Source organism: Schistocerca americana, chromosome 8, assembly GCF_021461395.2.
Source record: "Schistocerca americana isolate TAMUIC-IGC-003095 chromosome 8, iqSchAmer2.1, whole genome shotgun sequence".
Lineage (NCBI taxonomy): Eukaryota > Metazoa > Arthropoda > Insecta > Orthoptera > Acrididae > Schistocerca > Schistocerca americana.
In genome coordinates, this window is record NC_060126.1 from 82253088 (window position 1) to 82325176 (window position 72089).

The following is a 72089-nucleotide window of genomic DNA, read 5'->3' on the forward strand; positions in this document are numbered from 1 at the left end:
ATACAACAATGCGAGTTTGGAATGGGATGCGCAGACTGTTGCAGACACAGCAACAGCAGAAGCAACGAATGTTTTGTGCTAAGCTCTTATGTCGACGCTTATAAGTGCCTGCGACTGCAGAAGAAACTAAGTGACCTTAACAAAACCAAAACTGACGTATAACGAAAACTCTTGTCGTATCTAAATGGTATTCTAGGAAAAGGATCTATGTCAAGTTGTTCTGCAAGACAATGCAGACGACGCTCAAACTAGTGAAAGCTTCACAACTGCCGCACTAATAAACGTTCCTCTCCCGCTAGCCCCAACATCTGCAGCGGGAAGGAAATACTGTATTACGTTGTATGCGTGTGTGTTTCACGTACAACGCCGGAGATGCGTAGCTGAGCTGAATCCTGTCGACGACGAACGCGGGGGAGGGGGGACGCGGTCCTCATCCCACTCCGTCACACCCGTCCGCAGACAGACGCGCATCGCCAGCTGCACGGTTGATCAGCTGATTCTGACGTTGCACGCCCGAGGGAGACACGCCTATGTCGAGCGGGCGTTGACCTCTCCGTCGCAGCAGCGGCGCCGTCACGAGCTAAACGCTGCGACGTAGAACACCAGCAACACCGCAACAAATAACAACCTGAACCCCCTCACACAGAAAAATTTTCTTATGATGTATCAACTGTCGTTATAATGTCATTTCTTTTGCATACTGTCACAAATAGGTGCTCTTTAACATATGCACAATCAAAATTCTGAACTGATATCGTATAAATAATTGACAACAGCCAAAGCGGGTTAGGCTGTCGCTCCACCTACGTTATCCTCAGGCCGTGCCGAATGGCGAGCGAACAGTTAATATCCCTGGGACCGTATAAATATCAGACTAACTTGTAGTTGTGTGCCAACGAGCACTGCATAAGCTGCAACCGCCGAAATAAGCAGCCACAACAGTACGACCTTGGGCTAAAAACCCAATCTACAAAAAGTTTACAATATCATATGATGAATGTCACCTTTGTTGTATTTTTTTGTACCTGACTACATTTGTAAACAATTGTATACGATGTGCTTTTGTGAAATAACGCCACTTGTGTTGTTTGTTGTATCAATCTAATGTCAAAAAATTTTGTGACTGTGACGATAAAATGTGACCTACGTGAAATGTTACCTGTAAAAACTGTGTGTGCGGACACTGTGGACATAAAGTAGGAAATTTTAATTACAAAAAAGAACTAATACGTACATTTTGTGTCCAACATTTCGGGAGGCATTTTACCGTCCCCAGCAGAAATATTGCAAAAACTTGAAAGTGCTATTTGGAAAAAAAATATACTTTTAATATTGGATTATACGTGAACATTAACCACTCATGCGATATGTAATTTTCTCTCATGTGTATTATTATTATTATCATATAAAATTCTGTGTGTCATTTCGAGTGTAAAGAACAAAAAAGATGCACTCTGACAATAACGGACCACGCAGATGGAAAAGGAACCACCTTTTAGTTATCTTTCATCCGTTAACACTCTCTCTCTCTCTCTCTCTCTCTCTCTCTCTCTCTCTCGTGTGTACGATACGAGTAGTCGGACATCTTGGAGAGTGCTGTTGAATGTTAGCATTATTGTACTTGTATAAAACTTATCAATCCATTGAATTTTTATGGTTTCCTACACCGGCGTAGAATTTCCTGGCACTTCACAAAACGAAATTTAGGAGGAAAAACACACGTTTTGGAAAGATTTGTGATATGCAGCAACATGTACACTCCATATTTTGTATTACGAAAATATAAATTCGAATTCGATGAAACCCCGCATGTTACTTTCCAAAGCGCTGATATCCAGATTGTGATGCACTTTTGTAAGGCGGTCATAGCTCATGTCACGTGATCTCGCCCAGCCGATGACCGTGGATATTCATAGCATAGGACACGTCATGTAGTCAGCCAGTAATATCACTGTTCAGTAGCGTGACTACACGAATAGGGAAAGTTAATAGTTTAAATTTATATACATATTGTTGCTACACGAAAAGCTACGTTTTCACATATAATATTTGTCTCTTAAGATTAATAAGCTGCAAGAGAATATAAACTTTCACATATAATGTTATCTTTTTGCGAGTGTTACACTCTAAGATACATGACGTAAATGTGCCAGTAAAATTTTTAATAACGTCATAAATGTCTGATAATCTGGGTTCGAAATTCTTCTAATGGACGTCCTCAAAGAGTTAATTTTGAAATGAGAATCAAACGCTCTGTGATTTAATAAATTCATCGTACAGTCTCGTACATAGTTCATCTTGCGTAAAAGGAAATTTACTTTGAAAGTAACGCTTTTCAAACCACCATTCGCAATATTTTCCCACAATTTGTAGAAATAGGTTCGTTTCAGCAGCTGCCAGAGAGCGCCAGGTAACAGGCGTCACCGCGCTTGCGCGGCTACGGTGACGCCGGAAGCCCGTATGTTCGTACGTGTAAAACATGAAAAGATCTTGCATTATGGCAGAAAAAAAAAGCACCAGACGATACTCCAAGAGCATCGAAATTACGTGAACCACACTAAAATGCATAATTTGGCTTAAAGTGCACATTCATAAGTCCAGATTCGGATGCAAATTTTCTTGGAGTACCAGTAGTGTGTTATGTTTGGTTCTTTATTATGGCATCATGCCATACGTGCTAGAAGATGAAAACAAGGGCTTGAAATGCAGCAAACAGATGAAACTAGCCAATAGTGTTGAATTAAACATTTCGTTTGAATTAAATTGACTGCATCAGGGGGAGAGATTAATTAAAGCCAAATTTCTTCAGCAAACCGACTGAAATAACGTCACTGTTCTGCAAAGCGATTAATGCTTGACTGTCAGAAAGGTGGAAATAAAAACTGAAACTAATAACTTATTTCTGCCTTCCGTAATTATGTGAATGCATTTTACTTCACTTGATACCTCCCGGCCACAGAAATAAGTTTTGTTTTCATTTGACGTGAGAGCAATAAACGAAGAAGAAACAGGAAAATCACTAAATGTAAACACGGGTCACGTGGAGACACCCAACTCCCCACTACAGCTCAGACATTTCTGTGTATCAGTCCCGGATCTACGATATTTCTGAACCGGGGCAACACTAGATAGGGGTGTTACACACTGTGGATGTCCTGTACTGTAGCTCATGGACACGTTTCCTGTCTGCTGGAATCATTGCCATTATCTTGAGATCACACTTTGTGGCACACGGAGGCCCGTGCTATGACCTGCTGTGTTTGACCAGCCTCCAGTCGCACAGTATTCTACCCCTCATAACATCTTGAATATTTGTTCTGAGAGCCATTTTCAGCACACAGTCACCATTAGCACATATGAAAACGTCTGCACACTTACGCGCGGCACCGTACTCTGATACGCACCAAACACCTCTGCGTATGTGGACTGATGCCAGCGTCACTGTGCGATGACTGCAGGCCAAATGCACCGCACGGTCATACCCCGAGGAGATTTAAACCCGCAAACCGCCCACTAGAGCGTTGTTTCACCATGTATCAGTATTATCTTTAATTTATGAGCACGGGTGTAGAACAATGAACATTCTCTTGAACAGAAATGGCACAGACGACCAACAAGCAATCTTACACAATCAGAACATCCACATTACGGACACTGCAGAAATGGGGATATTATACATGTTTAGTGTAGAACTCTACGATAGAAAGTTAGTACTGAATGCCACACTGAGAGGAGTACAGAGGTGGCAATGTACACACAACACACGTGGGTTGTCCGGGAATTTCCACTTGCGAGGAAATTCTCAGACCCTGAAGCAGTGTTTATAAAAGACACCAACTGATTTTACCGAGAGCTCGCAGTTGTCTGTCTCTACAATCCCGTGGTTGCCAACCTTTCCAATCTCTGTTAGCGCAACACTGAACTTGACTCTCCTGTCAAAGATGACAATTTGTTATCCTCCCACCTCTTACTATGTTGTGTACTTGAGAGCTAGCACAGTCGAAACAGAAATGTACTTCTGGTATCTCGGCTTGGCACCTTTGAAAGCCCACCTGATAGCACGGAACTGGACCCTGGCCACTAGGTGGAGTAGTTGTATCAGCAAGCATTAGAGTTCAGGGGAACAACAAACATGGGTCAAGGTCAGATGTGCAGAAATGTGTGCAAATGTGCCATGTGGAACACAGCCCATCACATATCAGTGACATTCTTGTCTTTATTCAGTAAAGATCACGCTGTGTTCATAAAGCTCACTGTTTATTTGAGCCCCGATGCTGGCCATCATAGCGTTCATTATGACTGACGGTAAGCAATCACACCAGGTGCTGCTCAAGCAAGCAAGCAAGAGGAAGTGTTCCTCATGTATCAGCACTTCAAAAGTCTGCTGCTGAATCCGAGCTGGCAGAAGGCTTCTGCTGCACTGTTGCCACATGTCAGAAGCAGACAGCTGAAGGTTGTGGTATTGGTTTGAGGACTTTTCAGAGGATATCAAATGAAGCCTATATGTCTATTGAACCCTGCAGCTCGTCTTGCATTTGAGTCACCAGACCAGCAACACAACCACAAAAGAGAACTGGGTGACCTAGACAATTTTGTGACACACACTATTAATTTTGTATGCAAAAAGATGAATATCTGACATAAGAAGAAGAAGTTTCATGAATGAAAGAAGCCAACAATTTTAATGGAAGTAAGTCGACCGTGTTGAGCATACTGAAAGCCATGGGATTCAGATATCATAAAACGAACAACGGAAGAAATTTACTAATGGAACACAGTTATGTTGTAATGGTAAGGACTGTGTTTCTGTGAACACAGCAGGAGATTAGATTAAGTTGGCACATCTCAAATTTATTATGTAGATGAAACTTTCATGAAATAAAGCCTTGCAAGGGCCGAGTGTTGAAATATAAGCAATGGGTATGGTGGGTAAGAAGTTTCAGGTGGCAAGAGTAGTAGAATTATAGTGCTTCACATTGGATCATCAGAAAGTGGCTTTATTCCCAAGAGTAAGTTAGTTTTTAAGGATTCAAAGGCTAAAAATTCTGCAAATTACCGCTCTGAAATTACATTTTGTGTCTTCAAACAGTGGTTTAAGGAACAACTGTCAATCACGAACTCCAGAACGGTTGTCCTGTGATGGAATACCTCCTCATGGTTTATCACATACAAGAGCACAGTTGTTGGTTCCTGTTGATGGCCACCAGCCTGCATTAAGAGAGTACGAGAGTCGAAATACAAAGCAGAATGGACACTATACTGTTAGATTACCTCCATACCATTTTCATTAGAACCCAGCTAATCTGTTCTGAGCTCAAGTGAAAGCATATATTGCATAAAAAACTATGCATTTAAATTTGCAAATGTTTTAAGATTTACACACAAAGCAATTGACAGCATCTAAACATCTACGTGGGTAGCATATGTTTGACATGCATAAAAACTGCAGGATGAAGATTATGAAGAGAAATTGGCAGAAGCACAATTATTGAAAATTTCATTACAAATCTTGCTGTGTGCAAGTCATCTAAGTCAGACAGCAAAGACGGTGGTGTGGATTTCTTACTGGGAAATGTGTAAGTATTAATTACTGTTACTTATTAATTTGTTTCTGTGTCTGAATTGTGTGTGTTTGTCAGTGGGGAGGGGAGCGAGGTTGCATGTGCACTTTCATGTCTTAACATCTGCTTTACTCAGAATGCAGTTCACTATATAACTACGTGTATGCCAGTAAGCTGTCAGCATGCAGCAACTGACAGAAGAAAATTGGCAATGCCACAAAATATTTTCCCTCTCTCTGCTCAGAGCATGCATCGCATCCACCTTCATAGGTGCTCTAGACTCTAGCATAGCCTGGCACAGCAACACTAGAATCAGTAGTGTCTTCACTTCGCTATCATCTTGTCTTTACACAGCATTGGTTCTTGGTCTCTGCTTTTGCTATCTCTCAGGGTCTCTCTCAACGGATTACTTGTTAGACTGTGTATCTGTAGTGCCCTTCCACTTCTCAGTTCCTTGTTGTTTGTCTTTCTGTTCACATTCTGGCAAGATGGCGTCTGGTACGCAAATATCAGTAAAGTGCTCTGTAAAACAGCCAGTTATATACAATTTAAAGTGCATAAACTGTTAAAATAGTGTTTAGAGCGGTATTCGTTTGTGCTCTTTCACACATCTATGGATCCATAAATCGTTCATGAAGAATATTCAAGTGATAAATCCGCATTGTGAATGTGGCTTTGTTCAGTGCAATGGACGAGATAATGCAATCACAAAGTATAACGCCGCTACTGAATAATTCGTCTCAGATGCGCTGCAAGAAGAACTCTTAATGGCTAAAAACTACATTAAAGGTACTGAATCACTAATGAATACACTGAGTGTCGATATAAATATAAATTATTCGTGTATGAAAAACGAACAAAGTGCTTTTTACAACATCAGTGCGGAAACGGTTTGTGCTAGACAAGGTGCTTCAATATATACTACGAATACGAGAAACACATCTCAACTCCTTGCGCACGAGAAACATGCAAAAAAGAAGACTGAAATCGCAAACAGGTCAAGTATTTTATGTGATGTAGGAGTGCCACCGAAAGTTTCAAAACAGAAGCAAATAAATACTATTCAGAGCAACTCTAAAGGCGTTAGAAATGTAGTAAATAGCTTAAAACTCGATTTACGGCCAGAGAGAGAAAAAACGTTAGCGAGAGAAAAGGCAACAAAACCAGAAATCTTCATCTTCTCTTATAGCCATGGACGAGATTTGGCCACTATTCTCATGAATAAGCAATCAGAATTTTTAGTTACAGGAACTGTAAAACCCGGGGCTCCCCTCCAGGAAATACTTAAAGACTGCAACCCACACACAAATGATGTCTGTAGTTATTGCTGGAAGTAATGATGAAAAAACGAGTCAAAAGATGCAGTCAGAGCATTGCGCCAAACGTTGGAAAGAATTGGACAACAAAAAACGATCGTTATTAGCATTCCACACAGACATGACTTAATAACAAGTTCATGTGTAAATACCGAAATAAGTTTCACAAACAGGAAGTTTGGGAAAATCTGTAAAGCATTCAAACATGTCAAGTTCTTAGACATTAGCTCTGAAGAAAGAAGCTTCTTTACTCGCCATGGAATGCACAGAAACCGCCGAGGAAAACATGTACTAGCTAACGCATTATTAACAGAAACGTCCAAAATATATGAAAACACCACACCACCTAATGAAAGTGTACTATTGGAAGAAAAAAAAACACAGCTGCATCAAAAAATTCCTTTGCAATTAATGAAGAAACAGATAGGAAAACTTCACCTACAAAATCACAAGAAACTAGTGGCAAATTATTACAAAGTCAAAATTCGGATACCGCTATTCAAACAACAGCTCAACAAGGAAAGTCTACGAGATCACAACATACTCCCAATGCATCATATTCGTCACTGGAGAGTCACGTTTCTTCTGGGAGTACAGCTTCAAGCAGTAAGATCTCAACATCTCTGAGAAGATTGTCAAGAAAAACTAAAAGGTGTCATCTAATAACGAAGATTTTTTATGGTCAAGTCACATCTTTCGCAAGAGGACACAGCAGACATAAATCTTCCTCACACAGAACAACGTGACAACCTTAACATATACTGTCACTATGTACAAGGATTGAGAAATAAAGTAAGTGAACTTGAAATTCTTACAAGTGATACTAATGTTTTGTCAGACATGCACTTACTGTGTATTAGTGAACACTGGCTAAAAGAGTCAAAATTACCTGATCAGTATATTCAAAACTTACAGATTAGTCCACCACTATTCTAGGAAAAATTACAAAGGTGGTGGAACTTTTATATACATAATAAATAGCATTAGCTGTGAACCTTTCCATCCCAGTGAAGTGTATTCCTTAGGCAAAGACATTGAAATAGCTGGGGTAGTACTTGCCGACCTAAATATGTACATAATGTGTGTATATAGATCACCTAGTGGTAACTTTTCAGTCTTCCTCAGAAACTTTGTACTATTGCTAAAAAAGCTTGTCACAACAGCTCAAAAAATATAATAATATGCGGTGATCTCAACATTAATTTCCTTGAAGAATCTGCTAAAAAGTCCCAATTAGTAAATTTAATGACGTCATTCAACTTAAATATGAAAGTTATATGTCCTACGAGATTAAACAGCTGTCTTGATCAGGTTGCTACTAACACTGATTGCACTGTAAAAATTATAGATGTTGGTTTTTCAGATCACAGTGCACTAACAATATATTTTAATGCACCACTCAATGTACTCCCAACAGGAGAAACAGTTATTAAATGTAGAAGTTATAGTGATAGCAACATAAACAACTTTGTACTTAGCTTAGAGAAAGAAGACTGGCAAAGTGTATTTACTTCCTCAACAACAAACGAAAATATGGCTATTTCCTGCAGATACTTGAATATTACTTTAATTGCCATTTCCCAGAGAAAACAAAGACTATCACTAACAAAAACAGAATGCTTGGGTCACAAAAGGTCTTAAAACATCATCAGAAAAGATGAGGCTGCTGCACAGACTTAGCAAACTGGACAGTGGCAAATCCAAAGAGTTCAAGGTATACTATAAAATTACAAAAACACATACACGAGAATTATCTAATGGGCTAAAAAGATCATAATGATAAAACAGTTAGGTGCTCTTCCAACAAATTTAAGACCATCTGGGGTATACTAAATGAACAGACTGGTAGAAAGTTAAGGATAGAGGATAAAATCACACTAAATATAGAAGGACAAAAGACTGAAAATGCACATAAAATTGTCAATAAATGCAACAGCTATTTTTCAGAAATTTGCACAAATCTCCTAACCAACTCTTCAAATACTGTTCACTCTCCTCCCACAAATCTCCTGACTAACTTTCCAAACACTGCACACTCTTGTCTCAAAAATAATGCTCCTCTGAACTCCTTTTTCCTACCTCTTACAACACCGTATGAAATTGAAGATGATATTAAAAAAAAGCTTTATTCTGCAGGGCATGATCTGATACCCTGCTTCTTACTTCATAAGTGTTCAAATTACATCAGTAGACCCCTGTCAAATATCACAAATACCTCATTTCTAGAGGGAACATTTCCAAACCAGCTAAAACTTGCTAAAATTATACCTCTCTACAAGAAGGGAGAGAAAACGGACATGACAAACTATAGGCCAATTGTTATACTATCTGCCTTCTCAAAAATATTTGAATACTGTATGTTAACTGGATTAGAAATATGTTTAAATTCTAACAACATAATCACATTTTCCCAATACGGATTTCGGAAAAATTGGTCCACCACACATGCTCTGTATGCATTTCTAGAAAAGTGCTCAAGTTTCGTTGACCATGAACAACCTGCTGTCGGTGTATTTCTTGATCAGTCCAAGGCCTTTGACATGGTCGACCACAAGCTGCTGCTTATGAAACTCCGTAAGTATGGGATTAGAGGTGTAGCCCACAATTGGTTCCACAGCTACCTTAGTCAAAGGAAGCAATATGTAGAAATAAGAAAATCAGAGACATTCAGGCACTACAGGTCAGATATATTACATACAACAAATGGCGTCCCTCAGGGATCTGTCCTTGGCCCTGTTCTTTTCATATTGTTCATAAATGATCTCCCAGAACACATACCAAATGCCAGCTCTTTTCTGTATGCGGACGGCAGAAATATCCTGATAACCAGTACAGGTTGCAAGATGCAGTTAATGAAACTAATTGCCATTTACAATCGTGGTTTGAAGCAAAGAGGCTACTCATAAATACTCAAAAAACTGTAAGTAAGAACTTCCATACTAGACAAAATCTAACCCACTTCAATGCAGTTATAGTTACCGGCAAAGATGACATTACAAACAGGCAGGACACCACATTTCTTGGACTTACCATCAGTAACACACTAAATTGGAAACCACATAGAGGCATTGCCACAAAAGCTTAGTAAAACCTGCTATCTATTACAATCATTAAAAGACACTGCCAGTGTAGATACCTTGAAGCTGGTGTACCACGCCCTGTTTGAGTCTGTCTTGAGCTATGGCCTAACCATCTAGGGAAATAGCTCTGAATCTCTCACAATTTTTGAGTTACAAAAACAAGTAGTAAGAACAATGAAATGTAAAAAAAGAATTGAACACTGTAAACCACTATTTCAACAGCTAAAAATCCTGCTACTGCCATGCCTCTATATATTGGAACTAGCTTGTTTCACAGTACAGCGCCTGGACACCCTTGACAGAAATGCAGACCGCCACACACATGACACCCGAAACAAAACATTGTTACAAATTATAGCCCACAACACAAAATTATATGCGAATGGGGTTAAATGTATGGGCATTAAAATATACAACCACCTCCCAACAGACATAAAAACAAGCAAGAACCCAAAAATAATGAGAATTAAATTAAAGGAATTGCTACTAAATCACTGTTTCTATTCCGTACATGAATTTCTTTAAACAAAATTTTAATTACTTGCAATAAGCTGTTTATTCAGTTGCAGATGTTTCTACTTAGTAAGATAATTTAAATATTGTATCTTATCTATATTCTCTCTGTATCTCATATATGTATTCTGCTATGTGAACTATGTACCACAATATTTTTATTACTTGTAATAAGCTGTATATTCACTTGTAGATATTTCTACCTAGTAAGATAATTTAATTATTGTTTGTTACTCATATTCTGTCTGTATCTCTTATATGTATACTGCTATGTGTAGTATGCACCACCGTCATCTCTCATCACACACCACCTTTTTTATATTTTGTCTACACATCCTATATGTACTCTGTTATGTGAGTTATGTGCCACTACTGTCATCTCTCGTCATATACCATCTTAACATAATTTTTCAAATTGACTCGTCCTATATCATGATGTGCTTTCCTGTACAAATTGTATGATCTACAGGACCAATAATAAATCAAATCAAATCAAATTTTTGATGACCCCAGGCAGGTTGTTCTAGTCCCGGTGGGTTTCTTTAAAGACATCCCTCATATTCAGTTGAATCCCAGCCACAAACAGCATTCACATCATTTATCATAATGTATCCTGGCACAGCAGTGCATCCAAAATTTCAACAACATTTTGGGAAATTTAGTTCTTTTAATGCAGGGGTGCACTGACCACAGCCCATGAGGCGGCTATTGGTGCGATGGCATCTCGCCTCTCTCTCTTTTTGCCAGCCTCCCATAATCACAGGGAGGGATTTGCAGCTTGCATTACTAACAAATCTGTACATCACTGCCTTAATTGGTATATATTTCACCTCTTCTCTAACAAGAAATCAAATGGACACCCATTAATCAAAACTCTTTCAAAATTAAACTGTTCAGCATAATAACACACAGTAAGCAAGTAGTACCTATGCAAGCCCTGAAGCAACATAACAAAGTCACTAAATCTGCACAACACATATAGCAAATGGGAAGTTGTTGAGCACTTTGTATCAGTTCAGAAACAATTTTAAGGAAAGTCAGTTAGTTACCCAGGGCAGCAGCACCCTTGTACCATAGTCATATGGTAGGCACTTTACAATGAGAAGGCAAACTGTGACAAAATATTTACATGCTTTCTCATTAACTGTAAAAAAAAAAAAACAGGCCTGCCTCATAACCACTAGTCATCCACATAGGTTGTAAGGCCATGATAACCCCACATGCGTATTTATTAGTTCATTATAGAAGAAACAATGCTACTTACCTTTGTCGATTCACTTCGTGTCAGAGTTTAATAATCAGTGTCAGCAGCCACAGGAAATCCAGACAACTGCAGCTCCTTCGGGTTTTCAAATAAATCCTGAGAAGTTTCATTCACTCATTAGATATAAATGCAAAAGAGTTTGTATAATACAACTTTGTAATCAGTATTGTATGGAGTGGGAGAGGGTAGCATGGGGGAGGAAGTGGGAGGGGTGGAGGGCTAACAGAATAAGACAGACAGTAACTGTTATTTTTATTTGCAAAAGTGTGAAAATGTGGTATTTATTATTTGTATCTCAGTATCAATGTAAGCTGATCTCTTGCACAAAAATAAATGCACTGTCAAGAACAGAAGGCTTAAAGCAAAACAATAATGCTACCAGACCCCAAAGAGCCAAAGACAGATCAAGAAATGTATCGCACCTTCACCCTAGGAATAATGTGTAGGAAAAAGATGAGAGAACACCAACAGTCAAGTCTCTGCCCCACTTCCTCCTCCTCTGCCCTCATTAAAGGATTCAGCTGCCACCACTGCAGTGCTAATTATCCCCTCTTCCAGGCCACATGAGGTATCAAGTAGGGCATAAACCTGGGACAGTGCAGTGTAATAATATTATCTGGCAACAAAATGCACCTTCCTTAACCTATTGCATTTTGATTTCCTCCATAGGCTCTTATCAAAATTGTAAAAATCATAACAACACAGACCACACATAGTACATGCAGGATTCAGTAACTACATAAATGATCTGCCTCTCATCACTACCAGAGCATGGTGACAATACAGCCTTATGCACTGCTCAAAAATTGCACAAAAGTTTGCAAGTCACAGTAACTTACCACCGTAGAGAAATGATGTAATACAAATAAAGTCCAGCAAGGTAAAGACAAACATTTCACGGTATATTGATAACTGAGGAAGACAGGACTACAAAAGTTGAAGATGACAAACATTTCAGTTCTCCACAAAAAGATTTATAACAGCTCTGTTGGGAAAAAAAATAAAAATAATAATTGGGGGGGGGGGATTGTGTTGTGACAAATTTTTGCACAGCACTGGAAAGGAGTGTTCTGAACAACATATTAAAACACATGACTGATGGGGTGTGAGATACTGAGGTTGGGCCAAGGATGTGGGAAGGCAGGTGGGGGGGGATGATGGGGAGGATGATGTTTTGTTTTTCTCAAATAATTCTAAAAACTGTGGCTTCAAACAAGCAGGTTTCCCATTACAAAATTGACCTACTTTAAATTTGCTACAAAGAAAGCTCCAATCCATTTTTTTTCCTGCAACAAATGGTTTCCGTGTCGCAGGGATTGGAAAAATTGCAATTATTAAAAATATATAAAATTCACATTTATCTTTAAATGAAATGTGTTGAAAATAATTATTAAATGTTTGTGCCATACCTAAACATAGTAGAGCTATATTAAAAGAAACACTGCATAACAGGGTGAAAGGGGAAGGGGAGGGGGAGGGGAGGAGAGCAGAGGTGGCGGTGGTGGGGGGTGGGGTGGGGTGGGGAGATGTGTACAGTAGAAATGCAAGGAGAGGTACGTTGCCGGATTGTGTTCATGCATTTCCCTCCTTCATAGGTTTGCAAACTGGGCAAACTGAAAATCTAGCAAGTGATTACCCACTCCATTCACCCCAACACGGCACAACAAGCAACTACAGCGTGTCTCAAAGTTATGCCAACCTTCCACAGTGTGTCTTATGAAACACTGGTGATGCAGTGCGCTGAATGTCTGGAGGATGTTTATTTTTCCACATAATGTGTTAACACTGCATGGAATGCAAGTATGACTTAGAAATAACAAAAGCATGAGAAATGCATATGTACAAATTCTATGTAAATCTCTGCTAGAGGGGAAATTGATTGCCATCCTATATGGCAGCTGTAGCATTTTTCCAGGAAAGGCTAATTCCCCTCCATGAGCACTATTCACTTTTCATTTTGTAGACAGACTATACCTCCCCGTATTTCCTGTGCAGGTCTATTACATGAGTAGAGAATATAACTTCACCGAGTTCATGTTTCTGTAGATGAGTTACTTTAAGTTTCATAAATTAGTACATACTTACAGTTGTGAAGTGAGCTATTATGTAAAAATCTGAAAACATTGGAGACCCTGTCCCAAGTGTAACATGCCGTCAATAAGTATTTGACAATGTCTCACACCAAAGAGAATAAAATAAGGTCAATTTTATTATCTCTACTATCACTGTCAGGAATAGTTTTCAGAGCATAAGGAGTAAAAAATGTATCACCCCAACCTCAGCCCTCTCAACATTTGAAGAGACCCAGGGCCTAAAACTGCATTCTCCTTCAACAGAGGTAGGTCAAGGAGGTGTTTTAGAACTTCAGATATTTCAATGTCAGTCAAGCAATGCTTTACAGCACATTACTGCTCTACACCTGAGCACAATTAGTCCCCATTCCCTCAGACATATTCAAACCCCCCTCGGAAGACACACTGTGGATGTGGAGTGAGTGGCTCCACTAAGTGCACTCCACTCAACAAGTGCCAGCAATTCCTGACTGGGAAAGATTTACACAACCTCTCCCTATCACAGTGACTAGAGAAATGCGAAAACTTCCTCGTTATGCATTAACGCGCCACCAAGTAACTGTAACACAATTACATGGCTTTACAATACATAGTCAATGATGGACAGCAGCAAGGTATCTCATTTGCCCATCCAGTCCCTTTCCCATTAGTACTATAGAGGTCACTGACATCACCACACAAATTAAACACTTCTCTGTCACTGTTTACAGGAATGTAGTTGGAACAACAGCTCATATAACATTTGCAGAAAGTACTCATAAAATACATGGAAAATAACTTGACCGAGCTCATATTTATATGGTGGAGTTATTTTGTCTACTTACAGGAGAGCTGCAGGGGCAACAGTCTGGATGATTGACTGATCTGGCCTTGTAACACTAACCAAAACAGCCTTGCTGTGCTGGTACTGCGAACGGCTGAAAGCAAGGGGAAACTACAGCTGTAATTTTTCCCGAGGGCATGCAGCTTTACTGTATGATTAAATGATGATGGCATCCTCTTGGGTAAAATATTCCGGAGGTAAAATAGTCCCCCATTCGGATCTCTGGGCGGGGACTACTCAAGAGGGCGTCGTTATCAGGAGAAAGAAAACTGGCCTTCTACAGATCGGAGCATGGAATGTCAGATCCCTTAATCGGGCAGGTAGGTTAGAAAATTTAGAAAGGGAAATGGATAGGTTAAAATTAGATATAGTGAGAATTAGTGAAGTTCGGTGGCAGGAGGAACAAGACTTCTGGTCAGGTCAACACACGGTTATAAAAACAAAATCAAATAGGGGTAATGCAGGAGTAGGTTTAATAATGAATAAAAAAAATAGGAGTATGGGTAAGCTACTACAAACAGCACAGTGAACACATTATTGTGGCCAAGATAGACACGAAGCCCATGCCTACTACAGTAGTACAAGTTTATATGCCAACTAGTTCTGCAGATGAGAAAGTAATTGAAGAAATGTATGATGAATTAAAAGAAATTATTCAGATAGTGAAGGGAGACGAAAATTTAATAGTCATGGGTGACTGGAATTCGGTAGTAGGAAAAGGGAGAGAAGGAAACGTAGTAGGTGAATATGGATTGGGGCTAAGAAATGAAAGAGGAAGCCGCCTGATAGAATTTTGTGCAGAGCACAACTTAATCATAGCCAACACTTGCTTCAAAAATCATAAAAGAAGGTTATATACATGGAAGAAGCCTGGGTATACCGACAGATTTCAGATAGATTACATAATGGCAAGACAGAGATTTAGGAACCAGGTTTTAAATTGTAAGACATTTCCAGGGGCAGATGTGGACTCTGACCACAATCTATTGGTTATGAACTGTAGATTAAAACTGAAGAAACTGCAAAAAAAATGGGAATTTATTTTTAATAATCTGCCATTATTCCATCCCCTGCAATGCAGACACTACTAGTACTAGAGAAAAAATGAACAGGACCCTTATTTTGTAAGAAATTTAATACAACTTAATTTTTGGTGTGAAACATTTTCACTAGAACCTACAGTTTCCTTATTATTTGAGAAAGACACACCTAAACACCCTATCCCCTGCTAAAAAAAACCTCAACCCTTACATCCCACCTGTCAGGATTTTTTGTATGCTGTTCAGGACTCTCCATCCTAACACTGTGTAAAAATTTTGGTAAACATTTTTGGAATTCAGTTACCAATTAATTGTTATATTTAGATTAAAGTTCAGTCTTGATCACGTTATGTCTGTTTTAATGAGTAACCGGTTTCGGTTTTTTCTATAAAACCATCATCAGACCCATTGGCTCCCTTGGGTTGGTAGGTGGAGCTCTCCTTGCTGCTGTGCAGTTTTTTTTTTTTTTTTTTTTTTTTTTTTTTTTTTTTTTTTTTTTTTTTTTTTTTTTTTTTTTATTCAAATGTGTCTACACACACACACACACACACACACAGATATATATATATATATATATGAATTACAAAAAACTAATAATAAAAAAAAAATGTTGCATGGCGCGAGATTCTATCCGGCGACTTTCCGATTACAAACCCGAGCGCTTACCACTGCGCCACGGCGCTGTAAGAAATTATAAACCGTAGAGAGCATTTCACCGCAACGGTTTCTTTTAACTGTCGATTTTCTCGACAACGGCTGAGAAGTGCATCTTCGTGCTTTGCCACATTACACCTCTGGCCATGAGCTTTTATTATGCGCAGTATGAATCGAATCTGAATTTCACAATTGGCGGTCTCCCCTTGCGAGTGTGATTGTCAAAAGTTTTCTTTTTTCCTCTTAAATAATATGCATACACCGCTTTGTAGGTAGCTATGTAAGTTCAGTGCTTGCACACATGTGGGCATTCACAAACAAATCTCTATACACGTGAAAATTCAAGATGCTTCCTTGCGTTCATCTGTATGTGTAGGCTAATTCGGGAACTGCTGTACTGATTTTGATTCAGTTTCCACCAATAGATACATTGATTCACAAGCTAGGTTCCTGTATATAATAATAAATATTTGGAAAAAAATTGTCTGAATTGTGATGAATGAAAAGTTGTGAAAATGATGACGCTACCACCTAGGAAGCAGCTGCCATATTTTAAGAGAGCAGCAGTACTTTGAGGCAGCAGAAAGTGTGACAAAATTTGCATCTAATGTCAGGATTTCCATGTTGAATGGGGGAGAGAACAATAGCCAAAAGGAATATTAAAAATTTTCAACACTCCTGTCAGCTGTAGTTCCATTATCAGTTATTGGCAATTGGTTTCAATGATATGCTTCATCATCATCATAGTCATCATCATCAGGCCCTGTAAATACATGGTAGCTGAGTTTTCCTGAAAAACATCAGTCACGAAGTCCCATGTGAAAATAACTGGTATATGCATCAACTCTTGTAGTAAGCAACCACACATGGTGAGACAGCAAACTGCTGACCGAAGGATATATCTATGGTGTCACATAACCACATGGATTTAAGTAGGACCTATGACCACAGCAGTGTGAGGTGCAAGTTATACACCACATATTGTCACACGGGTGCCGGCAGCTTGGCTGTACACAGTATTGTGATTATATACAAGGTGAGGCAGGAGTCATTCCCGGCCTACGAAGCATGTACTGAAGTGAGGTGACTGAATATGCAAGGGTCCAGCCCTATGTATACCACAGTTTTGTCTCCTTAAGCCCATAATCAGCAGCAGGTTTTAATTTTTGTATTGTTTTCCTAACTTTGTATCGTTTGGATGCTAACAACATTATACTTGCTGCATAATCTTTTATTGGAAGATCATTTGATTATGGGAATTTTAGTTCTTGTGTCTCTGCTATGAAAAAAAATATCATTCATAAAATTTCTTGTCTTCTGAGGATCATTCATTGACTTCCCTTGTCTTTTATCTTTGTGCTGTTGTGCTTCTGTTTATTCTAGTATTTCTTGTGTTACAACCTTCCAGACTGCTTCGCTTTTACAGTGGAGTCTCGATTAGCCGGTGCTCAGTTGTACGAATGTGCAATTAATCTGGATTTTCAGCCATGAGCAAATATCGCTATAGTCTAGTCAAACACGGACATTTTGCTCTGGCACTACTAGCCAGCACCCCACGCGATCTGTGTAAGGCATTTCATTATTGTTTCAGTTAGACAGCACATGTTTCATTGTCTTCTCATTAATATTAGTGCTGCAAAGTTGCTGAATTGGTCACCAAGTGAAATTCCACTAGTCAAAAAATGAATGACTTCATTTGACGCATTTTCGGAAACACCCTTCATCAATCAAATACAAATTACAGAAAGTAGACAAATGTACAGAGAACAACATGATAAAAGTACAAGCATTACAAAGTTTTGTCATATTGAGAGCTGACATACACACCATGATCATCTAGGTATTTAGATGCATAAAGACATGTTTTAATTGATCCAGTCGTCACGGCAGACTAATTTCAAAACTACATCTTGCTTTCTAGAAAGAAAATTTATGCCATGAAAGGGTGGTGAAGCATACATTGGTGGTGCCACATTGCGGTGAAACAGTGATAAATTTTTATTTACATAAAAATTGTTGAATGTACAGGGTGAGCACAAAGTCTTGCCCTGATTATAGCAATTTCTTACAGAATAACCACTTGACATAATAATTTACGTTTTATGCCATTACATAGGTTAGTTTTACTAGTTTTTTTTTTAAGACCACTGATGTTAGTAAACCTCAACGTGTGCTCCCTTGGTGGGTCTGAGAATGTCGAGGCAGTATTCCAGTTCCCGCCAGGTGTTTCGTAACATGTGTTCTGTCACAGTACCCACAGCAGCTTGTATCCTAGCCTTCAGTTCGTCGTCGTCAGCAGCTGGTGTGATGAAGACTTTCCTTCATATAGCCCCAGATAAAAAGTCAAGGGGCATAATGTCTGGAGAGTGGGGTGGCAAGAGTGTTGGGCCATTCCTTCCAGTCCATTGATCCTGAAATGTTTCATCCAGGAAATCATGTACTATCAAAGCCCAGTGGGGTGGGTGGGGGGGGGGGGGGGGGGGGGTGCTCTGTCTTGCTGGAAAATTATCCGTGGTTGATATTCTTCTAACTGTGGGGCTTTGATAGTGCATAGTTCAAGAACTACTATGTCTTGTTTGTGCTTAGATAAAGGTCAGTTACCTACTTAATGCATCATCTAGAAGTGTATCTATAAAGATATCAAGTGAACTGTCAATCACTGTTGTGGTTGTGAATGTTTCCTGTTTATCATTTCTAAATGATGTTCTTCTGTAGGTTAATTTTGTTGCACAGTTTTCTTATGTCTGATTTGTAGGATGAGCATCAGTAGTGCGTCTTGCATATATCTGATCTTTTTCCAAAGTTGACGTTGGAGGATACACCATGAAACTTTGCTCTGAAGAGTTTGGAACTCGCTTAGTTCCACAGTAAGTGCCAGGCCTAAAAACGTATACTGGAACTCTCTGTGTGTGTGTGTGTGTGTGTGTGTGTGTGTGTGTGTGTGTGTGTGTGTGTTGGGAGGGAGGGGGGTGCAGAAAGTTCAGTTTTCTAGAAAGAATTTCATTTATTCGATATACATCAGAGCTACCCACAGCGCGCCGAACTTCACGCGTACAGGATGTGTGGGCCACGTATGGCTCAAGACCTGGCATGTGTCGGCTTTGTTTTGTCCTCAGAAGTACCAGCTGCAATGTGACACTTAATCGAGTATTGTGGTGTGACTTTTTTTGGTCTGCACAGCTCCCTTCAGGTTGTCAGAATTGTAGTGTCAGTGCTCTTGACCCTTCGCTATTTGTTTGTGGTACAGAGGGCATTCATAGTTACAGTGGCTGTTTGCACAAAAGGAGGCAATCTAGCAATCTATCATCACAAACTTTTAGAAATGAATGGGAATGACAAGAGGGAAATGAGAATTATCAATATACACCATGCAGTTGCATAAGTGACGGGTACCGCAAATTTTCAATAAAATGACGTTACAAGACAGTGCAGAAAGAATTTAAAGGTTTAATTGGCTATGAAAGAGAAACCCTCCTGCGGGTCAGGGGGTTAGAATAGGCCCGAGGTATTCCTGCCTGTCGTAAGAGGCGACTAAAAGAAGTCCCTCCCCCTCAAGGGGGTAGTTGGCGCCTGCGTCCGGAGACGGACGATTCCACGACCTATATTTGCGGTCATTTTGGTTTTTCACTTCTTCTGGTTTCTTCCTTCCTTTGGTTGGTTCCTTCCTTTGTTCTTCTCCATCTCACTGTCTTACTTACTCTTTCCCTTGCCGCCTTCTCCTTGCCTTCTTCTCCTTGCCTTCTCTGGTCTCCGCCTCGGCGTTTGAGACAGCCTGTCCTTTCTCTCCCTCTCTCTTCTTTTTCCTCTTCTTCCTTCCTCCCTGTGCATGCCTGAAGGCCGACCCACGTGTTCGCACGCGTAGCCAGTGACGGGGTAACGCGTAATTCCCCGCCCTGGGTAGATGCATGTACCCCCTGGTAAAGGCCAGGCCCAGGGAGGGGTGATTGCCTGAGCTGACACCTTCCGACCATGCCAATTGGTCCCTCCGTCCGTTTCTCGGGAGGTGTGACCTAAGGTGTAAACATTCACCTAAGGCAGGAGTGCTCTCTGAGAGGGTCCCCACAAGGAAGGAGTGCGCCATCGGAGACGCTGGCAATCATGGGGGATTCCTCCGCAATGGATTTCTCTTCTTCTGTCTCGACTTCTGCCCAAAACGGAAACTTGACCAGCCACCAGTGACAAAAGTACTACCGCCTGCCCCACAGTTCCTCGTAGTTTCTCGATCTGAGGACGGAAAGGATTTTTCCTTTGTCAACCCTTTCGTTATCCAGAAGGGCGTGGATGCCATAGCCGGATCTGTCAAGTCTTGTACCAGGTTGTGTAACGGTACCTTGTTACTAGAAACTGAGAGCGCCTTTCAGGCACAAAAACTGCTTCGGGCCACACTCCTTTACACGTTCTCTGTCCAGGTGGAGGCTCACCACACTTCGAATTCGTCTCGTGGTGTGGTATATACTAGATCACTTGACGGATTGACTGACGAGGAGATTCAGTCTTTCCTCTCTGAGCAGGGCGTGACGGCTGTCCATAGGGTCATGAGAAAGGTCAACAATGACCTTGTAGCAACCCGGACGCTTTTCTTGACCTTTGATAGTGTTCAGCTGCCGTCGCGCATCAAAGCGGGCTACGAGGTTATTTCTGTTCGCCCCTATGTCCCGACACCTACGTGCTGCTACCAGTGTCAGCATTTTAATCACAGTCGTCAGTCTTGTTCCAATGCAGCTAAATGTGTCGCTTGCGGCAGGGATGCCCATGAGGGTGACTGTCCACCTCCGTCTCCTCGTTGTGTGAACTGTCAGGGTAACCATGCAGCGTCCTCCCACGACTGTCCCCTCTACAAGGAAGAATGCTGTATACAGGAAATTCGGGTCAAAGAGAAAGTGTCCACCTCGGCTGCTCGCAAACTATTTGCTAGTAGGAAGCCCACGCTGCTCCCAGTGGGAAATACAGTACTGTCCTCGCCTCTCCTCGGCCTACCAGGGAGGTGGCGATGCAGACATGCAATCTGACCTTCAGCACTACGGTCGCCCGTTCGGCCAGTGCTAAGATCGCCCGGTCGACATCTCCTCTTCCTCCCGTCACCCCTCAGACACAAGCACCTTCATCACCTTCTGCCAAGACGAAACCCAGAAGTCAGATGCATGGGCCTTCAAGAAGGAACCGTCCCGTGCAGACTTCCTACGTACCTCGAACTCCCAGCCATCGACCAGTACTTCCTCTAAACGACCTTCCAAGAAGGCTCATAGGAAGCACAGTTCTCCTTCTCCGCCACGGCGCATTTCTTCTCCTGCGCCACCCAGCGGTTGCCGCCCCAGGCCGTCATCCGTTTCGCCTGGCCACACCGCTGGTAGCCGAACATCTGGCCGTTCACCACCGGAGGATGCTCCCCCTCCCGGCCATCTGAACAAGATGGCCGATGAGCCTATAGAACCAATGGACGATGACTGTCCGCCTACTGATAGCGGCGGCAGTGCTCGCTCGCAGCCAGGCCCTCAGCTGCCTTCGAGGTGACCCCTTCTTGCATTTTCTTTTTCTTCTCACGATGGCACTTTTCCACTGGAATATTCGCAGCATTCGCTCCAACCGAGAGGACTTGAAGTTGCTGCTCCGCTTGCACTGTCCGCTCGTCGTAGCCCTCCAGGAAACGAAGCTACGCCCGTGCGATCAAATTGCCTTGGCACACTACACCTCTGTGCGGTTTGACCTACCCCTTGTGGCAGGTATTCTGGCTCATGGAGGGGTTATGTTGCTGGTCCGGGATGATATTTACTACGATCCCATCACATTGTACACCGGCCTGCAGGCAGTTGCCGTCCAAATTATTCTCCCCGCTTTTACATTTTCTGTTTGTACCGTTTACACTCCATCGTCTTCTGCCGTTACCAGGGCAGACATGATGCAAATTATTGCTCAGCTACCTGCACCATTTTTGTTAAGTGGAGACTTCGATGCCCACCATTCCCTTTGGGGCTCTCCAGCATCCTGCCCGAGGAGCTCCCTGTTAGCAGACCTTTTCAACCAGCTCAATCTTGTCTGCCTCAATACTGGCGCCCCTACTTTTCTTTCGGACACATCTCACACCTATTCCCATTTAGACCTCTCTATATGTACTACTCAACTTGCACGCCGGTTTGAGTGGTATGCACTTTCTGATACATATTCGAGCGACCACTTCCCTTGTGTTATTCATCTCCTGCATCATACCCCCTCTCCGTACTCAACTAGTTGGAACATCTCCAAAGCAGACTGGGGGCTCTTCTCTTCCAGGGCGACCTTTCAGGATCAAACCGTCACAAGCTGCGATAGTCAGGTCGCACACCTCACGGAAGTCATTCTCACTGCTGCTGAATATTCCATCCCTCACACCACTTCTTCTCCACGTTGCGTACCGGTCCCCTGGTGGACCGCAGCATGTAGAGACACTTTACGTGCTCGTCGACGTGCTTTACCCACCTTTAAACGCCACACTACTGTGGCGAATTGTATCAATTATAAACGATTACGTGCGCAGTGTCGTCGTATTATTAAAGAAAGCAAGAAAGCCAGCTGGGCTGCTTTCACAAGCACCTTCAACAGTTTTACTCCTTCTTCTATTGTCTGGGGTAGCCTGCACCGGCTATCTGGCGCTAAGGTCCACTCACCAGTTTCTGGCTTGACGGTCGCGAATGACGTCCTTGTGGCCCCTGAGGATGTCTCCAATGCCTTTGGCCGCTTTTTCGCAGAGGTTTCGAGCTCCGCTCATTACCACCCTGCCTTCCTCACCCGCAAACACGCAGAGGAGGCTAGGCCACCTAACTTCCGCTCCTCGAATCGTGAATGTTATAATGCCCCATTCACCATGCGGGAACTCGAAAATGCATTTGCCTGGTCACGGTCCTCTGCTCCAGGGCCTGATTCTATTCATATTCAGATGCTGAAGAACGTTTCTCCTGCAGGTAAAGGTTTCCTTCTTCGTACTTATAATCGCATCTGGATTGAGGGACATGTTCCCTCATGCTGGCGCAAGTCTATTGTTGTACCGATTCCTAAGCCAGGAAAGGACAAGCACTTGCCTTCCAGTTATCGACCCATCTTGCTTACCAGCTGTGTCTGTAAGGTGATGGAGCGAATGGTTAACTCTCGTTTGGTTTGGCTGCTCGAATCTCGACGCCTGCTTACCAATGTACAATGTGGATTTCGTAGGCGCTGCTCTGCTGTTGACCATCTGGTTACCTTGTCGACCTTCATTATGAATAACTTGTTGCAGAAGCGCCCGACCGCAACTGTGTTCTTTGATTTGGAGAAGGCTTACGGCATCTGTTGGAAGGCGGGCATTCTCCGCACCATGCATACATGGGGCCTTCGCGGTCACCTCCCTCTTTTTATTCGTTCCTTTTTAATGAATCGATAGTTCTGAGTACGTGTGGGTTCTGTCCTGTCAGACACCTTTCGCCAGGGGTGCCACAGGGCTCAGTTTTGAGCGTCGCTCTCTTCGCCATAGCGATGAATCCAATAATGGATTGCCTCCCAGCTGATGTATCAGGCTCCCTTTTCGTGGACGATTTTACCATCTATTGCAGCGCGCAGCGTACATGTTTCCTGGAGCGCTGTCTTCAGCGTTCTCTTGACCGTCTTTACTCCTGGAGTGTCGCCAATGGCTTCCGTTTTTCTGCCGAGAAGACGGTCTGTATTAACTTCTGGCGCTACAAAGAGTTTCTCCCACCGTCCTTACGACTCGGTCCCGTTGCTCTCCCATTCGTGGAGACAACAAAATTTTTAGGTCTTACATTTGACAGGAAACTTAGCTGGTCTCCACATGTGTCATATTTGGCTGCCCGTTGTACCCGTTCTCAGTGGTATGTCGTGGGGAGCGGATCGAACCGTCCTACTTCGCCTATATCGGTCGATCGTCCGATGCTAGCTGGATTATGGGAGCTTTGTGTACTCCTCTGCACAGCCGTCCATCTTTCACTGCCTCAACTCCATACAACATCGGGGTTTATGTCTTGCGATCGGAGCGTTTTATACTAGTCCCGTCGAGAGTCTTCATGCTGAAGCCGGTGAATTGCCACTCACCTACCGGCACGATATACTGCTTTGTCGGTAGCCTGTCGGCTGCTGTCAATGCCTGACCACCCTTCTTTTCGTTCCTTTTTTGACAACTCTCTTGACCGTCAATACGGGTTGTATGTCTCCGCCCTGCTACCCCCTGGAGTTCGCTTTCGTCGCCCCCTTCAACACCTTAATTTTTCACTCCCTGCAACCTTTAGAGTGGGCGAGAGCCACTTGGCTTCAGGCTCAGGTTCGTGTTCACCCTGAACTCAGCTCGCTCCCAAAGGAGGTTACCCCTGGTTCGGTATACCACTCCCATTTTGTCGAACTTCATTCGAAGTTCATTAATATGACCTTCATTTATACAGATGGCTCTAACACCAATGACAGGGTCGGGTGTGTTTTTGTTGTCGGGGCACAAAGTTTCAAATACCAGTTCCATGGCCATTGTCCGGTCTTCACAGCTGAGCTCTTTGCCCTCTACCAGGCTGCGGTCCTCCAGCCTCGGACAGCTTCTTGTTGTGTCCAGATTGTAGCAGGGTCATTTGTCGGCGCATTTTATCGCTGTGGCATGCTGATTGGGCTGCACTTATGGACAACAAGCTTCGGGCCTTAAAACCTCTTCCTGCGGCTTGGACGTCCTCCTCGCGCCCTTCTCGGCGGGAGGAGGTCGTTTTGGCCCGGTTACGAATTGGACACTGCTGGTTCAGCCATCGCCATCTGCTGATGGCTGTGCCAGCGCCGTTCTGCCCATGTGGGCAATTGCTGCCAGTCCGCCCCATTTTAACGTCCTGTCCGGATTTTAATACACTGCATCTTGATCTTGGCATGCCATGTACTCTGGATGCCATTTTAGCAGATGACCCAGGAGCAGCTGCTCGCGTTCTTCGTTTTATCAACTTGACAAACCTGTATAAGGACATTTGATTATGCTGTTTTTTTTTTTTTTTAAAATCCTCTGCCTGTCTGTCTTTTGTAGTATTGTCCCTTTTAGTTGCTGTTTTAACCTTGTGCCTCGCGGTGCGTTCCTAACTTAGTCTGGGCACTAATGACCATTGTAGTTGTGCGCCCTTGAAAAAAAAAGAGGGAGAGAGAGAGAGAGAGAGAGAGAGAGAGAGAGAAAACTAGAGAAAACTACAGTGGTTGACAGACAGGATTCATTGTTCTGTAAATCAAGAAGCATGTTGTGCTAAACTTGCAGGCATGGAGCGTATGAAGTAATTGGTGGTACGAATAGTAAAAATTTCTGAGATTGCACGCATTGTTTGCCTGTCAGTCGCAACAGTTTTAGATGGAAATGAATGAAGAGTATCGAGATTTCATATATTTCTGCAAAGTATGTTGGTTAAGTTTGGAGCTTGCCTGGAATGATTTTTTTTTTAATTTAATACCCCCTATTGTTGAATTTATGAGGAAAAAAGGATTAAAAGAATGGTAATAGATCTGGAATGGATTTAGACTGTGCATTTTAAGTGGACTTGACTGTACCCTGCACACAGTAAAACACTAAAAGGATAGAACCAACTTATTTCTGAAGTGATGGGGACGCATTTAAAAAGAACATTATTGTAGAAGTGAGACCGTCAGACGCAGTCCAATTCCCTAAGCTCACTGGTGTTAAAGAAAAGGCGAGATCTGAAGGATTCATTGTGGCCTTGAAAGAATTATGGTGTTAGTTTCCTAAATATATTGAGGACACTGACAATTTTACATCTACTTCTGAGCTGTTTTTAAGACTGTTTGCCATTTCAGTTGAAAGTACCCTTGCGCATGTGCAGATGTAAATGATTGCTCTGCAAGGCAATTCCCTATTTAAAGAGAATTCCCTTTAACATAGACCACAAAGATAATATTGTGGGGAAGGCGAGCCAAAGGTTGCGTTTCATTGGTAGGACACTTAGAAGATGCAACAAGTTCACTAAAGAGACAGCTTACACTGCACTCGTTCGTCCTCTGTTAGAATGTTGCTGCGCGGTGTGGGATCCTTACCAGGTGGGATTGACGGAGGACATCGAAAGGGTGCAAAAAAGGGCAGCTCGTTTTGTATTATCACATAATAGGGGAGAGAGTGTGGCAGATGTGATACACGAGTTGGGATGGAAGTCATTAAAGCAAAGACGTTTTTCGTCGCGGCGAGATCTATTTGCGAAATTTCAGTCACCAACTTTCTCTTCCGAATGAGAAAATATTTTGTTGAGCCCAACCTACATAGGTAGGAATGATCATCAAAATAAAATAAGAGAAATCAGAGCTCGAACAGAAAGATTTAGGTGTTTGTTTTTCCTGCATGCTGTTTGGGAGTGGAATGGTAGAGAGATAGTATGATTGTGGTTCGATGAACCCTCTGCCAAGCACTTAAATGTGAATTGCAGAGTAATCATGTACATGTAGAACATTAAAACTGTTCATGTCATCTACATTGCTTTCCTCATGTAGTTTTTCCATGTCTCCATATTAGACTGCAAAAGTGCTACAATATTTCAGTCAACATATGTGTGAAAGACATTTTTTCGTTTATGAGACTAAGTCAGTCATGATAACATGGCAACTTGAATGTGAAATTCTTTGAAATGGTCTGCGTCTACTCGCATGCCAGCAGATAGTACTAGACAAAAATTTCATGTCTTCATACTTAAGTAATACTGAAACTGTGTTTTGTTTATGATTTGTGTTCTTGAAAAATGTGAAATACTAAACCAAATCGAACGAAGTCCAGCTGAATTGTCATTTAAATGTGGCGTGTTTGCTGTTTTCCTCTGCTCGCGTTCAGACCACATGGCGTGGTTGTGGGGGAAATGTGCCAGTGAAACTGAGTGCTGTGGAAGTTGTGCCAGGGCACGGTCTGCAGGCTGTATTCTTGCCCACACGTGATCTACATCAGTGTTATTCCTTCAAAAATAGTCCGCATAACACACTATACATTAATGCTATTGCTTTTTCAAGTCTTGAAATGCTTCTATGACTTGATCTTCGTGGCAGCTTTTAGTTAGTTCAGTGAAACTTCTTCAGCCTCATCTGTGCTTGTAAAATGATGGTTCTCATTTCTGAGAATGAAAGAAGTTGCATGGAGTGAATACGGAGGCGGGGGCATCATTTACAGAACTATTTTTGACCAAAATTAGTGAACAAGCAATGAAGTGAATTGTTTAACACAAATTGAGACTTTTCCCTTTTTTTTGGATTGCTTCACAGAAACTGCATTGAACTGCTAAGTAGTTCCCCATGTTGAACTTTCAACCTTGGCAGGAACTCATTGTGTGCTATGCTGTTAGTACTGAAGAACACAGGCAGCATAAGTATCTCATTTGATGACACTTGCTAAACGTTTTTTTGTCTTGGCCGTGCAGAATGCTTCCGTTCCAATGGTTGAGCATTAGATTGAAAAACATGCCCAAACACTTGTTTAACCTGTTACGGCATGTTCGAAAAGCTCTGCATTGGTGTGGACTTCATATAGCAACTCCTGAGCAACATGCATTTGCCAGTGTTATTGTTGAAAATTTAGTAATTTGGGAATGCAGTTTGCTGTCACTTTTGTACCCAAAACAACTGAAAAAATATTATCTAATAAACCAACTGACACGCCAGTGTCTACATCTGTGAATGTTGTTTGGCAATTGTTGATAACAGTTTCTATCAAATTTTCCATGGTTTCATCGGTTGATGGTGTGTTGTGCATATAAAGAGCACTTGGCATCTTCAGTGTCTTGATGGCCTTCTACGAAATGCTCATACCATATTTAAACCCTTGCTTTACAAATAGCAGATTCACCAAAACCAGTATTAGGCATTTATAAAACATGACTGCACCTTATTGTTTTTATAGCAAAATTTAACACAAATTCGTCAATCGATTTTTATAAAGAGTAATTGCCAATACTATCAAAACACACCAAATTTTCTGTTATCTTTTGAACACACCTCACATAATATCAATTTTGTTTCATTTGTATGTTGGTGCTAATGCATAATGAGACTAGTAATTTTGCTAACTGTAAGGACTTTTTATCACTTCTCTGTCAAATGCATGTTAAAAATAACTTCCTATCGAGTGTCAACCCAAGGTGTACATTGACTCTCCATACATAAGTCGCTACACTTAGTCCAGTCAGTGAAGGAAAAATATCTTGTAGTCATAAATTTTTTACACAGTTATATTTAGATTAAAGTTCAGTCTTGATCACGTTATGTCTGTTTTAATGAGTAACCGGTTTCGGTTTTTTCTATAAAACCATCATCAGACCCATTGGCTCCCTTGGGTTGGTAGGTGGAGCTCTCCTTGCTGCTGTGCAGTCAGACAAAACCATTTATTATTGGTTCAAATAAATTTATTATTAAATACAGTCAATTTAGAAGCAAACTGTCAATCACTGATGCAATATGTACTTCTATTCCTGTTGGGAATATTACTGTGGGGGTCAAATACAAGTTGGGCATCAACTCCAAGTGCCCTCGACATAACCATTCGAGATGCAATCTCTACATACCTTAACTTCCCAGTTATTTTTTATAAGTCTTACCTGTTATAACAGTTTAATGAAGTTTAAGATGCTGTCAGTGCCTATAGAGTGACAGAATTGCTAACTTTTAAGCTTCCAATTCTATTATGCAAATACAGCATTAAAGAGCTGTTCAGTACAGAATTCACTGAGTTCTATGACCTGGGACATTACGAGTTGATACAGCATTTTGTGTACATAGGCACTCTCTTCATATTATGCCTACAGTAGTGTGGTATTAACTAATACCCCATCCAGAAGGTCCAGTCACATTAATGTGACTCCTGTATGTTTGACATCAACAAGCAATAACCACTTACAGATGGCAGCACTAGCAGTGGAGGGTATATAAAGTGTATCGGGGTGATGCAGAAAAAATGCAGGTATTGTCATAATGTGGAATGGGAATAAATTATCTTATGTCTCCAAGGGCGCGATCAATGGCTTTCAAGCAAAGGGTGGAAGCACTTGTGAATTGGCTGTCATTGTAAACATTTCATATGCCACCATAGTTTATCTAAACCATACAAAGCAAAATGGTGCTATCCAAAACTGGCACATCACGGGCCACAAATGCAGGGGGTGGGAAATTGCTGTGGAGAAATATATGGAAAAATAGACCTGCAACTGTTGAGCAACTGCCCATCCAAATGAACCTAGGGGCTACCAACAGTGTCTTCTCATCGACCGAATGTTTCTGCGTATGCACATCTGCAGCAAGCACTCGGTTTATGTGCCCTTGCTGACGGCTGTTTCATCAGCGACAAAGGCCGGAATTTGCATGCTAATACTGCAACTGGACATCCACTGACTGGTGACAGGCAGCCATTTCAGATGAATCACATTTTATGGTTCATGAGACATACAGCCGTTGGAACATACAGCACGAAACATCGAAGCAGACACCCTGCAACAGCATTATGGCCTAGGGAATGTTTTTGTGACATTTGGAAAGGCACAGTGGATCCTTCGGGACTATGTCCACCCATCAATGCGGTTTGTTTTTCTTCAGCATGATGGCATCTACCAGCATGACAATGCAATGTGTCACACAGCTTCCAGTGAATGTGCACAGTTCGAAGAGCACCAAGACGAGTTTATCACTCGCCTGGCCACCAAATTTCCCAAATGTAAATCCACTCGAGAATCTGTGGGACAATTTCGACTGGGCTGTTCGTACCACGGATCCTCAACTGGGAAACCTAGCGCAGCTGGCCACAGCACTGCAGTGGGCACGGCTCCACATCCCTGTTGGTGCCTTGCAGAATCTCACAGACACTCCTCCTGCACGTCTCGCAGTGGTCCACGCTGCAAAAGGTGGTTATTCTGGCTTCTGACATGTGGGCATATTAATGTAACTGGCAGTGTACATGGATCTGTCCCATCTCCGACTTCAAGATGATGCTCTATTATGCACAGCAAATCAGTATAATACCTTTACATTTTTCAGTGTCCTATACGGATGCGATTTCATTTTCCTTATTAGCAAGCTAATTATGTTTTCATGGAAAAATCAAGATGTATTATGAGTTATTATTGATATTGTCCGAGCTACAGCTTTAGTTTCTCCCTTGATTATTGCAATGATGTCTAGAGTTGTTATGCAGCTTTGTCTTTTGAAAACGTTTCCGTTGCAGTACGGATAGTATCTCCACTGAATTCTCATACCTAGGTGAGAGAGATTATTTTGAACATCTTACCAGCAGACTGCCACACGAAATCTGCTTTCCTCAGCTTGCCATTCTCTGAGGGGTGGCACCACAGTGGCAGATGACCGAAGGATGCAGAACCCACACGACCTAACTGTCTGAGACTGATTCGCCAGGAAATTCTTGTAAGCAGCCACAAATCAGAGCTCACTAATGTCAACTGTATCTATTAACGTATGAACATTAGTGTGGAAGACAGCAGTGAAGAACACTACATCAACATAGCATGATGTGACTTAACAGACACATATACAGGGCGTTACAAAAAGGTATGGCCAAACTTTCAGGAAACATTCCTCACACACAAAGAAAGAAAATATGTTATGTGGACATGTGTCCGGAAACGCTTACTTTCCATGTTAGAGCTCATTTTATTACTTCTCTTCAAATCACATTAATCATGGAATGTAAACACACAGCAACAGAACGTACCAGCGTGACTTCGAACACTTTGTTACAGGAAATGTTCAAAATGTCCTCCGTTAGCGAGGATACATGCATCTACCCGCCGTCGCATGGAATCCCTGATGCGCTGATGCAGCCCTGGAGAATGGCGTATTGAATCACAGCCGTCCACAATACAAGCACGAAGAGTCGCTACATTTGGTACCGGGTTTGCGTAGACAAGAGCTTTCAAATGCCCCCATAAATGAAAGTCAAGAGCGTTGAGGTCCGAAGAGCGTGGAGGCCATCGAATTGGTCCGCCTCTCAAATCTGTTGAGAAGCGTACGATCACTTCGACTGAAATGTGCAGGAGCTCCATCGTGCATGAACCACATGTTGTGTCGTACTTGTAAAGGCACATGTTCTAGCAGCACAGGTAGAGTACCCCGTATGAAATCGTGATAACGTGCTCCATTGAGCGTAGGTGGAAGTACATGGGGCCCAAACAAGGCATCACCAACAATGCCTGCCTAAACATTCACAGAAAATCTGTGTCAATGACGTGATTGCACAATTGCGTGCGGATTCTCGTCAGCCCACACATGTTGATTGTGAAAATTTACAATTTGATCACATTGGAAGCAAGCCTCATCTGTAAAGAGAACATTTGCACTGAAATGAGGATTGACACATTGTTGGATGAACCATTCGCAGAAGTGTACCCGTGGAGGCCAATCAGCTGCTGATAGTGCCTGCACACGCTGTACATGGTACGGAAACAACTGGTTCTCCCGTAGCACTCTCCATACAGTGACGTGGTCAACGTTACCTTGTACAGCAGGAACTTGGGGAACACTTTCACACATTCGCAGTCTCCTTAATGGCATGAAATTTATTGTGCATACTGTAATGCCACTCTGACTCCCAAGGCCGGAAAACCTTGCAGCGTAAGACAGAACACAGGTCAGTTTCAGAGGCCAATCTCCAGAAGTGGTTTCTGTTTAGCATGTTTGGCCAGCCTGTCAGCAAATTCATTGCCTGGGATGCCGACGTATACTGGGATCCAGACAAACACCACGGAACGACTGGACCGTTCCAGGGTATAGATGGCCTCCTGGATGGTCGCTACCAAAGGATGGCGAGGGTAGCGCTGGTCGACAGCTTGTAAGCTGCTCAGGGAGTTAGTACAGAAGAGAAACGACTTGCCAGAGCATGAATGGATGTACTTAAGTGCCCAAGATACGTCCACAAGCTCTGCAGTGAATACACTGTAGCCATCATGAAAGTAATGCTGTTCAATATGGTCGGAGTGAACGTAGTACGCTAAGCCAATGTGACCATCAGCCATCCAGCCGTCGGTGAAAACCACCTCAGAGATCCCTGGAACATTTTGAGAATCGAGAGGAACTGTCAGTGTAGGGTCGCAGGGTTAATGGAGTGCTTTGGGCCACGTGAAACGTCCAGGTGAAGCTTCGGTCTAGGGCTACACCATGGAGGTGTACGTGAATGGACCTCGAGCAGAGGTTGTAAAGAGAAAGACTCCAATTCAGACAAAGAAGCGGAAGTGGACCGCAATCTTAAGCCCTGACCTAGGCAGCCTATGCAGGTGGTAAACCACCGTGGTTAGGAAAAGAAGACGGTAATTAGGATGTTCAGGAGAGCTACAAATGTGTGCAATGTAATTGGCAAGCAGTTCTGTACATCTTATCTTTAATGGAGACTCCAGCCTCCACCAATAAGCTAGTCACTGGACTCGTCCTAAAAAATCCTGTCGTTAGTCTAACTCCGCAATGGTGCAACAGGTCGAGCAAACCCAATGCTGATGGCACTGCCACGCCACAAATCACACTGCCATAGTCAAGGCAGCATTGAACAAGGGCCCTGTTGAGCTGCAGCAGCATACAGCAATCTGCACCCCAGTTGGTGTTGCTCAGGCAGCAGATGGCATTGAGCTGCTGCTGCCGCCAGCTCTTTCCCTTAAGCTGATGATGGTGAGGAAGCCAAGTCAATCTGGCATCGAAAACCAGTCCTAAGAATTGATATGTCTCCACTACAGTGAGCAGATTGTCATTAATGTAAAGTTCTGGTTCCGGATGAATGGTACAACGCCAACAGAAGTGCATAATACACGACTTCACTGTCAAAAACTGGAAACCGTGGGCTAGAGCCCATGACTGCGCCCGGTGGATGGCTCCCTGTAGGCACCGCTCAGCAACACCAATACTGGTGGAGCTGTACAAAATGCAGAAGTCGTTTGTATACAGAGAAGGTGAGACCGAAAGCCCTACACCTGCTGTTAGACCGTTAATGGACATTAAGAAGAGAGATGCACTCAATATAGAGCCCTGCGGGACCCCCATTCACCAACTTTAACACGTTAAGTGCAATGAGACACGAAATTTTGGCTAAAAATTGGAAGTGGGCCTCAGAGACGCCACTCGCCACAAAAATATGATATTGCCAGTGATCCATAGTTGTGACAGGCTCTTCGAAAAGTGCGCCAGGCGGAGTGCTTTCACTTCGTGTCTAGTGTTTGCGGTGGCGCTTTCGGTTTGGTGCGCTGTTTGAATCGCTACCGCCCTCTGGCGAGAGGTGGAGCAAGTCTATGGTCACGTGACAATCGAGGAATACGTACTGGGCGGTGACCGAGAGAGGTAGTGGCGCGAGCAGGGTCCTGCTGTTGGGGGTCGTCAACTGCTCGCCAAGTGCTTTGACCGACCTCTTTGCTGTCAGGGGCTAAGTCTGCCTTACTCACATGTACATGGCTTATGAAGCTTACAAGCTGTGGTGCAGGGGATCAGCGCGTGGGACCGTATGTCTTCTTATCGGCCGTTTAAACCACTTGCAGCAGTTGGCTCTGATGAGCAGTTGGAAGTGCAATGTGTTCCCGGCACTGGGGTGGAGAGTGAGAAGTTGAGTACTGTTTTTACTTAACAGAGTTAGTTGTATATCTATATATGTATAAGAGAAGGTTTTAAGTTCTAGTGAACTGTATGAGTTTCTTCACCAGTGGTTTTGTTGGGGTCATCCCACCATAGTTATCATTTTCTTGTTCGCAGGAATGTAGTAATTGCTTCTTGGTCGGGCCTTTTCATTTACACCTCGATTGGGTGATTAGGGTCAGTGTCGTGGGTCTCTGTGGTTTGGAGTCTGTGTAGGCACTGCCCTTGCTACATCTGGTTTTGAGTAACTTGGGGAGGTGGCGGCTTGTAATTGAAGTTTTGGGACTGATCTGCTATGGCCCTGTAGACCACCAGTAACTTCGCAGGAATGTAGTAATTGCTTCTTGGTCGGGCCTTTTCATTTACACCTCGATTGGGTGATTAGGGTCAGTGTCGTGGGTCTCTGTGGTTTGGAGTCTGTGTAGGCACTGCCCTTGCTACATCTGGTTTTGAGTAACTTGGGGAGGTGGCGGCTTGTAATTGAAGTTTTGGGACTGATCTGCTATGGCCCTGTAGACCACCAGTAACTACTCCGCCTATTGTGTTTTGGACCCCTTTACACATGTCACTCCCTCACCGGGCTAAGGATTTTTTTTTTATTTTTGGAGGGTGGGAGGGGGACTGCCTTCAATGTGAAGTGTTGTGTGCTGGCTTATTCACATTTATCTTTTAACTGGCGAGATAGAACTATTTTTGCTTAGTACAAGCAAGCTACTTAAAGTTTTTTGGAATTGTTCCCTTATTCATATAACAAGTTTAAAATAAAAGTTTTTCTTTAATTGTTGTCACACACACATATATATATATATATATATATATATATATATATATATATATATATATATATATATATATATATGTGTGTGTGTGTGTGTGTCAAGTTAAAATCTTACTATTGGGAAGTTGTTAACGTCATACCTGGCAATCTCCTTTTCATAAAGAAAATTTGTCAGCTATTCAAAATTCTTTTGAAATTGTTTTTTTCTAAATGCCAGACTTAAAAATTTATTATTGAGAAAGCCCTTTAAAACAAAAAGATAACCTTATCAATGTTGTTTTTTTTACCAGCACCTCCTCACCCCTACTTCCACGATAGTGTTTTTGGAATAACGTGTGTACTTAAGTAGTAGTTTGTGAATCGCTCTGACTGTTCATTGCTGGTAGCAGAGTGTGGTTGTATGTTCACTACCTGATCCCCTTGAGTTGCTGATGGAAGTTTAGTTAGAAACTATTTTTATTTTGTTTGTTTGTTCACATTTACTTGTTGAGTGTATATTTCAGGGTGTGATGGCGATGAGGGAGTGCCTGGGCTTAGGATTGCTCCAGAGCGAGCAGCTTTTGTACAAAATTAAAATTTGTTGGATTGACAAGGAGGGCACGGTTTCAGAGCTGGCCACTTGTTTACGAGATTCCTTGCAGCGGCCTGTTGTTGTTATTAAGGAAGTCATTGGTGGTCTGCCGGCCGGCGTAGCCACAATCGTTGAGGCGGTGGGTGAGTTTGAAAAAAATCTTAGTTGGCTTTCAGTAGATTAGCGTAACCGGAAACAACCTACTAGATTAGGTGCACATTTGGTGCATATATCTAACTGGGTTTCTGACTTAGAGCAAATAGTTTCGAGTGACGCTGATCGTAAGATCGTTTCGGAGTTGCAGCAGAAGGTGGCTGCGTTGCAGCTAAGCTTAGCTTGTTTAGAGTTTGGTTCTGAGGAATTCAGTGGGCAGGTCAAGCCAGATTGGGCGTAGGTGAGCATCTTGCCAAGTGTTCAAAACCAGAAGATGGAAGGTAGTTTGGAACCTTTTTCTAACTTACCTAACCCGATTGGACTTCTTTTGAAGGATATGGGGAAGTTAACTGTTGATTCTTTGAGTAAGATCGAGGAGGTACTTTTGTTGCTGGTTCACTTTGAACAGCACGCCCACTCCTTTGGGGTAGTGCACTCAACCCTTCTAGCTTTACTCTACCCTTTAGCCAAAGGGGGACTTAGAGATCCTGTCTCCAGAGCTCTCGCTGAACAGATGTCCTTGCTTCAGCTTAGGCAGAAGATTATTACTGAGAGACTTACTGCGGGCTTTAGGAAGTATTTAGAGTGTCACTACATTTGGAGGGTACAGGGAGAGTGCGAGAGCCTACAGCAGTATGTGGAGAGGGTGAAAGTTGCCTCACAAGCGCTCTTGGTCGGTATGTCTGAGGACCAGTTGGTTTCTGTGATTTTTGGAAGGGATGGCTACTGCAGATAAATTGCATTTTATCTTCAAATCCTCTCCGGTAACATGGGAGGATTTGCGTGGAGCAAGAGTCACGGCTCTGCGTTAAAGATGCGAGAGGAAATGGGGCGCTACGGTTTCTAGGCCCGTAAAAGAACTTTTGGTGGCTGAGGAGTGCGGTCTGGGTAGAACCATGGGGGTTGAGACAAGGCGATGTTTTCGTTGTGGCGAGGGTGGTCATTTAGTTCGGGATTGTCCTGTTCCCCGTAACAAATGACATAAGGGAAAGCGGTGTGCCTTGTTCGGTAAATTTACAGCTTGTTGTGGGCATGCCGTTGTAGCCGAGTCCCGGTCGTGTCTTCCCTATATTTGTGTTTAACTTAACCAAAAACCCATTTGCGCCTTGTTGGATTCTGGTAGTACATACTCCTTACTTAGTGAGGCTTGGTTTTTGAAGTTTGACCACCTTACTGAACCTAAACCCGAGAAGATCCCACTTCGGAGATGTCGTGTCACTAATGGTCAGGTGTTGTCTCTGGCGCGGTGGGTTAACAGTAGTGTTTCAGTAGGGCAGTTTTCTTGGCCAATCACCTTCGCTCTCATGACGCGTTTGCCAGTGAACCTGGTACTTGGCTGCGACTTTATTTCTAAAACGCAGCTGGTGTAGGATTATTTCAATGAGCTTTTCTTCTTTAAGTTTGCTCCTCTGGAGAAGTTCGATCTCTGTGAATGTTGGGAGGAGTTGTCGTCAGTGGTCCCTGCCTTTATGGTAGCTTCTGTTGATGAAGTGGATATCAGCCACCTTTCGCCGCAGCAAGGTCAGCAGGTTTGTGAGTTATTAGGGCAGTTTCCGGGTTTACTGAGAGATAAACTGGGGGGCGACTAACATTCTGGAATATGACATTCGTTTGACTGATGACATTCCTGTTAGGCAATCCCCATACCGGTTGTCTCCTCCCAAAATGAGAATACTACGAGGGAAGGTACGTAAAATGTTAAAGCAGGGAGTTATTCGTCCCTCCACATCTCCGTGTGCCTCCCCGATATTTCTGATCCCCAAAGATCAAGGAGGAAGGGGGGGAGGGGGGGATTTCAGGGCAGTAGTAGACTACCGGCATCTTAATGAGAAAGCGATTTTGGAATCAGTACCCCTTCCCAACCTCCACAACTACTTGGTTTGCTAGCGCGACTTGGTTTACTGTACTTAATTTGAATCAGGCCTATTATCAGATTCCTTTGACTGTACCGATTGGAATCTGTATGTATTCAATCGCGTTCCATTTGGTCTTGCTATAGGGGCTGCTGTTTTGACCAGTTTATCACATAATGTGTTGGGTGATTTAAAGTTACATTGTGTTTGCAATTATTTAGATGATCTAGTTATAGTAGGTCATTTGAAGAACATTTGCTCCATTTGTGTCAGGTTCTGACTAGGCTCCAGATGGCCGGTCTAACGGTCAAACCATCTAAGGTTACACTGGCGAAACTACAAATTTCCTTTTTGGGCCATATCGTTTCGGGACAGTCAGTCCGGATCAATCAGATTGGCACGAAAGCCTTGCGCGCCTTGCCCCCTCCTGAGGATATGCGGGGAGTGGCAAAGTTCATTGGTATGGTGAACTATTTTAGGCGTTTCGTACCCGATTTTGCCTCCTTAGCCGCACCCTTTAATCAACTCCGTAAGAAGGGTGTTAAGTTTTGTTTGGGGTCCCACTCAGCAGGCTGCCTTTGAGCAGATTAAAACGGCTATTGCCAACCCGCCGGTCCTTGGGGTTCCCCACTTTGAAAAACCCTTTCTTGTGCAAACGGACGCGTCAAATGCTGGAGTTTCGGCTGTTCTTTTACAAGAGTCGGAGGGCAATAGACAACCTCTGACCTCTGGCTTATGCATCTCGCAGGATAAATGACGCTGAGTCAAAGTACTCAGTGTACGAGTGCGAGGCGTTAGCTGTTCTCTTTGCTTTGGAGAAATTTCGTTTTTATCTGGAGCATAAGCCTTTCCAGCTCAAGACTGATAATCAGGCTTTAAGCTGGGTCCTGGCCAGACCATGCAAGACGGGGCGGATAGCCCGGTGGGCCACGAGGATCTCGGCTTTTAAGTTCATGGTAAAACATATTAGGGGTACCGAGAATGTGGTGGCGAACGCTCTTAGTCGAATGTTTGACCAGCAGCAGAGGGGTTCCGGCAACAGACAAGATTATTCACAAGAAGTTCAGGCCATGGTCTTGGGTGAGGTACCCCAGCTGTTCAGGAATCTTACCGAGAATCAGGATAAGGATTTCCAAATAGCACCAATTAAGCAATGGGTGAAGTCGGGTGAGTTAGTTCAGGGATATAGTATTAGGAAAGGAATTTTGTGTAAAGAAGTGGGTCGAGATCGTCATCCCAGGATCTGCTTGCCCCAACTGTTGATTCAACACTTGTTTCACTATTATCATTGTTCCTTGGTGGGGGTTCATTTGGGCACATATAAAACTATTCAACAGATTAAACAATATGTTACGTGGCCTCACCTTGAACGAGATGTTGAACAGCTGGAAGCTAAGTGTCACTTACGTCAGGCTGCTAAACCTAACAATGCTGTGTGGCAGGGTCTATTGTCTGAGCGTGAGAGCAACCCTATCGACAATTTACATATTGATTATGTGGATCCGTTGCCTTGGTCCAAGAGAGGCAATTTATATATATTAGTAGTCATTGATGCTTTCTCTCGGTTTACGTGGCTGGTTCCTAGTCGGAACATTACTACCGAAGTCACTATCTCGCATCTCACCAACATCTCTCTTTTTGGTCCACCTAAGATTCTGGTCAGTGATAATGCTCCCGCCTTTGTTTCGGCAAAGTTTAAGGCCTTTTGTTTAGGGAATGGTGTTAAACATATAACCACTACCCCATATTACCCTCAGGGATCTTTTGCAGAGCGCATGAATAGGAACTTGAAATCAGCCCTTATAATTTACCATCAGGGTAGTCCAAGTAGGTGGGATTCCAATTTACCGTGGACCAACTCCGCATGTAATACAGTGGTAAACGAGGCATTGCAAGTTACTTCAGCCTCTTTGTTGTTCGCCTATCTGGTCAATTCCCCCTTGTCAAACATGTGGCGGACCCAAGACCTACTCCACGAGTGGGTAACCCCTTGTCTGATTAAAAAGAATTGGAATCAGGTGCGCCGGAATATTGCTGCGGCTTGTGGTAGACAAGCTTTGAGATATAATCGCAATTGGCGGCCTTGTAAGGGAAAACCAGGCGATCAGGTTTATATCAGGAATTTCTCTGGGCGGGGGAGGGGCGAAGGCAGAGAGAACAAATTTACGCCCTGTTTTTTGGGCCCTTGTACCATCGTTCGGATTCTGGGTCCAGTTAACTTGCTGGTTAAGCTAAATCAGTCTGGTAGGGAGTACTGAGTCCATTTGAGCCAGGTTAAGTCCGGTTAAGTTAGCTTTCAGTTACTAGCGCTTGGTCACCTTTGGGGGGGGATTGAGCCACAGTTGTGTCCGGCTCTTCGAAAAGTGCACCAAGGCAGAGTGCTTTCGCTTCACGTCTGGTGTTTGCGGTGGCGCTTTCGACTTGATGCGCTGTTTGAATCACTACTGCCCTCTGGCGGGAGGTGGAGCAAGTCTACGGTTGCGTGACAATTGAGAAGTACGTACTGGGCGGTGACCAAGAGAGATTCTGGCGCGAGCGGGGCCCTGCTGTTAGGGGTCGTCCACTGCTCGCCGCGTGCTTTGGCCGACCTCTTGGCTGTCAGGGGCTAAATTTGCCTTACCCGCATGTACGTGGCTTATGAATCTTAAAAGCTGTGGTGCAGGAGATCAGCGCATGGGGCCGTATGTCTTCTTATCAGCCGTTAAAACCAATGGCAGCAGTTGGCTCTGACGAGCATTTGGAAGTGTGACGTGTTCCCAGCGCTGGTGGTGGAGTGTGAGAGGTTGAGTACTGTAACACAGTTAGTTATATATCTATATATGTATAAGAGAAGGTTTTCAAGTTCTAGTGAAGTGTATGAGTTTCTTCACCAGTAGTTCTGCTGGGGTCGTCCCACCACAGTTTTCGTTTGCTTGTTTGCAGGAATGTAGTAATTGCTTCTTGGTCAGGACATTTTCATTTATACCTCGATTGTGTGATTTAGGGTCGGTGTCACGGGTCTCTGTGGTTTGGAGTCTGTGCAGGCACCGCTCTTGCTACATCTTCTGGTTTTGAGTAACTCGGGGAGGTGGCAGCTTGTAATGGAAGGTTTGGGGCTGATCTGCTATGGCCCTGTAGACCACCAGTAACTATTCCGTCTATTGTGATTTGGGCCCCTTTACACGTGTCACTCCCTCACCGAGCTAAGGAAAATTTTTTTTGGTAACTGCCTTCAATGTGAAGGTTTGTGTGCTGGCTTATTCACATTTATCTTGTAACAAATATAAGTTATGTAATTGGCGAGAGACAACTATTTTTGCTTAGTACAAGCTAGCTACTTAGTTTTTTGGAATTGTTCCCTTATTGATATAACAAGTTAAAAATCTTCTTATTGTTAACGTCAAACCTTGCAAAATCCTTTACACAGAGAAAATTTCCCAGCTATTTAAAACAGGTTTTTCTTTAATTGTTGTCTTGTACATATATATATCTCAAGTTAAAATCTTACTATTGGGAAGCTGTTAACGTCATACCTGGCAATCTCCTTTTCATAAAGAAAATTTGTCAGCTATTCGAAATTCTTTTGAAATTGTTTTTTTCTAAAAGCCAGACTTAAAACTTTATTATTGAGAAAGCCCTTTAAAATAAAAAGATAACCTTATAAATGTTTGTGTTTTTTTTCTTCCTGGCCTCTACTTCCACGATAACGTTTTTGGAATAACATGTGTACCTAAGTACTTGTTTGTGAATCGCCCTAATTGATGGTTCAGCCAGGTCGTGACATACACTTTTCTTAAATAAAAAAAGACGGCAACTAGGTGTTGCCTCTGGAAAAGGCTGTTCGGATGGCAGACTCGAAGGGCACAAGATTATCAATGGTAGAGCAACCCAGGCAGAAGTCACCCTGACATGGAGCCAGTAGGCCATGTGACTCCAGGACCAAACCCAACCACCGACGCACCATACGTTCCAGCGGCTTACAAAGAACGTTGGTGAGGCTGATGGGCCAATACATACCCATATCAAGCAGGATTTTACTGGGTTTGAGCACCAGGACAATGGTGCTCTCCCACCAATGTGATGGAAAGACGCCATCGCACCAGATCCGGTTGAAGATGACGAGGAGATGTCACTTGTAGTCAGATGACTGATGTTTAATCATCTGACTGTGGATCCGACCAGGCCCAGGAGCTGTGTCAGGGCAATGTGCAAGGGCACTGAGGAGCTCTCATTCTGTAAATGGGGCACTATAGGATTCACTGTGGTATGTAGTGAGCAAGAGGACTTCCCCTTCCAGCCACCGTTTGAGGGTGAGAAGGATGGGGATAATTCTCCAAAGCAGATGCTCAAGCAAATTGCTCAGCGAAGTGCTCAGAAATCGCATTTGCGTCGGTAGATAACACGCCATTTATGGTAACACTGGGAACACCCATTGGGGTCTGGTACCCAAAAAGACATTTGATCTTTGGCTAGACTTGGGAAGGTGATATATGACACCCAATGGTCGACACTTATTTCTCCCAACACTAGTGCTTCCGTTGTTTGGTAAGTTGGCAAACACTGGCACAGAGCCGTTTAAAAGGCTATGAGGTGCTCCACGGAAGGGTCCCCCCTATTGCACTGTAGAGCTTGCTGATGCTCCTTAATTGCTTCAGCCACTTCCAGCGACCACCAAGGGACTGCCTTTTGCCGGGGGCACCCTAAAAAGCGAGGGATCGCATTTTCTGCTGCAGATACGAAAGTTGTAGTCATCACATTGATGTTACCATGTGGAGGAGATTCAACAGTGACAGCAGAGGTAAAAGTTTCCCAGCCGTCCTTGTTTAAAGCCCATCTGGGCAGGCATCTGTGGGCCTGACATTGGGGCAGTGACAGGAAGATGGGGAAGTGGTCACTACCACACATGTCGTCATGTGCTCTCCAGTGGATAGATGGGAGATGTCCTGGGCTGTAAATTGATAAATCAATGGTCGAGTAACTACCATGAGCCACACTGAAATGTGTGGCAGCCCCAGTATTTAAGAGGCAGAGGTAGAACTGAGACAGTAAAGTTTCGACATCTGTGCTGTGGCCAGTAAGCACAGTGCCACCCCACAAGGGATTACGAGTGTTAAAATCTCCCAAAAGTGGGAAAGGTTTAGGGAGTTGATCAACCGGTGCAGCCAATGCATTCAGGGATACTTTACCATCTGCAGGAAGATATACGTTGCAGACAGTTATTTCCTGTGTCAACCTTATCCTGATAGCCACTGCTTCGAGAGTGGTTTGAAGGTGCACAGGTTCACTGCAGACGGAGTTCAGGACACAGACATAAACTCCACCAGACACTATTATCATCGCTACAGTTCCTGTAATATCTCCTATAGCCACGGAGGGCAGGGGTCTGGATTCCCGGAAACCAGGCTTCCTGGAGGGCAATGCAGATAGCAGGTGTAAAGCATAATAGTTGCCGTAGATCAGCCAGGCAGTGGAAAAAACTGCCATAATTCCACTGGAGGATGATGTCATCGTGAGACTGGGAAGCATAGAACATCCAATGAGGCAGTTTATGCCTCAGGGTCACCTGCTGCCACTGACTTATTGGCTGAGCAGTCTATGTCTGAGGGTCTGGTGAGATCTAGGTCCTCAGCGGATGCCAGAATCTCCACAGCATCCTCAGATGCAGAGCTTGTAGGTAGTAGTGGTGTGGGTGCCACCTGAATTTCCTTGGTCTTAGGGGTCTTCTTTTTGGATTCCTCTCGCTGCTCCTTGGGTTTCCCTGGCTGGGAGGACTTCGCTGATTCAGTCTCCAGGACTGAGGATGAGCGCGAAGCCCTATGACCAGCTGCTTTTGGGCCCTTCAGCCACTGGCGGGTGTCATCTTTCCCACTAGCAGAAACCTGGAAGTGAGTCAAGGGACCTCTTCCTAGTGAGAGGAGACGAAGAAAACTTAGCTTCTCCAGCTGAGAAGTGGGGACTGATATCCCAGATGGTTGGAAGGGGGGGGGGGGGGGTGTTGCTCCTTAAGTAGGTGGTGCAGGAGCTGGTTGGTTTGTGGGACTGAAGGGACCAGACTACAATGGCCATCAGTCCTTTTTCCCACGAACTTTAAACACCCACAAAGAATAAAAACAAACAACGATGATGACTAGGGACGACACAGGACAAGAAAGACAAGACAGAAACCAGACAACAGGAATTAAAATCACTCAGAGTGTGACAGTGGTTGGCCGACCATGAAAACAAAAAGGAAAAGCCAACCACTGAGTGACACACTAAAAATCACAATCTAAAACTGTAGGCCAAAGGCCAGACTCAACACAAAAAAAGGACAAACACTTACGTCAAGCGATAAAAACCCCCTGCACAAATAAAACTCAAAACTAAGTCTGCCAACGCAATGTCATCTGACAAAAGTGCAGGAAGCGTATCAGGCAGCGCAAACGTCTGCCCGAGCGGAGTTAAAAGTGGGCAGTTCAACAAAATGTGGACCACCGTCAAAGCTGACCCACAGTAACATAAAGGTGGGTCCTCGAGGCGCAACAAATAACTGTCATCCAGGTGTGGCGAATGCGCAGCCGGCAGATGACAACAGAGTCCTTGTGAGATACCCGCAAGGAGGAGTGCCATGCACCGGTAGTCTCCTTGATGGCCCGAAGTTTGGTGAAGGCAGGGTGCGCCATTCATCAGGCCACGTACCAAGTACATTCTGCAGCAAAGCCGACCTGAGATCACTCTCCAAAAGGCCAATCTCCAAGGCCAGTGTACCGACAGCCTGTTTGGCCAGTGTGTCAACACGTTCATTATCCAGGATGCTGGCATGACCCGGAGTCCACAAAAAAACAACGGAGCGGACGCAACGGGCAAGAGTATGGATGGACGTCTGGATAGCCATCACCAGACTAGAGCGAGGAAAACACTGGCCGATAGCTCGAAAATCGCTCAGGGAGTCACTACAGATAACAAAGGACTCACCTGAGCAGGAGCGGAAATGCTCTACGGCGTGAGAGATTGCGACCAGCTCTGCAGTGAGGACACTGCACCCAGCCGGCAATGAGCGTTGTTCATAAGCATTCCCCATAGTAAGAGCATAACCAAAGTGACCAGCAACCATCAAACCGTCGATTTAGACCATATCAGAGCCTTGAAACGTGGCAAGTAATGAAAGAAGGCGGCAGCTGAGGGCCTCAGGAGGGACTGAGTCCTTCGGAACCTGTACCAGATCGAGCCGAAGACACGGGTGGGGCACACACCAGGGGATAGATGTATATGGGCCCAGAAAACAGGTGGGAGAGGGAAAAACTCAAGCCCAGAGAGAAGAGCCCAGACACGAACTGAGATCGTAGATCCTGATCGGGGCCGCCGTTCTGGCAAATGGACGACTGATTTCGGGAACAACAGACAGTAATTGGGGTGCCCAGGCAAGCTACATACGTGGGCAGCATAAGCAGCCAGTAATCGTTGGCACAATCCGCTATGGAGGGACACCAGCCTCCACAAGTAAGCTGGTGACAGGGCTTCTGCAGAAAGCTACAGTGGAGAGTTTGATTCCGCTGTGAAGGATGGGGTCAAGCAACCGCAACGCCGAAGGGGATGCTGAACCGTAAGCCAGGCTACCATAATGTAGATGGGACTCAATTAACGCCTGGTACAGTCTTAGAAGGGTAGACCGACCGGCACACAAGCTGGTGTGACTCAAGCAACGAAGAGCGTTAAGATACTACCAGCATATTTGTTTGAGCTGCTGAATATGAGGGAGCCAAGTCAACCGGGTATCAAAAACCAATCCCAAAAACTGATGCGTCTCCACCACAGCAAGAGGTTCAGTGTCAAGATAAAGCCGTGGCTCAGGGTGAACAGTCCGACGCCGGCAGAAATGCATAATGCAGGTCTTGGCAGTCGAAGACTGGAAGACATGTGCTACAGCCCAAGACTGCGCCCTGCAGCTGCTGTTCAGCAGCTGCAATGCCAGTGGAGCTATAGTATAGGCAGAAGTCGTCAGCATACAAAGAAGCTGAGACAGACATTCCCACTGCTGCTGCAAGCCCATAAATTGTAACTATAAAGAGGCATACACTCAATACAGATCCTTGTGGGACCCCATTATCCTGAACTCGGGAGGAACTATAGGAGGTCACAACTTGCACGCGGAAGGAACGAAGTGAAAGAAAATTTTGTATGTAAATCAGGAGCAGGCCCCGAACACCCCACCCTAGAAGTGTGGAGAGGATGTGATGTCGCCATGTCGTATCGTACGCCTTCTGCATGTCAAAGAAAACGGCGACCAGATGCTGATGGCGGGCAAGGCTCACCAGATTATCGGTGGCAGAGCGGCCCTTACGGAACTCGCCACAGACGTGGCCAGAAGGCCCCAAGACTCAAGTAGCCAACTCAACCTTCGGCTCACCATGCGTTCGAGCAACTTACAAAGAACGTTGGTGAGGCTAATGGGGCGGTAGCTGTCCACCTGCAGAGAGTTCTTGTTGCCACGTTTCAACAAGGGGATTACGATGCTTTCCCGCCATTGTGATTGAAACTCACCCTCAGCCCAGATACGGTTGAAAAGGTCTAGGCAGTGTCATTGGCAGACCACCGAGAGGTATTTGAGCATCTGACAGAGGATGCGATCTGGCCCGGGAGCCATATCAGGGCAAGCAGCTAGGGCACTTTGGAATTCCCACTCACTGAACAGAGCATTGTACGATTCAGGGTAGCACACGTGAAATGAAAGGCTCCGACGTCCCAACCTCCCTTTCAGGAAGTGGAAGGCCAGAAGGTAATTCACAGAAGAGCAACTCTGACCAAAATGCTCCACTAAGCAGTTTGCAATTGTGTCGGAGTCAGTACAGACTGCGCCATTCAGTGAAAGTGCAGGTAAGCTGATGGATATCCGATCGCCATAGAGTCGCCTAATTTTGGCCCAAACCTGCAAAGGAGAGGTACGGAGGCCAATGGTGGAGACATACCTTTCCCAGCACTCCTGTTAGCGTCGACGAATGAGGCGGCGGGCTCGCGCACGGAACCGTTTAAAGGCAATGAGGTGTTCCAATGAGAGATGCTGCTTGTGACACTGGAGGGCTCACCTGCGATCTTTAATCGCCTCAGCGATCTTGGGTGACCAAGGCACAGTCCTCTGCCAAGGGGACCCAGAAGAACAAGGAATTAAGGAATGGCAGATTCTGCGACAGTAACAATGCCGGTGGTGACCGAGACTCAATAGTGGCAATGGAGGTGAACAAGTCCCAGTCTGCTTTATCCATAGCCCACCTGCAGGGGCGCCCAGAAGAGTGACGCTGTGGCAGTGACGGGGAGATCGGAGAGTGATCACTGTTGCATAAGTCATCATGCAAACTCCATTGGACAGATGGTAATAGGTTAGGGTTGCAGATTGAAAGGTCAATGGCTGAGTACGTGCCATGCACCACACTGAAATGTGTGAAGGCACCATTATTTAAAAGAGAGAGGTCAAGCAGTGCCAACACTTGCTCAACGACGCTGCCTCGGCCTGTTGACACGGATCCCTCCCACATAGGGTTATGGGCGTTGAAGTCGCCCAGTAACAGAAAAGGTGGTGGCAATTGGGCTGTCAGCGCAGCCAGGACATCATCATCCAGTGGAAGATAGAGACTGCAGACAGTAACAGCCCGAGGCATCCACACCCGAACAGCGACAGCCTCTAAAGGTGTTTGAAGAGGGACACACTCGCTGTAAAGAGAGTGAAGGACATAGATGCAGACGCCACAAAATACCCTGTCATAAGGTGCCCGGTTCTTATAATAATCATGACAGTCACGGAGGGCGAGGGTTCGCATGGCTGGAAACCAAGTTTCCTGAAGAGCAATGGAGAGGAAAGGGTGGAGGCTGAGAAGTTGTCGGAGCTTAGCAAGATGATGGAAAAAATCGCCGCTGTTCCACTGGAGGGTGAAATTGTCCATGGCTGAGAAATGCGTGATGGGACCGAGGAGGCAGATCACGCAGCTGGGTCACCTGCTGCCACTGATTAAGTTCCTATTGGAGCGACATCCATTGCATCTGAGGGACCGGCGAGATGTAGGTCCTAAGCGGACGCCAGAATCTCCACCTCATCCTTAGACACAGAGCTTGTAGGTTGTGGTCGGAAGGGTGCCACCACAAGTTCCTTGGTCTTAGAGGTCTTCTTCTTGGACTTTTCTCGCTGCTCCTTGGGTTTCACCACCTGGGAGGGCTTCACTGATTCAGTCTCCCGGACGGAGGAGGATCGCGAAGTCCTACAACCAGCTGCTTACAAGCACAAGTGGGTACTTATGCCATTAGCAGGCGTCATCCTTCCCACTTGTGGAAACCTGGGAAGAGAGGGACCCAAGCGACCCCTTGCGAGCAAGAGGAGCTGAAGAAGGTGGACACTTCTCCAGCTTAGAAGCGGGGACGGACGTCCCTGATGGGTGGGTGGGTGGGGGGTGTTGCTCCTGAGGTAGATGGTACAGGAGCAACAGGGTGGGTAGTGGCGCCCACGGTCAAGGGGGATGTGGAGTCGTACGGCTTGGAGAGCCGACTGGAATTCCCTGAACTAATGGGGCTATCATGGTGACTGTAGCGGTGGCATACGAGGAAGTCATTTGTACAGGATGGAGTCATTCATATTTTCTCTTGGCCTCAGTATAGGTCAGTCGGTCCAGGGTCTTATATTCCCTGATTTTCCACTCTTTCTGTAAGATTCTGCAGACTGGCGAGCAAGGTGAATGATGCTCCCCGCAGTTGACATAGACTGGAGACGGAGCACATTGAGTATTGGGATGTGATTGGCTTCTGCAATCTCAACATGTGAGGCTGAAAGTACAGCGGGAAGACATATGGAAAACTTCCAGCACTTAAAGCACCACACTGTGGGAGGGATATAGGTCTTGACGTCACAGTGGTAGACCATCACCTTGACCTTCTCAGGTAATGTATCACCCTCGAAGGCCAACATGAAGGCACCGGTGGCAACCCGATTATCCCTCAGTTCCCGATGAACGCGCTGGACGAAATGTCAGCCTCGCCACTATAAATTGGCGTGCAGCTCGTCATCAGACTGCAGAAGTAGGTCCCTACGGAATATAATACCCTGGACCATATCCAAACTCTTATGGGGCGCAATGGTAACTGAAACATCCCCCAACTTGTCACAAGCGAGTAACCTTCGTGACTGGGCAGATGAAGACGTTTTTATCAGAACTGAACCAGAGGGCATTTTGGACAAGCCCTCCATCTCCCCAAAATCCTCTACAAAGAATTGAATCTTCATGGACACCAAAGGATTCCCCATCACCTCTCGTACATACTAGATAGTGGGGCGAATAAGCTACACTGCCATCCTTAGACTTACACTACTCCCATGGTGTGGCCAGGTAGGGAAACGATTTTGGGTCATACATGTTCACATTAAAGTGAGCCCTATAACGCTCAGAGACTGCTGGGGGCTGGCCATCAGCAAGAGATGACGTACCACACTTCATTGTGGGTCATCCGCCATGATGCCATCGACTCTGAACAAGGGCCCTCCCTACGGGCAACACCCAGCCACAGCAAGAGCCACCTGACAGGATGGCCATTGCCAGGAGTCCCGATGCCCTGGGGGATGGGCCCTTGGCATACGTGGGGAGTTGACAGCGCAGGCACCAGCAGAGCAATCCCTGTGTGGTCATGGGGCTACAAACAACAGGGTACATGGTGGACCTACCACATCAGACTGGCTACTGTGCTGGATATCAGGTGCAAAGAAGTCCGTGGTCATTTTCATTGAAGAAAGAGACACTGCATAGTGCATGGTGGACAACGTACCCAGGAAGGTGAAGAAAATTGTAGGAAGTCTTTGAACTGTCTAGTATTTCTCACGACTCTGCAGCTGTCTCCACACTTGTCCATTGTGGTGGTAGTTTTTTAGCCAAAAAAGATTACTTAGCTGTAGACCCTCAATGAAGAATTGTGAGTACAGGACTTTTTGTAGTTTTGTTACGATACTTATACATTGTGCACGGAATTAATGTGTATGTATAAACGTAACTGGATCACCTGAATATTAGGTTATTAAATATTTTCCGTAAATATGATGTTTCCTGTAAGCGATTTAACTGCCACTACATCAGAGACAGATTGGGTTAAGTTGCACTGACTCTACATAAATATGATCAATTGTTTCGATAAAATACAATAATGCAATTTGTTATTTTTATCCTCTAAATTGATGAAAATCCCTCAACTTCCGTACATGAACAGAAAACGTTAACTATTGTTTACAACCATGTTCTACTATTTAACTTCCCTGTCCTTGGAATTTCAGCTGACCATTATTTGGCACTAATAACTGTTAATACACTCATGTCAATACTTCAGTTGCACATGCTCTAATACTGAACTTCTAAGGTGGGAATTTAAGGAGATGGGACCTGGATAAACTGACTAAACCAGAGGTTGTACAGAGTTTCAGGGAGAGCATAAGGGAACAATTGACAGGCATAGGGGAAAGAAATACAGTAGAAGAAGAATGGGTAGCTTTGAGGAATGTAGTAGTGAAGCCAGCAGAGGATCAAGTAGCTAAAAAGACGAAGGCTAGTAGAAATCCTTGGGTGACAGAAGAAATACTGAATTTAATTGATGAAAGGAGAAAATATAAAAATGCAGTAAATGAAGCAGGCAAAAAGGAATAGAAACGTCTCAAAAATGAGATCGACAGGAATGGCTAAGCAGGCATGGCTAGAGGATAAATGTAAGGATGTAGAAGCTTATCTCACTAGGTGTAAGATAGATACAGCCTACAGGAAAATTGAAGAGACCTTCAGAGAAAAGAGAACCACTTGTATGAATATTAAAAGCTCAGATGGAAACCCAGTTCTAAGCAAAGAAGGGAAAGCAGAAAGGTGGAAGGAGTATATAGAGGGTCTATACAAGAGTGATGTACTTGAGGACAATATTATGGAAATGGAAGAGGATGTAGATGAAGATAAAATGGGAGATATAATACTGTGTGAAGAGTTTGACAGAGCACTGAAAGACCTGAGTCGAAACAAGGCCCCGGGAGTAAACAACATTCCATTAGAACTACTGACAGCCTTGGGAGAACCAGTCCTGACGAAACTCTACCATCTGGTGAGCAAGATGTATGAAACAAGCGAAATACCCTCAGACTTCAAGAAGAATATAATAATTCCAATCCCAAAGAAAGCAGGTGTTGACAAATGTGAAAATTACCGAACTATCAGTTTAATAAGTCACGGCTGCAAAATACTAACGCGGATTCTTTACAGACGAATGGAAAAACTAGTAGAAGCCGACCTCGGGGAAGATCAGTTCGGATTCCGTAGAAATGTTGGAACACGTGAGGCAATACTGACCCTACAACTTATCTTAGAAGCTAGATTAAGGAAAGGCAAACCTACGTTTCTAGCATTTGTAGACTTAGAGAAAGCTTTTGACAATGTTGACTGGAATACGCTCTTTCAAATTTTGAAGGTGGCAGGGGTAAAATACAGGGAACGAAAGGCTATTTACAATTTGAACAGAAACCAGATGGCAGTTATAAGCCTCGAGGGACATGAAAGGGGAGCAATGGTTGGGAAGGGAGTGAGACAGGGTTGTAGCCCCTCCCCGATGCTATTCAATCTGTATATTGAGCAAGCAGTGAAGGAAACAAAAGAAAAATTTGGAGTAGGTATTAAAATCCATGGAGAAGAAATAAAACCTTTGAGGTTCGCCGATGACATTGCAATTCTGTCAGAGACAGCAAAGGACTTGGAAGAGTAGTTGAATGGAATGGATAGTGTCTTGAAAGGAGGATATAAGATGAACATCAACAAAAGCAAATCGAGGATAATGGAATGTAGTCGAATTAAGTCGGGTGATGCTGAGGGAATTAGATTAGGAAATGAGACACTTAAAATAGTAAAGGAATTTTGCTATTTGGGGAGCAAAATAACTGATGATGGTCGAAGTAGAGAGGATATAAAATGTAGACTGGCAATGGCAAAGAAAGCGTTTCTGAAGAAGAGAAATTTATTAACATCGAGTATATATTTAAGTGTCAGGAAGCCATTTCTGGAGGTATTTGTATGGAGTGTAGCCATGTATGCAAGTGAAACATGGATGATAAATAGTTTGGACAAGAAGAGAATAGAAGGTTTTGAAATGTGGTGCTACAGAAGAATGCTGAAGATTAGATATCGGTAGATCACATACCTAATGAGGAAGTATTAAATAGGATTGGGGAGAAGAGAAGTTTGTTGCACAACTTGACTAGAAGAAGGGATCGGTTGGTAGGACATGTGTTGAGGCATCAAGGGATCACCAATTTGGTATTGGAGTGCCCAGCGTGGAGGGTAAAAATCGTAGAGGGAGACCAAGAGATGAATACACTGAGCAGATTCAGAAGGATGTAGGTTGCAGTAGGTACTGGGAGATGAAGACGCTTGCATCTACATCTACATTTATACTCCGCAAGCCACCCAACGGCGTGTGGCGGAGGGCACTTTACGTGCCACTGTCATTACCTCCCTTTCCTGTTCCAGTCGCGTATGGTTCGCGGGAAGAACGACTGTCTGAAAGCCTCCGTACGCGCTCTAATCTCTCTAATTTTACATTCGTGATCTCCTCGGGAGGTATAAGTAGGGGGAAGCAATATATTCGATACCTCATCCAGAAACGCACCCTCTCGAAACCTGGCGAGCAATCTACACCGCGATGCAGAGCACCTCTCTTGCAGAGTCTGCCACTTGAGTTTATTAAACATCTCCGTAACGCTATCACGGTTAGCGAATAACCCTGTGACGAAACGCGCCGCTCTTCTTTGGATCTTCTCTATCTCCTCCGTCAAACCGATCTGGTACGGATCCCAGGATAGAGTAGTATGGAGAGCTGCATCAAACCAGTCTCAGGACTGAAGACCACAACAACAACAACAACAATTAACCATCACTTGTACAGTGTCATTATCACATTGAAAATTAGCAGCACTTTCCATTTTTAACAATGTGTACAGCACCAGTGTTACCAGAAGTTCAAGAAACCACATTCTATGAAAGCTAGCTAGAGCTAATAGGGGAAACCAATTCCAGAGAATCAGAACTCATTAGTACTCAACCACTTTAACACAGCATACGCATTTCCTGTTCAGTGTTGTTCATGCCAGTAGGCATAGCCTTGAACACATGAAGACCAGTTAGTTGTTAAATTATAACAACAATTCATTAAACCTTTGTTGCCTCCCATGCATGTCATACCCAGGAATATGTTAACACAATCTGACTACATTGGGGCGCAACCATAAACAGGAAAGTTCAGTGCAGTGTTGCTACAAGTGTGCGACCGGCACAGGTGGTTGCGAAAATTGTGTGTTGATTCGGGACTGCCAATAACACGCGACTCAGAAACCAGTTTGAAGCGATGGAAGTTGTCCAAACATAGAACATCCAAAGAGCTACTCCAAGAGAGACAGTGAAATGTAACTGGGTCAGTTCCAAGACATTGAATGCTGTGTGATGTGTAGCTTCATACAGTACTGGAGAGTGACTGTCAGGCTGCCACCATTGGGTGCTTAACAGTGTTACCCAGAAATGTCATGTGACCACATGACCCGCGATGAACACTGTGCACAGGCGGTACCACATGCTATTGATTCTTGACGCCTCCAGGGTCTGTTGCAATATGTGTCAAATACACCACTGTATCAGACTAATGCTTGACCCATCATCTCTAGTAGTAGTGTGACTAGTAATGGAAACATCCTGAACCCAAGGTGTGGATGCAGTCACTACTTAAATTTTAAATACAAAACATCAGCAATGCCAGCTGAAGATTCCTGATATAAGGAGTCACCCCCATTCTGCCAAAGGCCTTGTCAAGGAAGGCACAGGGGGTGTGACAGCTTCAGGGCAAACTCCTTCCCTTGAGGTTGTAAACTGCCCCTACAAGGCAGAAGAATAAAATGATCAGCAGCATGAGTGTACAGAAGGAAATGGAAACCATTACATTAAAGACACACTATCTATATCCACAAGACATATGACCCATAACCGAGAAAATATAATTATGATTTCTCCAATGGCCAAACACTCCCAATTAGTCCCCCAGTGGGATATCCGAGAGGGGATTGGTATGTGGGAGGTGAATTGTGGTTTATTAGCCTAATAATGTTTATAGTCCGAATCATATGATTCAGGTACAGGATTTAGTGTAACAGGACATTGTAGGTCAAGAGACGGCATATGAGGAAAGATGTAGCCGCAGTGCGCAGAAGGCATGAGAATGCTTACTACTTGCTGGGCACCTGGTACACAGTCCATGGAACCAAAAGGCGTACACAGAATAAATGGGATTTATGAAATCTCTTAGGAGAAAAAAGATGATGTTAATTGAAAGCTTTGGTATTACGGTTAGATTGGCAGCGCTCTTGTTTGAGTTCTCATAAAGACAGAATGTATTAACGTTATGTTAATGGATTGAACTGTAAATGCAATTAAGCAATAAACATCTTGAAACGGTTGGTTGAAAGTGAAAATACGCGTGCAGTCATCATTTGTTAATTATGTATAAAGTCATTAGTTGCAAAGCTTCAGCAGTTCCCTGCAGCAGAGAAGACACTTCCAAGAAGTCTGCAGGGAGCGACCCTGGTCCATAAAATTCTACATGATCACCAGAATTCATACACGCCAGATTCATCAAAAAAGTTGTAATCCTTTAACAGAACATTCTGCTGCATGGTACAGGATGCAAGTGATATAATACTGGATGATACCAAACTAAACTGAACCAACTAACACAACCAAAACCCAAATGGATATTCTTTTCTTCTCTCCATAAGAACACATGTCAAAATTTAGGTAAAATGTCACCATAAACATAGAACAGCTGATGTTAGCAAACAGCAGAATAACAATAATAATACAATTTTGACAATGTTATGAATACGATAGCTGCTACCACATGGCAGAAATGCTAAGTTGCAGACAGGCACAACAAAATGACTGTCAAACAAAGCTTTCGGCCAAGCAAGCCTTCATCAGAACACACACACACACACACACACACACACACACACACACACACACACACACACACACACTCTCTGTCTATGGCTGCAGAGGTAAAACTGCGAGCAGCATCACATGATGGGAGAAGCAAATTAGGTGGTGGGGGTGAGGAGGCAGATGGGCCGGGAAAGAGGATGAGTAGCAGGGTAGGGCGGGAGCAGTAAAGTCCTGCCTGTGGGAGTATACAAGGATGAGATGGGGAGGGGGTAGGGCAGCTAATTGTAGTCGGGAGATTTGATGGAGTGCAGGTGGGGGAGGGGAGAAGCTAAAAATGAGAGAAGTGAGAGACTGTGGATGCATTAGTGGAAAAGAGGGCTGTGTAGTGCTGGTAGTGGTACAGGGAAAGGGATAGATGGGTGAAACACAATGACTAACAATGGTTGAGCCCTGGACAGTTACGGGAACATAGAATTTCTTGTAGGGAGATTTCCCACCTGCGCAATTCAGAAAATCTGGTGTTGATGGGTGGGGTCCAGATGGCACAGGGTGTGAGGCAGTCATTGGAATGGAGAACATTGTGCTGGGCAGCATGCTCAGCAACTGGTTCGGTCAGCCGTTTCTTGGTCACAGTTTGTCGGTGACCAGCTTGTTGGTTGGCACGCCCACGTAGAATGAAGCACAATGGTTGCAGCTTAGCTAGTTGATCACATGACTGGTTTCACAGGTAGCCCTGCCTTTGATAGAATAGGTGATGTTTGTGAACAGCCTACAGTAGGCGGTGGTGAGAGGACGTGTGGATTCTGTAGGGATGGACAAATATTTTGTGTAGGTTTGGTGGGCAGCTGAATACCACTGTGGGAGGGGTGGAAAGGATAGTGGGTAGGACACCATTTCAGGTCATGACAAGAGATAGTCAAAACCCTGGTGGAGAATGGGGTTGAACTGCTGTAGTCCTGTGTGGCATGGAGTCACGAGGGGAATGCTCTTCTGTGGCTGGACAGAGGACTTGGGAGGTGGTGTGTGACAGGAGAGACAAGGCATGGGAGATCTATTATTGTACAAGGTTGGGAGGGAGGCCCTTGGCATATATTGAGAGTGAGTGCTCATCACTACAGATGCGACTATTGTATGGAAGGGACTTCTTCAGATGGGATGAGTGGCAGCTGTCGAAGTGGAGATATTGCTGGTGATTGGTATGTTTGATATGGACAGGGGTACTGATGTAGCCATCTCTGAGGTGCAAGTCAACATCAAGAAAGGCGGCTCGTTGGGTTGAGGAGGACCAGGTGAAGACAACATGGGAGCAGGTGTTGCGATTTTGGAGGAACGTGAATAGGGTGTCCTCATCCTCAATCCAGATCATGATGTCATCGATTAATCTGAATCAGCTGAGGGGTTTGGGATTCTGGGTGGTTAGAAAGTATACCTTTAGACGGTCCATGAACAGGTTGACACAGGACGGTGCCATGTGGGTATGCATACCATAACCTGGATTTGTTTGTACATGATGCCTACGAAGGGGAGGTTGTTGTGGGTGGGGATATAGTTGGTCATGGCGACTAGGCAGGAGGTTATAGGTTTGGAATCTATTGGGCATTGAGAAAGGTATTGCTCAATACGATCAGGGTCACAAGCATCAGCGATGTTGGTATAAAGGGAGGTGACAACAGCGATGAGCAGAGCACCAAGTGGTGAAGAAACTGAAACTGTGGAGAGTCGGTGGACAAAATGTTTGGCATCTTATATCAGGAGGGTAGGTTATGGGCATTGGTCTATGAGAGCAGAGTGTCCTTCAGAGGGAGCATAGTAACAGGCCACAATGGAGTGTCCTGGGGTTAATGGACTGTAAGAAGCATGTAGAAAGTAGGACTGTGGGAAGTGGTAGGGGTGAGGAGAGAGATGGACTCCAAGGAGAGGTTCTGGGGTGGGCCTAAGAATTTGAGGAGAGACTGGAGATACTGCTGGATTTCTGGAATGGGCTCACTGTGGCAGTGTTTGTAGGTGGAGGAATCTGTCAGCTTGCAGAATCCTTCTGCCAGGTAATCCCTGCTGTTCAAAACAATAGTTGTGGAGCCTTTGTCAGCAGGGAGGATTGTAAGGTTGAGATCAGTTTTTAGGTGGTGGATTGCAGTTCTTTCTGCAGAAGTAAGATTAGCTCGCATGCTGAGGGATTTGGGGAATAATAGTGATACAAGATTCTAGGTAAGGAAATTCTGAAAGTTAACGGGGTGATTTGGGGGCAGTTGGGGTGGATCACAGTTGGATGGACTAGTGAACTGAGTCAAGCAGGGTTCAACATTCGTCTTTGGTTGAGTCTGATAGGTACAATTGGTGGCAAAGAAGTGTTACCACTGCAGGGGCCAGGAGAAGGTGGAGGCAAAGGGTGAGGCCTTTGGAAAGAACTGATACTCCTGTGGAGCTAAGGTCTTTACAGAAAAGGTTCCTGAATGTTTCGGGTCTGTTTAGGTTCTGGATTCTGTATGGCAGTGGGACGGAGATTTCGAGGGTGGGGTAAATGTAATAGGTCTCCAAGGAATGGTTTGTCAGCTATGAAGGGACGTGGGGGAGGTTTGGAGGTGGCTGTAGAGGTGATGGATAGTCATAGTCCAAGGCAGGAGTAGGAAGTGAAGGGAGTGGAGAGATTTTTGAGGTGGTGGTGGGCATGCTGCTGTAGTTCCTTGAGGCCAAGAGTTTCAACATGTGATATGGGATTCAGGAATTTATGGTTGCCTAGCAAGAGAATTTTACTGATGGAGAAGAGATATTGCAAGGAGGTTTGAGCCAGATTGACACGGCTTTGTAGGACTATGTTGGTGAGGGTTAAGAACTAATGGAATCTGAACAGACGGTGGTCACTGTAGGATGAGTTGCAGCCAGAAATGGATAATTTGATTGTAGGCCATTTGGGGGGAGGGGAATTCCACGAGCCAAGCAACAATGTAGGAACAATACGTGGGACTGGGTTCTGGCTAGGGATAAGGAAACTTTTCTATATTGACGCAGATGGAAGCAGCAAGGATTCAGGTGGAGCACAAAACTCGCAAAAATATGTAAATAATGCAGAAATACACCCAAAAAAATTTGCAAAACTACACCAAAACACATGGGAAAATCACAGAAAGGATAAAACTGATGAGTATGGGGAAACAAGATGAAATCTGAGGGAGGAAGCTGACACTGACAAGCAAAAACCAATTGAAATCAATGTAAACACACTATGAGAACAAAGAAATTTGGTAGGTCGGCTGGTTGATTCATCTGGGGAAGGGGACCAAACAGTGAAGCCATTGGTTCCATGATCTAGGATGGCCGAAATAAAGGGAAGAACTACACTAACAGCACAGTCCAGACAAGAGGAAGGGATTACGTGCAGACAAGAGGAAGGGATAACGTGCAAACAAAGAGGGAAAAGGGACGTCAGGGCAGAAGAAGAAGGAAAGAACAGCAGGGCAGTGGGTAGGAACGGGAAAAATGAAGGGTGCCCCAGAAACAACCACCATCTACCCTCCCAACACCCAAACAATACCAGCATCATGATACAACAGGGACAGCACCAGGGGAAGGAAACACAATAAAAGGGGGAAACGAAAAAGCATAACAGACCAGACAAAATGTAGCGAAAAGGCAGGGACAACCTGCCTGGTATGGAGGCAACATTAACGTCTCCATACCGGTAATCAATGCCTACGTTACATGAGGGACTCTAAGTCCAGACGAAAATCCAAGAACTTCTACCTGATAGTACAAACCACTTCTATAGAAAACCAAGGACAGACATAACCATGCAAGGGTCGTCCATTAACACCCGAGACAATGAGGTGGGAGGGCACTTTTAGTGCAAAGGACCACAAGGTGGAGCAGTGCAGCGAAATATGGGTCACTGTGAGCGGAGTCCCAGAAGTAAAAAGGGGGGTGGCTAAATGGGGAGTAAAATCTCATTAGTCATTCTAGTATGGCCAATACAAAGATGGCAGAGGATGGTAGATTCCCGCCACGACAGAGCGAAGAATGCCACGCAGTGAGTGTCTCCTTGAGGCGCAAAGTTTATTACACAGCTGGTAGCCCCCCAAGAGTCCCCCACTAAACAAAAAGGGACTTTATATAAAGCCATAAATCTACCCCCGAGCGGTCACAGAGAATAGGGGGGTATGTGGCAGTCCAACCCCCCCCCCCCTCCCGCCGACAGAGCAAGCAGCATCACCAAGATCGTCGAGAAGATCGTGGATGGCAAAAATCCCTGGATAGTGAGAGAAAAACAGAGCAATAGCCAGAAGGCCACTCATTGAGCCTGTACAAAACAAAACCTGGATGAGGGAGAACTGTTTAATAGAACAGAGCGCCCAATAGATAGCCATCAATTCCACAGTAAACACCCCACGTTTGGCAGGCAAGAGATGGTGTTCTGTGACAACAGAAGATGTGAAAGAATACCCCACACAATCAGCCAATGTAGAGCCATCAGTGTAAAATAAAGGCATCCTGAAACTCAAGTAATTGCATTCGAAACAAAAAAATGAAACACATTGGAGCAGTGGCAGCTTTCAGACCGCAGCAGATATCCATCTGAATCTGTGGCCAAGGTGGTCAGGAGAGAATGTGAGGAATAGAACAAGGAGGCAGGATGGAAGCCATGGCAGAAAGAAGCGAGGCAGAGGCTAACGGTAAACCTATCAGAGAGCTAGCAGTGGGCGGGTAACATTCTGCAGCTGCGGAAAGAATAGAGGAGGGGGGATGAGCAGGGGAAGGGTGGATAGTGATGCCACAGGAAACCAGGATTCCAGACTGCCAAATCGAAAAGGTAGGAATCAAAGTGCCAACCACAAGACTATCAACAAGACTAGTGTGAAAGGAACAGTGGTTGAATTGATACCACGATGGTGAACCGGTCCAAGAGAAGCAGCATAGAAGAGGCAGCTGATCCATAAACTTGACAACCATAGTCCAGACAAGAAAGAACTAACACCCGGTAAAGGTGGAGTAGGGTCGAATTATAAACGCCCCAAAAGGAATGGGCAAGGAAGTGAGAATTAATGAATCTGTATGAAGGTCACCTGGAAGGGCAAGGCCCAGGATGGTAGATTGCCACAAAAAACACAGGAGGTTGCGGAATGTAGCCCACATCAGTGACGATGGGTCAGAAGAAACTGGAGAGAAGACAAAGCATTCCAAACACACCCATTCGCTCTGTTTGATTAAGTGACGGGCTTTGTCACAAAGACGTTTCAAGGGATAAAGACCAGTGGAGGACTGGTGGCACTTAAGACATTGCAAGGCCCAACGACGATCACAGACAGTGGCGGCAATGGCCATGCTCCACCACAGAACTGGCCGAAAACGAACAGGACCCGTCAATCAGAGAACGGGCATGCTGGCAGTGCAAACTATCTTATCGGACAAATCACGGATGACTTTATCAGTACAACCTGACAAAGAAGGTAAAAACACAACCAGGGTGGTATATTGAGGCCTATCAGCATGGTGGAAAGCCCAGAGGGATAACCTGGTCAGTGGGAGGTGGGAAGCAAATGAGAGAATCAATGGGAAGTGGTCACTATCACGGAGGTCATCATGTGGCGACCAGTGTAAGGAAGGAACTAGGAGAGGGGAAGAGAGCGAGAATCAATAGCAGAGATATGCCATATGTGGCACTAAAATGAGTATGGGAACGATCATTAAGAAGACACAGATTGTGGTCTACAAGAAATTGGTCAATGGGGAGCCCCCAACTAGATGAAGAAGCACTGTCATATAAAGGGTTATGAGCATTAAAATCTCTGATGAGGAGGGAGTTGCTGAAGGAGGGCAGTCATAGCAGCAGACGTAGTTGGCCTCTCAGGACAGAGTCGAAGTGGACCGAAATAGAAACTGCTTCCAGTGGGGTACAATGTGGGATCCATGAACTAACAATGTCCATATGGACCAACATGCGGACGCCACCAGAAGCCCTCAAAGGGCCGATACTGTTCAAACAGAAAGCACGGAATGCACAAATGGTTGATGAGTGAGCACCAGTAAAATGAGACTACTGAAGAACGACACAAGCTGCTGAGTAAAAGGCAGTAAGGGGTTGCAATTCTGGTGAAGCGGCAGTAGTAGCCATTACAGTTCCACTGAATATTCGCAGATAGGCTACAAAAATGGAAGACAAACAGGCTGAAACCAGTCAGACCACTGTGAGACCATCCAACACCAACGACAACGGGGTGACATCTCTAAGTAAGTTACCAGATACAGGCTGTGAGAGGGGAACTGGCACCAACAGGGCCACAGCACGGGAGATGGATTTGGGGGGGGGGGGGGGCTGGGTGTGGTGGCCTTATCCTGGGACTCCTCCTCCTCCTCTTTCATAGGTTGACGGGGGCAGGGCACAGAGGGAGAGCAGGCTTCTGCAAGATCCGAAACTGAAAGACAGAAGGCAAACTTGGGGCACACAGACTATGTGTCCCATGGCCGAGTTGTCGTAATGGACCTCTGGTCTGAGAGACACCAGAGAGGAGGGGGTTCTGGGAGGGAGCCCCATCACCAGCAGATCCCGAAGAAGGGGGGGCACTTCTTCACCTGGTGAGGGGGAGTGGCACCTGGAGGGAAGGGCATGGGAACTGCAGGGGATGGGAAGAGGACAAGGGGATTGGACTGGGTAAGGTAGAGGGAGGAAGGGGAAAGGACATAACTGAGGCAAAAGAAGAAATCATCAACACAGGATGAAATCAGTCATGTTTCTGACGAGCCTCAGTGTAAGACAAATGAGCCAGGGACTTAGACTCTTATATCTTCTTTTCTTCCTTATAATCCAGGCAATATGGTGAGTGTGGAGAGTGACAGTCATGAGAATTAATACACACGGGTGGTGGAACACAGGGGCTCCCCTCATGGAGTGGGTGTCCACAGTCACCACGCAGAGGCTCTGCCGTACATCGGGAAGATGTGCCCGAAACACAAGCACTGAAAGCACCTCATGGGTGGCGGGATGTATGGCTTCACATCACAGTGGTAATGCATAACCTAGACCTTCTCTGGGATGGTACTTCCCTCAAAAACCAGAATAAAGGTGTGATTGTCTTTACAACCTTCTTGTACACACCAAACAAAATAAAAATCTTGTTATTCCAGATTGGCCTGGAGCTCCTCCTCACTTTCAAGGTTGAGAAACCCTGTAAAAAATTACTCCCTGGACCATATTGAAAGACTGCTAAGGTGTAATGGACAATGGGGCGTCGCCAAGATGATCACAGACAGGAAGAGGTGTAGACTGGGAGATATTTTTTGGTATTTTCCACAAAAAAATAACAGCTTTATGGCGGTAAATGTGTCCCCACCCATCTTAATACAGACCAGGTAGTGGGGAAAGTGTTTCTCCCAAGCTGGCAAGCCTGGCTCTCCTCACAGGGTACAGAAAGGGAAGGCAAGGCTGCAGGGCCAGAAGAAGCAGCATTCAATGATCTCTTACCAACCAAAGAGATAGTTGTAGAAGAACGGCCAGTTTTGTGGAGCTTGATGGATTTCATATGCAAAGCATCGGCCCTGATACCACACACTTCGATCAGGGGCTCTGCCTCTGGGCCCAACCCAGCCATAGTAAGGGCAGTCTGGCATGGCGGCTGTTGCCAGGAGTTCCAAAGTTCCGGAATGACAAGCAATCACTCCTAGGCACACATGGGGATGCAACAGTTCAGGTATCAGAAATCTGACGCCTGTGTGATCAGGGGGTTTAGTCAGATGGTTACATAATAGCCCCACCACATGAACTGGCTGCAAGTGTTAGTGACATAGTGGAGCAGAGGGTGGCTTCGATGGGGAAGGAAGGGAGAGAGGATTCTACATCTTAGATTCTAGGGAGAGTGTTCTTCTCCAAATGGCTCACACCACAGTCAGAAAATTTAGAAGTGGAGGTCAAATCCCAAAGGAGGACAAGAATGCCAAAAAGGATGAAAGAGATCAGACATGGGAAACAAAACTGCAAGGAATAAAGAAAACCAGGTCGATAGCCAGGTCGACATAAGTAAGAAACAGAGAGGGGAACGAGGAGGCAGCAGGGAAGGAGAGAGGACAGGCAGCGAGGGACACAGGAAGGAAATGCAGCCCAGGAAGGAAGAATGGGCTGCAACAGCTCAGGGCCCTATGGTCACCACACACCTACTCACCAAAGAAATGTGAACCCCTTCGAGGCTAAACAAAGGTAATGTGGCTAGCAGGTCTGTGGGTGGATAAGTGTGAAGAAGGGGGACGGCAAATGTGACTAGATTAGGTGAACTTAGTATGTGCTCACTGGATGGATGGATGTAAGTTTGAACTGTCGTTCTCCCAAATGTGAGTTCAGCATTACAATAAAAAATTCATTTGTAGAATATGCTGAAAGTGATGCCCCACAACATCAATACACAGCCGTGCACACCTAAGCATATTCAGATATTGATAGTAGCAACTTCAGGGCTGATGGTTTCTTTCCGTTCCTGTATTGTGTGTGGATTTGTTTCATAGGCTTAGCTCTTCAAGTATACCCACAGGAAAATAAAAAAATAAAAAAAATCACAAGTTGTTTGATACTGCAAACGTGGTCATAAATGTTTGGTTCCTTAGTGAAGACATTATGGACTCGTTTCAGGGATACCTTAGATGTGTGGCATGTTGCCACATCTTGCTAGAAGAACCAGTATTGCATGAAATTGACAAGGAAATGGCTGTTGGATGGAATGATTCAGCATAGAGAAAAGTCAAAAAAACCTTTGGTGAAATTAAAAGCACATAGTGTCAGCATTAATAGTGCAATGAGACTTTCACTGTGAAGTGAAGAGGAGAGAATGGATAGGCGGAAAGAGTACACTGTAGGCTTTTATGAGATGGAGTAACTATCCAATGTGATGATTGATGAAGAACTGGGAGTCATAAGAAAGACAGAGGATCCAGCCAAACAAGGCAGAAGGACACCCAACATTCCCTTGGAATTTATGAAATCAGTAGGAGACGTGGCATTTAAGTAAACTTCCAGAAACATATCATCCACACAACCTCAAAGATAATAAGAGGAGATAAATGCAAGAGGTGCTGCACCATCAACTTAATGGCTCATCCATGTTGCTGAGCATAATATATAGAAGAATGGAAAAGAAATTTGGAATCTATTAGACCATCAGTTAAGATTACAGAAACGTAAGAGCACCAGAGAAGCAGTTCTGACATTGCAATTGCTAATGGAAGCACAACTTAAGAAAGATCAAGACATGCTCATGGAATTTGACGACTTGGAAGACGCGTCTGATAATGTAAGATGGCGCAAGATGTTCAAAATTCTGAGAAAAGTAAGAGTAAGCAATAGGGAAAGATGGACAACATAATATGTGCACAAACTAGGTGGGAACAATGAGAACTGAAAACTAAGAATGAATGCTCAGATTAAAAAGGGGTGTAAACAGAGGGATGTAGTTTTTCGATCCTAATATTCAACCTATACTGAAGAAGCAATGATTAAAATATAAAAAATATTTAATAGAAGGATAAAAATTCAAGATGAAAGGAAATCAATGACAAAATTGCCTGATGACATTGCCATCCTTCATGAATATGGAGAACTGCAGGATGTGTTTAATGTAATGAACAGTCTAATGAGAACAGATTATGAACTGAGAGTAAACTAAATAAAGATGAAAGCAATCAGCAACAGACATAAGATTAGCAATAAAATTGGGGAACAAAAAGTAGACTAAGTTAAGGAATTCTGCTACCTTGGAAGAAAAATAACACATGATGAACAAATGAAGGGTTAACTTAAAAGCAGTACAGCACAGTCAAATTATCATGGGCTACAGGAAAACCAGGAAAGAAAATAATTGGAGCATTTGAAACATAGTGCTATAAAAAGACATCAAAAGTAAGTTACACTAATAAGATAAGAAATCAGTTGGTTCTCCACAGGACTGACATAGAAAGGCAAACACGGAAAACAATAACAACGATAAGGGACAAAGGAAAAACAAAAATTACATGTGGCAGACAGTAATGAGAAAAATAAGGCACGTCACAGACTTTAGATGTGAAAACGCAAAAATTTGATATTTTTTCTTTCCTTTTTCTTCTTCGTCCTCCCTGTTTGATTTACTGATACATTGTATTCTAGGACACCCCACCAGAAAACGTATTCATTGTGTCAAAGTGTGTAATAAGGGTAATACATAGTGTACACTTTAAAAACTCTTACAGATAATTATTTAAAAAGTTTGTCATATTGACCACCCTCTTGCAACACATCTATTCCCTTATGAAGTTTGTTTTGTATATCACCGTGTATAATAAATATTTTGCATCTGCTTCACAACTCCTACTCCATTATCTTCAGGCTAGTGTCATTAAGAATCTGACACAGTTGAATTACCATTTGAAGAAAATACTAATAATGTATAAAACATCCAAAATTGTGTAGCAGTAGCTAGGTAGGCGAATGCATATACACTATACAATACCTGACAGCCCCCTGACTATTAAAGGTGTCAATGAGAAACTTTGACCACAATGCAATTATTCTTAAAACAGAGAAGGTAACATTGTTATTATGGTTGAATTTGAGTATGATGAAAGTTTTGCAATTATTTGATAACACTAAAATTAGTAAAACAGGCAAATACCCCACTAAAAACTGTAACAATAACACAAAGAAAAACTTAATAACTTTCTTTTTACTGGTATAGCAATGAAAGACTGTATCAACATGAAGTGCATGAAAGTCACGAGTACAACCTAAAATACACAAAGACATCCCAATTCATCTGATTGGAAACTGTATGGATAGCCCTGTCTCGGAGATTAGTTAAAACCTGACAGTCTGCTTAAACAGTCTCATAATTTGAGAAACAGTATACTGTTTACATCTCATAAAAGGTATACGTTTCATTTGATATTGTGATATATATTCAAATGCCTCAGTCCAGAAGACAACAGAGGTAATAAAAAAGAATGTATTATTAGAATTAGCCACTCCCCTTAGTACTTAACATTCCATAGTAACATGTATACAAAACAAGACAGTCTTGTGATGGGCAACTGCCTGGCAGAAACATTGGCCATTATTTCTGTAAAAACTTTAGCAACATTTTCACCAATTTTCAACAAACAACAAGAGAATTTGGTAATACAACCAATATGCAGCTAATATATTGGCACTTTTCAAAGAATCTATTACCAAAATCGACACAACACATGACCAACTCCATAACTTGCACACTAACGTTTATAAAATAAATAGATGCTAATACAAGTATACATTTCCTAGACTTGCAAACTTTAAACATCAAAAGCCAACATCAATTTGGAATATTTTGTAAGCCCATCATCAATAGGTAATGAGTCCTGTCATCCAAAATGCCACAAGCGGGCCTATTTCAATTCAACAATACAGAGGCTTAGCAACCTTCCACTTGCAATCTTGCAAGAACTGGTTAAAAATAATGATTTCATAGGAGTGATCACACGTCTATAAGTGCCAAGTTGAAAAAGAGAATGTAGATATAACTGGTGGAATTACATTATAAAGAGATGATGTCAAGTACAAACAATGGAAAGTCCAGGTTGTAATGTCAAGAGCAAAAAGACTAGGTACACCAAATTTATCCCACTTAGATGCAGTCTCAGACCAAGTCACACATGTGATCAAGAAAACTAACATAGGTACCAGTTTCATAGAAACAATACACTAGAAAACATAATCTGACAATAGTGGTAGAACTAACCAGTTTGAAAGAAACTGACAGTAGAACATGCACAAAATTATATATTGTGCAACCTGGGAGGATATTCAGTGAGGTTTGAAGAGCATACCAGGAAGACAGAGTAGAACCTCCACATTCAATAAATATTTAAGTGACACTAAGTTTCTGGTTGTGTGTTGAGAGGCAGTTTGCTCTAAATGTTGAAAATGTAAGTTAATGCAAGTGAATGCAGAAAAGCAATCCTGCAGTGATTGAATAGGGCACTAGGTGTGCTGCTCGACACAGTCACATCGAGAAGTATCTAGGCACACTGCTGGAAGGTGAAATGAAACAAAATGAGCATGCAAAGGGGGTAGTAGCGAAGGCAAAACTGTTGACTTCGAGAATTTTAGGAAAGTGTGGTTTATCTGTAAAGGAGACCACATATAAAATAATAGTGTGATCCATTCTTGAGTACCATTCAAGTGTTGGGTATCCCCACAACGTAGGATTTAAGGAAGACATCAAAGCAATTCAGAGTTGTGCTGTTAGACCAACATGTGAGTATTACAGAGAAATGCTTCAGGAAGTCAAATGAGAATTCCTGGAGGGAAAACAATATTCTTTTCGTGGAACACTATTGGAAAAATTTACAGAACTGTCATGCCAGTGAAAAATGATTCTACTGCCACCAATGTACGAGGGTAATCCCAGAAGTAAGGTCTCCTTTTTTTTTATAAGTACATAGACCTGTTTATTTTTACAATGGTTTACATCAGTTTACAGCTTGAATATTTAGCTAGTTTTCGACATAATCACCATTTCTGTCAATGCATTTTTCTAGACGTTGTGGCAGTTTCTGTATGCCCATGCTATATCAGTTCATCGCCAAGCTGTTCAGAAAGTTATAAACTTCTTCTTTCACCTCATCGTTGGAGCTGAATCGCTGGGACCACAATTAATGCAGACAGAGCAATTCAGAACCGGAGAAGAGGAATGTTGAGCAAGGGCATGACAACGCTCGCCCACACATCGCTCGGTAAACCATTGCTCTCCTGTAACAGTTTCAGTGGAACATAATCACCCACCCTATATTCGTGACTTTCACCTGTTCCCTAGGTTAAAAGAACATTTGGTCGGAAAGCGATTCAGCTCCAACGACGAGGTGAAAGAAGATGTTCATAACTTTCTGAACAGCATGGCGGCGAGCTGGTATGACACGGGCATACAAAAACTGCCACAGTGTCTACAAAAATGCATTGATAGAAATGGTGATTATGTGGAAAAATAGCTAAATGTCCAAGCTGTAAACTGATGTAAACCACTGTAGAAATAAACATATCTATTTGCTTATAACAAAACAGGAGACCTTACTTTTGGGACTACCCTCGTATATTTTGCCATGAAGATATTAAGAGAAGATAAGAAAAATTAAGGCTCTTATGAAGGCATATAGACGGTCTTTATCCCTCGCTCTATTTGCGAGTGGAACAGGAAAGAAAATTACTAGTGGTGGTACAAGGTGCCCTCTACCATTCCCCTTGTGGTGGCTTGCGGAGTATGTATGTAGATGTGGACTGTGTAACCGGTTTTACTATTTCAGCTCATATATCCCTTTCTCCTTAAAATTCTATGGAACATGGAATTGTATGACTACATTAACACACTTTTTTTTTTGCATATTTGCAGTAAATTTCCCATAGACAGTGGTACAGGGAAATGTTGTTTAATTAGTGGGTAACATCTCATCACATATTTTTGTCTCAATTTATTGTACTTGGTTTTTGGTTGTTATACTAAACCAGCTCATGTATGAACATGGCTATAAACGGGATTCATGTTTTTTTTGTGATGTTCATCCATTATAAAGTAGGGCTGTCGCTATTTTCAAAAATATCGGGAATCCAATATCAATATTCAAAAAACTATCATTATCAGCGCTCGATCTATCGAAACAATATCAACGTATTGACAGAAAAAAAAAAAAAAATTGACATACCAGCCTATAAAAATATCAGCTAAACATTTTAAATATACTGCCTGTTTTAGAGGTGTATACTCAAGTACTGATTTATTATTAGAATTGGGGCAAGAATTGAATGAAAAATACTGCATGTTTATGCTTGGCAATAACCACATTGCTAACAATCTTAACTGCAAGTGGCACAAAAAAAGGTATACAATGGGTCCATCCTTCAGTTTCATCACTCATCAGATTTGGCTGGAACACTGTGTTGACCTCCCCGTTTCTTCATTTCTCCTAACACCAGTAAATTAGCAGCTCTAGTGTCAAAATTGCACAGTAACACAGTAGTTTGTGTTGACAGCACTGAGTGCCGGTTATGTCAATGTTTCCCCCTAGCCGTCTGTATCCGCCCGAAGGCCAAACTTGTCATTTAGATTTTTGTTCATTTTCAGCAACTGTTTTTGAAGAATGTCAATGTGAAGAAATATCACACAAATTAAAGTTGTTTTTTAATGCAACTGGTGCACTATTTCTTCACATCAGAAATCATGTTATCTGCTATTATTCACAGCCAAAGAGAAAGACTGAATGTGATGAAAACTCAAAAAGTAGAAAGACAACTCCAAACAGTAAAAGGAAAATCGTGTTCTCCTACAATTTCAAGTACTTATCGAATATTGCAAAAAAAATATTACACAAGATAAAAATATTGGTACTCGATATTGCCACTTCAATATATCAGTGAAAAAAATTTCGCCACACTGTTTTTCAGAAACATATCAATATAATGATATTTTGCCAACAGCCCTATTACAAAGTATATTCAAATAAATGGATAAGTAATATTATTGCTCCCTTTTTTAGCATCCAGGATACTGAAAGTCTTTCAAGACAGATGACACATGTGCTATTATCCCATACACCGGTCTCTCTCTCTCTCTCTCTCTTTCTCTTTTTTAAAAAAGCTTCTGCAGTATCCATTTCGTAACAACCATAATGTCGAAATTACAGTTGTCAAAATAAATAATTATTACAGTCGATGGCGACTATGACATCTTTTAAAAAGTACTCCATTATAAAATTTCTCGGCAAGTGAGACACTAACCAGCAGGCACGACCATTACAAGGATACCAAATGTCCAGAAAAATGAATGCCAGGCACCCCACTGTATGCTTCACTTAACGCCTGCATGCCCCCTTCCCCCTCCTTCCTCATCTCCGAGTCTAATATACTGGACGACCACCGGCTCCCAGCTCACTAACTCGTTAGTTGGCCCCACCTGAAAGTCTCCCATCAGGGCATGAAGCATGGACCACTCAAACCCTTAATCAGAGCCAGATCTGGAGCTCGGAGGGCCACGTCAAATATCAGAAAACAAGTCTCTCCTCACGGGATGAGGCTTTATAACAGCGGACGAGAACAAACAAAGCTCAGCACTGAACCGCAGACAGTTATACATACTCAGAGAAGGATTTAGCAACTGATAAATGTCAGCATTTAGTGTCACAACAATAAATTACTTTTTCAGAACATGTACCATTTCCTCACAATAAAATGTGGATGTTCTCTTTCCATCAGGAATTAAATATTTTCCCAGTTTTGCATTATAGTGACATTTTCCCCCTCCTGCACCACACAACAAATAAGAAATCTAGTCTCGGAATATATGGCAGCGTTACATGTTAGTAGCTCTTAACATTGTGGAATGATGGTCCACAACACATCGTCAGATCCTGACATAACGCTGGAGTAATTCATCATGTATGTAACAAAAATAATTCTCTACGAGTACACTGAAACAATTTAGAATGAATGATCCATTTACTGTAAGGCAAAATGTTTAATTATTCCACTCGCTGTCCATTTTCTACTGGGTGCATGTTATATTACTCTGAATATTATCTTTATATCAATTACAGCAAGAAACATTATTTCAATCTCAACTGACTACTTACACAGCTTTGTTAGTTACCCTATTACATTCAGTGCAGCACTATAGCAACATATACTGATGTGAATTCTAGAATTACTTCTTACGCTTCCTCTGATTCATCTTCCACGTTCACTCTGAATGTTAGGCACAAATGTGGGACTGACAGAAATAATAAAAACTAATTCTAATTTGTGTCAAGGTTAAATTAAAGCATGCATGATCAGCACACATACTGAAAACTTCCACAGAATGTGTACCTCCTAATAATAAATGACATCACATACATTCACAAAAACACTCCCACACCGCGAAGTATGTCACTGAGGGATACTGCTGTGATGCAGGGCTATACAGAGTAAGGGCATGGGGTTTTGGTACACAAAGAAAGCAACATGTAAATTAATTTCATTAATAATTTTGCAATAACACTGACAGGTATTAAGAAAATTATAAGAAGCAGAACTTATGGCCAATGAGATCCCACATATTCCTTTATAACGGCATACCTATGACAGAAAATTAAATAGGTGTTATAATCAGCAGCACTATATTAGGCCATCACAGTTCTGCTTAATAGAACAGGGGATGAAGAGTCATAATATACTTAAGCAGTTAAATCAAGCACAGCACCCCAGTAACAACATGCATGCGCACATACCCTGTGTGTGTAAGGGGGGGGGGGGGGGGGGGGCTGAAAGTGCGGACAATGTCTGAATGCTCAATATTTTCGGTCTTGTTGATGAGCTTGCACCACAAAATTTCAGATCATTATAGTCAGTAAGCAAAAAATCTGTAACAAAGAAATAGGTTTGTAAAAATATTTGTGAAAGTAAGGAAAGCAAACGTAGATGATTTGGGCTTCAATATGATGCACACCTACCCTCTCCCCCTGTCTTCCCCATCTTGATAGTGATTACAGGCCTATATCTGGCGTATCCCAACGTCTAGGTTGGAAGGTGATAATCTGGTTGTATTGGCAAAACCAAATAACGTGAATGGCAAACAACGACTGTAGTAGCAGATATACCAGTACCCAGGCCTAACGTTTACAAATATTTAAACGCCCCTTTCATCATAGGAAATGAAACTGCAATGTAAATTCAGATATGTCGTAACTAAACTGTGAAAATAAGGAGGCGTGCGAAATACTTTTATCAAATTTGAGTACTTTACAATTCTTTCCTAAGGAGATCAGTGAGAGTAATTACCCTTTACTATCAAGGAAGGAGAAATGGGGCGAATGTTGCTCAACATTAGGCTAGTATATAAATCGTAGTGTTCTAGTAACGACATAAACATACATGCAAACGATTATCTGCAATCAGACTCCCGAGTTGAGCGACTTTGAGACAGAAATTAAGTCCACAACACAAAAGCTGTGATTGTCATGAATTTGAAACAGATACACTTTTATACAATGTATAATAAACAACTGAACGCTTATATCATCGACATGAAATTGAAGTAGATAATAACCCAATCATATTTAGATGTTTATTCAAACTGGTGAAACTATTTAAAAATATGTAGGCTACGAAAAACACTCTTGCCTACGCCAACCATTTAATGAAGAAATTGGTGTATCGCATCTCCGAACCAGCCCAGAAACTTTGTTAGTCAGGCATATTTACAGTGGCATGAAATAATTTTAACGATTACTATGTGGACAAATCGGTATAAATTTCAAAACAAGTTTCCACGAGCAGACTGACTGTTTCAGACTCAACGAACGAAATTAGGTTTTGCTTAACGTATTATGGCCTTCATGCAGAACACTTACCTCGAAAATTGTCGTATTAAAAGAAAATGTTCACCAACGGATACAAACAGCAAATTGATAGCAATTTCAAAACCCCGCTGTACCTGACTAATGCCCGATTTAAAATAAAGAACGAGCAGGAGAGTCCTCACCCTCTACCCAATTACGCCACGAGTAGCATCTAGACTGCTGTCACACTATTCTAGTAACCGGTGAGAGCGTACACAAACAAGAACTTTCCCTACCGTCACAACAGTATTTTTGCTTACCGGTACTTTCAAAGCTGCTACCGTCCTCTGCGTCTTGAGAATCAGGAATTAGGATGTGACGCTTAATCTTTTGCATCCTTTTTTCATAATACTCCCTCAGATATCACTTGAGTTCGCGGTCCTGTCTATGCAGCAGGCTTTTTTCCTCCACTTCACTTCACATTTTTCGTTTCTACCAGTCGTCGCACTTTGCATCCTCTTTTTCATAATACTCCCTCAGATATCACTTGAGTTCGCGGTCCTGGCTATGCACCAGGCTTTTTTCCTCCGTCCCACTTCACATTTTTCGTTTGTACCACTCGTCGC